At 48.1% G+C, this 60,948-nt stretch overlaps 4 protein-coding genes across 4 annotated transcripts; 2 read left to right on the plus strand and 2 right to left on the minus strand.

The window, feature by feature from the left end:
- Positions 1-15,570: 15,570 nt before the first annotated feature.
- FCF1 (FCF1 rRNA-processing protein) lies at positions 15,571-19,250 on the minus strand. The gene is made up of 8 exons (XM_083166201.1): positions 19,059-19,250; positions 18,503-18,570; positions 18,342-18,413; positions 17,761-17,909; positions 17,600-17,672; positions 16,374-16,461; positions 16,126-16,220; positions 15,571-16,007 (listed from the first exon to the last, which is right to left on the minus strand). Exons 1-8 carry the CDS (start codon positions 19,059-19,061, stop codon positions 15,959-15,961), a joined length of 597 nt encoding a protein of 198 aa, XP_083022327.1. The 5' UTR covers positions 19,062-19,250; the 3' UTR covers positions 15,571-15,958.
- On the plus strand, positions 19,133-50,429 carry AREL1 (apoptosis resistant E3 ubiquitin protein ligase 1). The gene is made up of 19 exons (XM_083166200.1): positions 19,133-19,344; positions 21,853-21,935; positions 22,963-23,189; positions 23,341-23,578; positions 23,657-23,820; positions 23,911-24,082; positions 24,728-24,948; positions 25,021-25,098; positions 26,141-26,282; positions 26,555-26,676; positions 27,568-27,643; positions 28,585-28,694; positions 29,135-29,314; positions 34,018-34,143; positions 36,249-36,378; positions 36,454-36,512; positions 38,429-38,518; positions 40,021-40,196; positions 49,916-50,429. Exons 2-19 carry the CDS (start codon positions 21,920-21,922, stop codon positions 50,016-50,018), a joined length of 2,430 nt encoding a protein of 809 aa, XP_083022326.1. The 5' UTR covers positions 19,133-19,344; positions 21,853-21,919; the 3' UTR covers positions 50,019-50,429.
- On the minus strand, positions 50,306-55,132 carry NPC2 (NPC intracellular cholesterol transporter 2). Its single transcript, XM_083166202.1, has 5 exons — positions 54,991-55,132; positions 51,813-51,905; positions 51,623-51,730; positions 51,375-51,547; positions 50,306-50,664 (listed from the first exon to the last, which is right to left on the minus strand). The coding sequence occupies exons 2-5, from the start codon at positions 51,895-51,897 to the stop codon at positions 50,575-50,577; spliced, it is 456 nt and encodes a 151-aa protein (XP_083022328.1). The 5' UTR covers positions 51,898-51,905; positions 54,991-55,132; the 3' UTR covers positions 50,306-50,574.
- ISCA2 (iron-sulfur cluster assembly 2) lies at positions 55,013-60,605 on the plus strand. The gene is made up of 4 exons (XM_083166203.1): positions 55,013-55,213; positions 57,939-58,038; positions 58,642-58,757; positions 60,306-60,605. The coding sequence occupies exons 1-4, from the start codon at positions 55,161-55,163 to the stop codon at positions 60,478-60,480; spliced, it is 444 nt and encodes a 147-aa protein (XP_083022329.1). The 5' UTR covers positions 55,013-55,160; the 3' UTR covers positions 60,481-60,605.
- Positions 60,606-60,948: the final 343 nt, after the last annotated feature.

Below are 60,948 nucleotides of genomic sequence, written 5' to 3' on the forward strand. Positions count from 1 at the left end.
AGAGGAGGGGTGAAGGCAGCTGTGAGGGCACATCCACTGCTCTTCCGCAAATAGAGAAGGCTGTAAAACATAATGTAACAACAAAAGCACTGATTTGTTTTGTAAAACCTCTTTACTTCTATATTTCAGTTCCCTACGACTACTGAGGAGTGGCAAGCTATTGCCCAAGATTTCAAGGATCTTTGGAATTTCCCCAATTGCGGTGGTGCCATCGATGGAAAGCATATCCGAATCATGCCCCCTGCTAATAGTGGGTCATTTTTCTATAATTATAAGGGCTTCTTTAGCATTGTTTTAATGGCTATTGCCAATGCCAAATATGAATTTATCTTTGTGGACATTGGCAAAAATAGCAGGGTGTCTGATGGTGGGGCTTTGGAAAAGACCATGTTCCATGACAAACTTAAAAACAATGGACTTAATTTACCAGAGTGGACACAGAATGTGCATGGTTTGAACTTTGTTTTTGTGGCTGACGAGGCCTTTGCCTTGCACGCCAATGTTGTGAAACCCTACCCCCAAAGGTCCCTTAACAGAGAACTTAGAATTTTCAACTACCGCCTGTCAAGAGCTAGGCGAGTGGTTGAAAATACATTTGGCATACGTAGCAATAAATTTAGGATTTTTCATAGTGCCATAAATCTGCGGCTAGATAAACTAGACCAGGTAGTTATGGCCTGTTGAGTGCTGCACAACCATCTACGCAGAAAAACACTGTCTGCACACCCCAATGTTTCAACCATGGATGACAGTGAAACAGTTGAGGAGCCAGTAGGATTGACATGTTTGGAGACCAATCTAAACACAAGAAATGCTACTATGCGTGCAAAATTGACCAGGGAAGAGTACTTGCAGTACTTTAATGGTGTAGGCGCAGTGGATTGGCAGGATGACATGATCTGCTAAAAATTGCTATGACATGCTACCTTTGTACTCTACTTTCTTTGTACTTTTTATCTTCATTTTCAATAAATATTTCAAATATGTGTAATCTGTGTACTTACTGTGCCAGAGAGGGTTTCTTCAGCAGGTTCAGGGTTCTGAGGTGTGGAGCATGGGGCAGCCTGGGCCGCAGCATAATTGCCGATGGAGTCCCTCGGCAGCTCCTGGTCCACTGTGAATGCCAGCAGGTTGTAGTACCAGAGCCTTGGCACATACACTTGGTCCGTACCAGCCCCTGATTTTTTGGATCCCTCGACCTTGTTCAGCTCCTTTTTGAACACGGTCCTCATGTTGGCAATCCTTGTCCGCACCCATTTGATGTTCGCAGTGGGGTAATAAGGGAGGCTGACCCTCACCAACTCCTCCAGCGCGACAGCTCTCTTCTGTCTGTTGGAATAGTCTCTGGATTTACTATTCCAGAGACAATTCTGGTCTCTGTAGGCCTCAATAAACTCCTTCATGAACTCCACGTTCTTCTCTGCCATTCTCGAAATGTCTGTTCAAAAATAAAACATAATGGACATTACTTTCATGATACACACAATACACACAATACATCAATACAGAATTTGTCATAACTGTGGTTGAGTACTCACCAAAGTAAAAGCGTGAAAGGAAGAGTGTGGACTCTGCTGTTTACATCCACGTATTCCAACAGAATGAAGATTATTTTGTGTCGCAAGCATAGAAAACCTGTCGCACGCATGCACAGAAAACTGTGTGATTGGTTAATAGTGCTCGGATGTCCTGCCCATGCACGTGTTCAGTGGCACAAACAACGTGCCTACAATGAGCCATGTACTGCTCTCTGATCACAAAACTGGCTTTTGCCGCTGTATTTGAAAACCACTATAAAGACGGGGTACGCGTCAGCCGGCAGGGTGACTAGGGACAGATACGGCACACTGAGTGTAGTCGCGTACCCCATCTTTATACCAGATTGCCGTATCTGTCCATGGTGACCCTGCCGTCTGATTGTGGACGCTTTCCCCGGTCTTTATAGCAGCCGGCAGGGTGACTAGGGACAGATACGGCAACCTGCTACAAAGATGGGGTGCAGGTATATTATGATTATTTATTTAATTATATATGGGGAGAGGTGAACGCTTCTTGTGCTGTAGGAGACATCATGCAGCCATGGAACGCCCACATGGGCAATGAACCTTCGACCGACCGAGTATGGACGGACAAGACCGGTTTTGGACGTTTATCACTCGTACGGGACAGCATACACACCTATACAATTGAGCAGCTGTCCGATTTATAATGGAAGAACAGCCCGTTAATTGTATGTATGTGTACCCAGCTTTACTCTCACTCTGTCAGTACTTTTGCACTGTCCACTGTTTTTCTCATATCTTCTGTGGAAGATTATTGGGGTTCAGCCTCAAAGGTCACATACACGCAGTGATATCACTCTAGGGTTTCCTTGGTTGAATTCACCTATTGTGCACTGTAACCCCCCCTTGTTGGGTGTGTTTGCAATATGTCCAAACGGGGGCGCAATCAGACAGAGTCTCCCCATCTCCTGTCTTGCAAGAGCTGTGCAGCAGGCCTGTCTGAGCAGGATGTTATCCAGGATGGGCTTTGTGTCAATTGCTTTATCCCCCCTGGCCAGTCCTCTGCCACAGTGGTTCCTCAACAACCCCCCTTGGCAGCCTTTCAACAATTCTTAGGCACACTAGTGGATCGCCTTCCTCCCCCATTGCACCTCCTGTAGTACAGCGCCCTCCACCCTGGGTGGGTACCCTGTCGACCACGGTGCAGACTTTGCAGCAGACTACGACTAGGCAACAGCTGCTGCCTAATGCTGCGCAACCAATTAGACCTCTGTTTACCCCATTGCTCCCTGTAGCTCAGAATGACACAGATGATGATGGGGATTATAATGATAATGCAGATGATGACATTAATCTTGATGATGACCAGGATGATGATCCTATGCCTACTGACACTCCTGCTTCACAAGCAGAGACAACTGATGTGGCAGCTCTCATTCACGCAATCCGTGAAGTACTATTGTCAGCCTGAACCTACTGCTAAAACCAGAGATGTTTTTAAAAAGCAGAAGGTGGTTAAGGCCCAATTCCCTTACTCTGATCACTTAACAGAGATCAGAAAGGATCAAAGGGAGGCTTTGGGTAAAAAGTCCAATATCCCTAGAAAGCTTTTGTCCAGTATTGTAAACCATGGGAGATTCCTCCTTTGGTTGATTCTCATGTGACCAGGTTGGTAAAACCCTCGGTCCTCCCTGTTACCTCTGGGTCAGTTTTAAAGGATCCTACGGACAGACGCTTGGAGCATTCCCTTAGGGCCATATTTTCTTTTACTGGCGCGGTCCAGAGGCCTACCTAACCTGGGCGGCAAAAGCCATCTTGCCATGGGTTTAGGTAGTGGAAGACGAGCTCACTCCAGACGCCTCTGAGGATGCCAAGTTATGGGTACACCACATCAAACAAGCGGCATTATATATCATGGAAGCCATGTCAGACGCAGGCTCTTTAGCGGCCAAGGCGTCCGCCAGCTCTGTCCAGGCCCGCTGCATCATTTGGCTCAGGCGATGGAAAGCGGATTTGGAATCCAAGAAAACCTTGGAACTGTTGCCCTTTAAGGGTGAGAATTTATTTGGGGAGGAGCTAAATAAGATTGTGGCCTCTCTGGCTGCTGCTAAGACGGCATGTCTATCTACTGCTCTACCACAAAAACCTAGGACTTCTTCCTTTCACCCCCAAGGAAAAGCCAGGGGTCAATCATACCCCAGGTCCACTCCTTCCAACAAGGCAGGTAAGACAAAGCAGAAACAGGCCTGGGCGACTAGACAAACCCTCTGCATGATGGGACCAGCCTCCCGCAGGGGGATCCCCAGGTGGGAGGCAGACTTCTACACTTTGCTCACCTGTGACTATCCACAACGAAGGATGCCTGGGTAAGGGAAGTTGTGTCTCAGGGATACTCCATCTCGTTCAAAAAGCCTCCCCCACGTGGCTTTTTCTGCACGGGTCTACCTCACAATCCACAAAAAGCAGAACATTTACTAAAGATCCTACAGTCTCGAGTTATAATTCCAGTCCCTCAACACGAGAAAGGACTCGGTTACTACTCGACACTCTTCCTGGTTCCAAAACCAAATGGAACATACAGACCCATCCTAAACCTAAAATCACTAAACAAAGTGGTAAAGGTTTTAAAGTTCTGAATGGAAACCCTGAGGACGATAATCCTAGCCTTGGAAGAAGGGGATTATATGGTCACCCTGGACATTCGGGAAGCTTAATTACACGTCCCCATTCTGCCAGCACACCAGAGGTACTTAAGGTTTGCTATCTAGAGCCGTCATTTCCAATTCCAGGCTCTCCCATTTGGAGAAGTGAAGTGTCCAGGATCCTTGCCTGGGAGGAACAGCACCTTCTGCGACTGCCAGACGTGGACCTAATGGCGTCCAGACACAACAACAAAGTGTCCAAATTCAGGTCGAGGTCCAGGGGTCCTCAAGCTTGCTTCACGGATGCCCTATCGGTGCCATGGACTTTTCGTCTTCCATATGCCTTTCCACCAATAACTATGATTCCCAGAATAATCAGGAAGTTCAAGGCGGGAACCTCATCCTGGTAGCTCCGGCCTGGCCACGCAGGCACTTGTATGTAGACCTTCAACAGATGTCACACCAGCCTCCCTTTCGCTTACCACTTCGGGTGGACTTGCTGAGTCAGGGACCTTGCTTACACACGGATCCTCAGCGTCTGTCTTTGACGGCGTGGCACTTGAAACTGCCTTACTGAATCGTAAGGGTTTGTCATCCAAAGTAACCAGGACCATGATTCAGGCATGCAAGCCAGGATCTTCCAGGATTTATTACTGGATATGGCACACCTACATTACGTGGTGTACAGCAAAGAGGTATGATCCGAAGGTTTTCAAGGTAGCAAGGATTCTGGCATTCCTACAGAAGGGCCTAGACATGGGGCTGAGACTGGCGTCGTTAAAAGTCCAGGTCTCTGCTTTATCTGTTTGGTTCCAGAAGAAAATAGCCTTCCTACCGGATGTACGTACATTCCTACAAGGAGTGATACATGTCCAGCCTCCGTATGTCCCTCCTTGGGACCTGTCACTCGTGTTACAGGCTTTAACCAAGCTCCCTTTTGAACCGCTAATTGCAGCTGATTTCAAATGGCTGACAGCCAAGACGATATTCCTCTTGGCCATTGCTTCCACCCGAAGAGTTTCAGATCTGTCAGCTCTTTCTTGTAAATCTCCTTTCCTCATTTTTCATTCAGATAGGGCGGTGTTGAGGACAAAACCATCTTACCTCCCGAAAGTTGTCTCCAAGTTTCACGTTAATCAGGAGATTATGGTTCCTGCGTTCACGGCAGAAGGTCTTTCGCCAGACGAACGCTTACTGGATGTGGTCAGGGCTCTGACTATCTATATTGACCGTACCAGGACGGTCAGAAAATCTGACTCCCTCTTTGTGCTATATGGTGCCGCAAAAAGGGTTGGCCAGCAAACAAACAGACCATTGGTCGCTGGATTCACATGGCTATCCAAAAGGCTTATCAACAGGCTAATCTACCTATTTCTGTTTCCATCAAAGCACACTCTACCAGAGTGGTTGGCCCTTCATGGGCAGCAAGCCGAGGTGCATCTGCCGAACAGCTGTGCAAGGCTGCAAAGTGGTCATCTGTCAATACCTTTATAAAATTCTATGCTTTTGACACGTTTTGTTCACTTCCTTTCCTTGAAGTCCATGGGAACCACAGGGCACCCTCCCTTCAATTTGTTCCTAAGGTATTCCTGTGTGTGATATACTACACTGTAACCTGTAACGACCATAGTCTTGTCCATGTACCGTGGTGTGTATGTGTGAGTACTTGGGCATGTGTTCTCTCTGTCCTCTTCTCTTCTTCCTGCTTATGGCTTGTTACCAAAACTGACTGCCTATGCCTGGAGGCGGGGTTGTAGGGGAGAGGGCCCTGGCATTCTGGGAGATTTTTAAATAGCTTCGCTGATTGGTGCCTCGGACCCCCTGGATCCGCCTACAACCTCAATGTCCCCTGTGGTTCCCATGGACTTAAAGGAAAGGAAGTTAACAAAGGTAGGTCTACATTAACTTTTCTATCTGGTGTACAGTACTGACCCACCAACATGTCCCTTTCTACCTGGTGTACGGTCCTGACCCTCCAACGGTTATGGTATGCATCAGAGACTGTCTCATCACAGACAGTCATATGGTCAACCACTAATGGTCACAAGGTCGGCAGGGTCTAAAGTCGACATGTTTTGGGCTCGGTGCCTCGCTGCGCTCGGCACACTATTTTATTCTCCCTCCACGCCCTAGTGGATGGTAGGGCATGAAATACCATCTGTTGGCACCTGTCGGCTGAAAATTTTGTAAAAAAATACGTCAACCTTTTTCATGTTGACCTTTAAACCCTGTCAACCTTTAGACCCTGTCGACGTATTGTGTGTTGACCTTTAAACCCTGTCGGCCTTTTGATTGTTGACCTTACCATTAGTGGTCGACCATATGACTGTCTATCATAGGTCAGTCTATGATCAGTCCGGATACCCCCTCCATTGTAAATTTCTCCATTGTGAGACGAATAAAGGAATTCTATTCAATGTCCTTTTCTACCTGGTGTACAGTATTGACCCACCAACACGTCCCCTTCTACCTGGTGTACAGTCCTGACCCTCCAACATATCCCCTTCTACCTGGTGCTCAATACTGATCCTACACCATCTCCCCTTCTACCTGGTGTACAGTCCTGACCCTCCAAAATGTCCCCTTCTAGCTGGTGTACAGTCCTGACCCTCCAACATGTCCCCTTCTGCCTGGTGTACAGTCCTAACCCTCCAACATGTCCCCTTCTACCTGGTGTACAGTCCTGACCCTCCAACATGTCCCCTTCTACCTGGGGTACAGTCCTGACCCTCCAACATGTCCCCTTCTACCTGGTGTACAGTCCTGACCCTCCAACATGTCCCCATCCACCTGGTACCTTATACGGATGCTCCAACATGTCCTCTTATACCTGGTGTAAAATACTGACCTACTAACACAGGCATGTCCAAACTATAGCCCTCCAGCTGTTGTGAAACTACAAATCCCATCATGCCTTGCCACAGTTGTACTATTAGAGAATGCTAAAACTTTGGCAAGGTATGTTGGGAGGTGTAGTTCCACTGTTTGGACTTGCCTGCACTAAAACGTCCACGCCACCTGGTGGCCAATACTGATCCTACACCAAGGCCCTTATTCTGGTTCACTCGCAAAGGCAAATTCCTTCTCAAATGGGTATAACCATGTGCACTGCAGGTGGGGCAGATGTAACTTGTGCAGAGAGAGTAAAGCCTGCCATACATCTACAGATCGATTGTCAGATTGGGCTGGTTGGAACAAAATCCCGGTAATGGATGAGAGCAAATTATAGTTGACCGTTTGCTTCGTTTTGGGAAACTGACAAATTGTCATTCAGATATTACCAGGTTTTTGTTCCAACCAGCCCAATCTGACAATCGATCTGTAGATGTATGGTGGCCACCTTTAGATTTGGGTGAGTTAATTTGTTTCTGTGCATGGAAAATATTGACTGCTTTATTTTTACACTGCAATATAGATTTCACTTTGAAGTAAAATTCCACCCACATCTAATTTTTTCTGAACAAGTTACATCTGCCCCCCCCCTTCCTGCAGTGCACATGGTTTTGTCCATTTGAGAAGGAATTTGCCTTTGCAAGTGAACCAGAATAAGGACCCGTGTGTACACTATCGGCCCACTATAAAGTCCCCATCCACCTGTTACCTTAAACTGACGCTCCAACTTGTTCTCTTATACCTGGTGTACAGTGCTGACCACTAACACGTCCCCATCCAACTGGTGCCCAATACGGACCCTTCAACATGTTCCCTTCTACCTGGTCTACAGTGCTGACCATGTCCCCTTCTATCTGATGGCAGGGATGAAGATTTATGAAGCAGCATTATGGGGAGAAGGGCGATTAGTGCACGATGTGTTCTGATAACAATTCATTCATGGGGGAGAACTGGTAATTCAATTAGAATATTCAAGTGTCATAACTGGTAGAGTGCTGAGAGCTTCTGGTTATTATGAATACAATCACATACAGTCTTGTGCGATTGTGCCAAAAACGGTCTCTTTCTAGATTCAAGTTTGAGAGAGGGTAGGGATTGTCACAGGTGTGGTGCACCAAAGGGGAAATTAATTAGACTCATAAAATATACCTTTTATTGGGTTCATTTTAAAAAACTGCGAAATATACAAACTAACATAAAACATTAAACAGTGAATACAGTGGTTTAAAAGCTGCACGTGCGGTGCTGACATGCAGTACCTCCTATTGGATTGATCACCTCCTATTAACACCTCTAATCTACCTATTTCTGTTTCCATCAAAGCACACTCTACCAGAGTGGTTGGCCCTTCATGGGCAGCAAGCCGAGGTGCATCTGCCGAACAGCTGTGCAAGGCTGCAAAGTGGTCATCTGTCAATACCTTTATAAAATTCTATGCTTTTGACACGTTTTGTTCACTTCCTTTCCTTGAAGTCCATGGGAACCACAGGGCACCCTCCCTTCAATTTGTTCCTAAGGTATTCCTGTGTGTGATATACTACACTGTAACCTGTAACGACCATAGTCTTGTCCATGTACCGTGGTGTGTATGTGTGAGTACTTGGGCATGTGTTCTCTCTGTCCTCTTCTCTTCTTCCTGCTTATGGCTTGTTACCAAAACTGACTGCCTATGCCTGGAGGCGGGGTTGTAGGGGAGAGGGCCCTGGCATTCTGGGAGATTTTTAAATAGCTTCGCTGATTGGTGCCTCGGACCCCCTGGATCCGCCTACAACCTCAATGTCCCCTGTGGTTCCCATGGACTTAAAGGAAAGGAAGTTAACAAAGGTAGGTCTACATTAACTTTTCTATCTGGTGTACAGTACTGACCCACCAACATGTCCCTTTCTACCTGGTGTACGGTCCTGACCCTCCAACGGTTATGGTATGCATCAGAGACTGTCTCATCACAGACAGTCATATGGTCAACCACTAATGGTCACAAGGTCGGCAGGGTCTAAAGTCAACATGTTTTGGGCTCGGTGCCTCGCTGCGCTCGGCACACTATTTTATTCTCCCTCCACGCCCTAGTGGATGGTAGGGCATGAAATACCATCTGTTGGCACCTGTCGGCTGAAAATTTTGTAAAAAAATACGTCAACCTTTTTCATGTTGACCTTTAAACCCTGTCAACCTTTAGACCCTGTCGACGTATTGTGTGTTGACCTTTAAACCCTGTCGGCCTTTTGATTGTTGACCTTACCATTAGTGGTCGACCATATGACTGTCTATCATAGGTCAGTCTATGATCAGTCCGGATACCCCCTCCATTGTAAATTTCTCCATTGTGAGACGAATAAAGGAATTCTATTCAATGTCCTTTTCTACCTGGTGTACAGTATTGACCCACCAACACGTCCCCTTCTACCTGGTGTACAGTCCTGACCCTCCAACATATCCCCTTCTACCTGGTGCTCAATACTGATCCTACACCATCTCCCCTTCTACCTGGTGTACAGTCCTGACCCTCCAAAATGTCCCCTTCTAGCTGGTGTACAGTCCTGACCCTCCAACATGTCCCCTTCTGCCTGGTGTACAGTCCTAACCCTCCAACATGTCCCCTTCTACCTGGTGTACAGTCCTGACCCTCCAACATGTCCCCTTCTACCTGGGGTACAGTCCTGACCCTCCAACATGTCCCCTTCTACCTGGTGTACAGTCCTGACCCTCCAACATGTCCCCATCCACCTGGTACCTTATACGGATGCTCCAACATGTCCTCTTATACCTGGTGTAAAATACTGACCTACTAACACAGGCATGTCCAAACTATAGCCCTCCAGCTGTTGTGAAACTACAAATCCCATCATGCCTTGCCACAGTTGTACTATTAGAGAATGCTAAAACTTTGGCAAGGTATGTTGGGAGGTGTAGTTCCACTGTTTGGACTTGCCTGCACTAAAACGTCCACGCCACCTGGTGGCCAATACTGATCCTACACCAAGGCCCTTATTCTGGTTCACTCGCAAAGGCAAATTCCTTCTCAAATGGGTATAACCATGTGCACTGCAGGTGGGGCAGATGTAACTTGTGCAGAGAGAGTAAAGCCTGCCATACATCTACAGATCGATTGTCAGATTGGGCTGGTTGGAACAAAATCCCGGTAATGGATGAGAGCAAATTATAGTTGACCGTTTGCTTCGTTTTGGGAAACTGACAAATTGTCATTCAGATATTACCAGGTTTTTGTTCCAACCAGCCCAATCTGACAATCGATCTGTAGATGTATGGTGGCCACCTTTAGATTTGGGTGAGTTAATTTGTTTCTGTGCATGGAAAATATTGACTGCTTTATATTTACACTGCAATATAGATTTCACTTTGAAGTAAAATTCCACCCACATCTAATTTTTTCTGAACAAGTTACATCTGCCCCCCCCCCTTCCTGCAGTGCACATGGTTTTGTCCATTTGAGAAGGAATTTGCCTTTGCAAGTGAACCAGAATAAGGACCCGTGTGTACACTATCGGCCCACTATAAAGTCCCCATCCACCTGTTACCTTAAACTGACGCTCCAACTTGTTCTCTTATACCTGGTGTACAGTGCTGACCACTAACACGTCCCCATCCAACTGGTGCCCAATACGGACCCTTCAACATGTTCCCTTCTACCTGGTCTACAGTGCTGACCATGTCCCCTTCTATCTGATGGCAGGGATGAAGATTTATGAAGCAGCATTATGGGGAGAAGGGCGATTAGTGCACGATGTGTTCTGATAACAATTCATTCATGGGGGAGAACTGGTAATTCAATTAGAATATTCAAGTGTCATAACTGGTAGAGTGCTGAGAGCTTCTGGTTATTATGAATACAATCACATACAGTCTTGTGCGATTGTGCCAAAAACGGTCTCTTTCTAGATTCAAGTTTGAGAGAGGGTAGGGATTGTCACAGGTGTGGTGCACCAAAGGGGAAATTAATTAGACTCATAAAATATACCTTTTATTGGGTTCATTTTAAAAAACTGCGAAATATACAAACTAACATAAAACATTAAACAGTGAATACAGTGGTTTAAAAGCTGCACGTGCGGTGCTGACATGCAGTACCTCCTATTGGATTGATCACCTCCTATTAACACCTCTTGTATTGTCGACCCTTCAGCGTATCTGATAGCTCAAATTGGCATATGTCACAGAAAATGGCGGGTGGGTTTATAGAGGTTGTGGTAATGGGTGATCCTTTGTCTGTGCCTATCCGTGTCTGAGGGGTTGCTGTGTGTTCAGGTATCCCTCAGTATAAGTCAGTATTCCAATATTTTATAATAGTGGACAGATATTGGATAAGGGATTGGTATTCCTCTTTCTTGTGCAGTATAGGTTGATACAATTTCTGAATCTCCTGGTGTGTATGGATTTATCCCAGGTAGAGTATAGTGCGCAGAATGGGTGCGATCTGATTTTTTATTTTTTATTTTTTATTATTGGGGGGGATAATATCCCCGTAGGGTCCCTCTTTGTATATACCTTCAGATTCGTTGGATTTTGCACTATCTCGTTTTTGCATATATGTTCCGTGCAGTTTGGGCTTATGTTAAGGGGGGGGGGGGGGAGGAATATCTCTCGTGAATCCCCTTTTCCCCCAAAAAAAACTACAAGTATATTTTAGTGGGGTGTAATGTCCCAGTCGGGTCCCCTCTTTAACGAGATTTACAGGTTTACTGTTTTTATTATTCGATGTCTGAGACTCTAAGCAAGCAACTGCAAGTATGTTTTAGTATCAGGGGGGTGTAATGTCCCAGTCGGGTCCCCTCTTTAACAAGATTTTACAGGTTTGCTTGTTATTGTTATTTAATGTCTGAGACTCTGCGCTCGTATCTGCGTGATTCCCAAATCTCCTAGTGTGTATGAGTTTATCTCATATAGAATATCAGTGCAGGAAATACGTGCGATCTGAGGTTGAGCTTGGGGGGATAATGTCCCTGTAGGGTCCCTTTTCATATACGGTTCTCAGGTTAATTTTTTAGCACTGTATTTTAGTACATGCAATCCAGTTTTATATCAGGGGGAGGAAATATCCCTAGTGGGTCCCCTTTTCCCTCTTAAGCGAGATATTGGTGGTAAATATCACATGCACCATAGACATGTTTGAACCCTCATACACACTGGTCGATATCTGGTGTGAAAGTTGTGCTGTCTTTTTGTTATATAGACACCGCTCGTGCAGCGTCTTTCAATTTACTAGAGGGGAAGATTGTCCCAATCGGGTCTCCTCTAATTTATTGCACATAAGTCTGAGCGCTTATTACACAGTGTCATGTGTAGTCTTATTGTAACTGAATGGTTTTATTTAGGGGGGAGAAATATCCCAAGAAAAGGGTCCCCTTTTGATAAGCGCTAGTTTTAGCGGTATTTGGGGAAAGTGTTCCCCTGTTAATCTGCTCGTATAAACTGTAGCGTAGAGTCTACATACACATATAAATACACATTTATCCAATTATCTGTACTATAGATTCCTAAGTGTTGCACATATGGTCATGGGTCAGATACACACTGCGCAATAAATTGATATGATTTATTCAATAAATTTCAGCAGTCTCTGGGCTCATAGAACCGGCAGTTGGTTTAACACTTAGTAGTGGGCTCCAGATAGTGCAGCAAATGTTTGACAATGAATATATACATAGTTGCTCATTTATAACCCTTGAACATTCACTGTTCGTTGGCAGTGGGGTCTGCCGTCTGCTATAGGGAGCCAGACCTTGGTAATTACTGCGGGTGCTCAACGGAGTCCCTCAGATAATTATGCTTTCCAATACGTTGGATGCATGTGGTAGGGCAACACAATAACAGCATTAAACATTAGAGTCCTAACAAGGACTAGTATTTAACAGACACGGAGTGATAATGATGGAGAGGTCCTGAAAAGGACCGTGTTTAAGGCACAGAAGGAGGTATGCATCTGCAGCGACCGCACGGCTGAGTTGGCCGGCGTACGCTTCGCAGATCTTCCTCAGGGCAATCTATAGTACAGATAATTGGATAAATGTGTATTTATATGTGTATGTAGACTCTACGCTACAGTTTATACGAGCAGATTAACAGGGGAACACTTTCCCCAAATACCGCTAAAACTAGCGCTTATCAAAAGGGGACCCTTTTCTTGGGATATTTCTCCCCCCTAAATAAAACCATTCAGTTACAATAAGACTACACATGACACTGTGTAATAAGCGCTCAGACTTATGTGCAATAAATTAGAGGAGACCCGATTGGGACAATCTTCCCCTCTAGTAAATTGAAAGACGCTGCACGAGCGGTGTCTATATAACAAAAAGACAGCACAACTTGCACACCAGATATCGACCAGTGTGTATGAGGGTTCAAACATGTCTATGGTGCATGTGATATTTACCACCAATATCTCGCTTAAGAGGGAAAAGGGGACCCACTAGGGATATTTCCTCCCCCTGATATAAAACTGGATTGCATGTACTAAAATACAGTGCTAAAAAATTAACCTGAGAACCGTATATGAAAAGGGACCCTACAGGGACATTATCCCCCCAAGCTCAACCTCAGATCGCACGTATTTCCTGCACTGATATTCTATATGAGATAAACTCATACACACTAGGAGATTTGGGAATCACGCAGATACGAGCGCAGAGTCTCAGACATTAAATAACAATAACAAGCAAACCTGTAAAATCTTGTTAAAGAGGGGACCCGACTGGGACATTACACCCCCCTGATACTAAAACATACTTGCAGTTGCTTGCTTAGAGTCTCAGACATCGAATAATAAAAACAGTAAACCTGTAAATCTCGTTAAAGAGGGGACCCGACTGGGACATTACACCCCACTAAAATATACTTGTAGTTTTTTTTTTGGGGAAAAGGGGATTCACGAGAGATATTCCTCCCCCCCCCCTTAACATAAGCCCAAACTGCACGGAACATATATGCAAAAACGAGATAGTGCAAAATCCAACGAATCTGAAGGTATATACAAAGAGGGACCCTACGGGGATATTATCCCCCCAATAATAAAAAATAAAAAATCAGATCGCACCCATTCTGCGCACTATACTCTACCTGGGATAAATCCATACACACCAGGAGATTCAGAAATTGTATCAACCCATACTGCACAAGAAAGAGGAATACCAATCCCTTATCCAATATCTGTCCACTATTATAAAATATTGGAATACTGACTTATACTGAGGGATACCTGAACACACAGCAACCCCTCAGACACGGATAGGCACAGACAAAGGATCACCCATTACCACAACCTCTATAAACCCACCCGCCGTTTTCTGTGACATATGCCAATTTGAGCTATCAGATACGCTGAAGGGTCGACAATACAAGAGGTGTTAATAGGAGGTGATCAATCCAATAGGAGGTACTGCATGTCAGCACCGCACGTGCATCTTTTAAACCACTGTATTCACTGTTTAATGTTTTATGTTAGTTTGTATATTTCGCAGTTTTTTAAAATGAACCCAATAAAAGGTATATTTTATGAGTCTAATTAATTTCCCCTTTGGTGCACCACACCTGTGACAATCCCTACCCTCTCTCAAACCATATTCTACCTAATTATTGTCCGTGGTTGCACACCCCTGCATCCCTATTGGATATCCAACAATACCAATACTCACAGGGGGCCTAATCTTATATATCATATTTCAATAATTAAGTCTTGTGCGATTCACCCCCAAAAAACCCTATCTCTTTCTAGATTCATACTCACACCAGGATACATGACATAAGACCGTCAGTGAGGGTGTCCAGTCCAGCCAGCAAAATACAGAGGCCAGCATCCCAATGGAGGGAATCCCAACAGCGGTCCCCCCCCCGCCCACAGCCTAACCCTAACCATCCCCTCCCTTAGGCCCTAACCTTTAGTCCTGCCCTAATGCACACATCTAACCCTGCCTTCACCAGTAACCGTAACTCACCCTGCATACTTATGTTTGCCATCCTCATTGCTGAACGCTGGCATCCCCGAACCTGCAATGCTGAGCGCAGCCCCTTACACTACAATGTGCGTTTCACAAAAAAAAAAAAAAAAACAATGTGCGTTTCACAAAAAAAAAAAAAAAAAAAAACACAGATGCATAAGACCAGGCAACATTTGTCCAGTCTGCATCTGCCCAGTTTTGGTGACCGGAGCTCCCTGTAACCTCAGTTTCCTGTCCTTAGATGACGGCAGTGGGACCCGATGTGGCCTTCTGCTGTATCCCCAGACATTAAAGGCGAACATTCTATAATCATAAACATGAGATCATCTCAAAACCGCCCTGTCTGAGAACAACAATAAATTCCACTATTCACTAAAATCATGTATCTTCCCCAATTGTACTATATGGTCTGGACAACAACTGAACCTCTTGACCTTTTCTGAATTGCCTTTATAGCAAGAGTTACTGGTGCATGAAGGGCTGATTACAGGCAGGTGCACCTTCTAAAGTCACCACTGACACTGAATAAAACCCAATATAAGAATACAACCTTGAGAAACAGACTGATGCGAGAATTTTACATTTACATCTATAAAACTTTTATTCAATACCATTTAAAGTTTATATACATGGGAAACTTTATTTCTGGTGGAACAGTCATCCAAACACATAAAGCTCAGCAGCCTTATGAGTTATTTGCAGGACATACAGTAACACTCCTGCACTTGATGCAGCTGTGGATAGTTACAGTGAGAAGAGCCAGATCCCAAACCTCATACAACAGAAACAAGAGGAGACATAACGCTGTATGAGGCCAACTCTGATCTCTGTAGGGTCTCGTGGAGGCACTTGATGAAACCAGTATTACTGTGTGCTGCCCAGGGTGCAGGAGCCGGGACAAGAGACCGGTCACAGATCAATGCAGAAAGTGATCCAACCCTTGATCTCCATAGTAAGAGGAACCTGAATCCTAAAAGCGGGGAGCTCCGTAGTCATCCGGCATCCTCTCAATATTATACCTACGGGAGAGACAGGACAGTTAGCTCTGGAAGAGAATTACTAATAGCAGTAGATTGGAAAAGAACAAACAAATACTTTGGAAACATTGGCTAAGAGTGGAAACATGGTCATTAATACCTGTGGTTTGAAATGTACATTATCGGAACCCCAGGAATCTTTCGGATTCTTCTTTTGAGGTCACGGTCCACCGTGGCCACAATGTAGCATTTGTGCTATTGAAAGGTCATGGAAAATGTAAGTTATAGAATGTAGTGGTGCGATGCCACCCAGCTATATATACAGCACCTACCAACCGAACCTAATACACAAACATGATGGCAGACTCTACAGACAGACACACGTTCTAACGCTACCCCGTTACTTACCTGAGTAACTCTCTGGACAAGGCAGTCATCAGCGTAGGTTCCCTTGTGAGTGCATGGCAGTCTCTCGAATGTTGGGTCCTTGGCGATCCTATGAGAGACAATGATCACAATGTACTGAGACAGCAAAATAGAAGTCATCATACATTGTGCCTCAATATGACACAGCGGAAGATGCCTGGCGTGCAACTTAGCTTCAGGACTCTCTGTCAAAAATGCACAAGCAGACTCTGCTGATTAAAATTATGTGCGGCATGCTTACATTCTGTGTGTGTGACCGCAGCTACATCTGCATATGAAATGGTATGTTAGAGTGTTTTCCCAGAACCAATGCTTGTGTGCGCTATTGACAGCATTTTGCGTAGAAGATGCATTTTACTGTAGCAAAGTCGCACAAAAAGACGCAGGCCGTTACAAAGTCACGCCATTGCATGGCGTCAGAAGAAGGGCCGTTTAATGTGTAAAGAGGCTAAATGTAAGTGACATCTGTATATGGAAGTTGTTGAAAACCAATAAAATATACTATAACGTGAGTCACAGAATTTTCTTACCCAATTTGGAATATTTTATACAATGTCACAGTTAATCAGGAAGATAAACAGGACAATACGGATTAATTCATGAGGATACTACCGATGTGAGTACCAGAGCACTCTGACTGGAGCCATGTGTGAAAATTAATTTTAAATTATAGTTTGGTTCACATTCATTTTTTTTGGTTTGTGCCAAATAGAAGTTTAAGGTCTTAAGTGTATAGTATAACAATCATATTGTAAAATACTTAAAAATAATTGAGCAGGAATGTCCCCTCATTTCCAATGTAACATGAGTCACACACACAATTTAACGAATAAAATCATTTTTTATTGTCCCAGTTTTAAAATGTTGAATTTCAGCTGAATTTTTGTATGTGGTGCATTTAAACTAACAATGAACATGACACGTGAGTCACACGGAATGACCCAATAGGTTTCGTCACTGTGGTGGAAGCGATCAGCCACAAGAACTCATAACAGCCAAGTTCAACCTGAACTCTAAGGAGCCCAAAGGTGTCTCATTGACATTCCCTGATCCACCCCTGACTTGGGCATTAAAGCATGAGACATGTTCACGGCATTGGGACATATGTCTTTTCCAATCTCATAAGATCGGACAACCAGACCCATCCTTTTATGACCCTAACATACTAGCCCCGGCATTTTCAGCAGATGCCCTGACCTCTCACTTACCTGAGAGCTACTCTGTATTTCTGTCCCAGTTTCTCCAGCTCCGCCATGACACAGTCAGTAATGCATGGAACGCCTGGCAGAAGTTACAAGAAGAACAGAATCAGACACCAGGTACAGAGATCCCAGAGCGAACAAACCAGGTACACAAAAGGAATACTTACACTTAGCGTAGAGACAATCCATCATGGACTGTACAATATCCAGCTTGGCTTTGATAGAGAAGTTAATGAAGTTTGTGTCCACCAGGATATAATAAGGGGGACCCAGATTTGTGTTATATTGGAAGAAGAGGCAGGATGGAACCTGGGGACTAACAGAGGAGAACAGCTGTCATGTTGGTCATCAAATGGACATTAAAGCAGGCATGTCCAAACTATGGCCCTCCTGCTGTTATAAAACTACAAGTCCTATTATGCCTTGCCACGGTTTTGCTATTTGGGAATGCTAAAACTATGGCAAGGCTTGCTGGGATATGTAGTTTCACAACATCTGGAGGGATACTGTTTGGACAGGTCTACAATAAAGCAAATACAATGGAAGAAAAACAGGAATGTGAACAATAAGAGAAAAAAAGGACAACAGAAGCAGCAGCTTTTCAGAAACCGCTAAATCATACAACAGGCTAATGTTCTGGTTAGATGAGGCTTACTGTAACCCTTCCCCACTATCTTTATGTATTCTCTCCAATGGCGGCTCAGGGGGGGGGGGGGGGGGTTGTCTATTTAAACACCATAAAACTTACACTTCTCTCTCTTTTATGGCGCTCAGATCTTTCTCCTTCTTCTGCTGAGTCTTTGCCCGTTCACTCTCTTTACTAAAGAAAAAGAAACATAAGCAGGAGACATATGATGTATATTCATAGTGTATATTCATAGCCCCGGTACAAGCAACCACCCCACTCACATGCGCTGATCATTGAGGCTAATCCGCTTTTTCATCACGGCATATTTCCTAGTTTTCTTTTGCTTCCCCTGAAAACAAAAAGCAGCTGAGGGTAAGATGTAAATCGGAAAAAGATTAGAGTTAAATTCCTATGTACCTTACAGGGACACACCGCAGCCTAGTGCCCCATATACACGGGTGATGGGAGCTTTGTGCTGAGCGATCTAGTTAAGCACAGATCGCTCAGCACACAGTGGTGATTACACTCTATTCTATCACATGTACACACACATTACAGAGAGCGTATCAGTCACATCAGCCCCTGTCCCAGTGGTGCTTACACTCTATATTCCCTATCACATGTACACACACGATCCATCCCCATTGTAGGTGTACCCAATATCCTGACACCTGTAATCTCTCCCCATTATAGGGGCCCCCAATACCCTGACAGCTGGGATCCCTCCCTATTATAGGGGAGCTCCAATATACAGGCCTCTCCTATCAGCCTCCCAGGCAGCACTTAGCACATACCGACTCCCCCGGAGTCAGAGCGGACACCGACCCCACTACCTACCATGCTGCCGATGGGTTCCGTCGCACGACTAATACGTCACACCTTCATCGCCAACCTCCCACAGCACAGAGCTTCTCCCTGCTGGTTACCATAGCATCGACAGATTGGCACCTAGTGCCGGAAGTACCGCCCATATCAACGGAACCGGCTCTCCCTGTCTGTCACGTGATATCGGGAACACAAACAAACAGAGGAGGATCTAGACACTACCAGGGAGCTGGTGACCTTTCACCCCTGCATGACATCCCCAAAGTGTAAGAGGCTGCGAATAGTGGATGATGAGAAGGTAAGCGGGTGAGGGGGTGCTGGGGAGTTGAAAAAGGGGAGGAGGAGAAGTGAAGCAGGTGATGAGGGGGAGAGGGTGCTGGGGAGGAGGAGAAGGGAAGCAGGTAATAAGGGGGAGTGGGTGCTAGGGAGGATGAGAAGAGAAGAAGGTGATGGGGGGAGTGGGTCCTGGGGAGGAGGAGAAGGGGAACAGGGGATGGGTGCTGGGGAGGGGAAGAAGGGAAGCAGGCAATGGGGGAGTGGGTACTGGGGAGCTGGAGAAGGAGAAGTGAAACAGGTGATGAGGTGGGAGTGGCTGCTGGGGAGGAGGAGAAGGGAAGCAGGTGCTGTGGAGGAGAAGTGGAGCTGGGGAGGGGGAGAAGGGAAGCAGGCAATGGGGGAGGGGGTGCTGCGGAGTTGGAGAAGGGAAGGGAGGATAAGTGAAGCAGGTGATGGGGGAGTGGGTATTGGGGAGGAGGAAAAGGGAAGCAGGTGATGAAGGGGAGTGGGTGCTGGGGAGGAGGAGAAGGGGATGGGGGAGTGGGTGCTGGGGAGGGGGAGAAGGGAAGAAGGGGATGGGGGAGTGGGTGCTGGGGAGGGGGAGAAGGGAAGAAGGGGATGGGGGAGTGGGTGCTGGGGAGGGGGAGAAGGGAAGCAGGTGATGGGGGAGTGGGCGATGGGGGGAATATTGTCATTGGGTCTACACCAGTTAGGTCGACAAGCATTGGGTCGACATGGGTCTAGGTAGACATGTCATTAGGTCGACATGGGCTAGGTCAAAAGGTTGACATGGGGTTTTTTACTGTTTTTTGAGCCAACATGTGCTGACAGGCGGTATTTCATGCCCTACAATCCACTAGGGCGTGGTGGGAGAATAAAATAGTGTGCCGAGCATAGCGAGGCACTGTGCTCGAAGCATGGCGAGGCACTGTGCTCGAAGCATGGCGAGTGATGCGAGGGGATGCGGTGCAGTTCAAACGGTGTACATGTCGACTGTGTTGTCATTCTGGTAAAAAAAACTGTGAAAAACCCCATGTCGACCTTTTGACTGTCGACCTTGCTTGTGTTGACCTAATTTCATGTCGACCTTGCTACCTGTCGACCTAGTGGTGTTGACCCAATGCTTATTGACCTAGTTGGTGTAAATCCAACAACCCACACCCATGGGGGGGAGTGGGTACTGGGGAGGAGGAGGAGGAGAAGGCGAGCAGGGGATGGGGAAGTGTGAGCTGGGGAGAAGGAGTTGGGGGAGGGGGAGAAGGGAAGCAGGTGATGGGGGAGTGGGTGCTGGGGAGGAGGAAAAGGAAAGCAGATGATAAGGGGAGTGGGTGCTGGGGAGGAGAAGAGAAGCAGGGTATGGGGGAATGGGAGCTGCAGGGGATGGGGAAGTGGGAGTGGGTGCTGGGGAGGAGGAGAAGGGGAGCAGGGGATGGGGAAGTGGGAGCTGGGGAGGAGGAGAAGGGGATCAGGAGATGGGGGAGTGGGTGTTGGGGAGAGGGAGAAGGGAAATAGGTGATGGGGAGTGGGTGCTGGGGAGGAGGAGAACGTGAGCAGGTGATCGGGTGGAGTGGGTGCTAAGGAGGAGGTGGGGAGCATGGAATGGGGCAGTGGGTGTTGGGGAAGAGGAGAAGGGAAGCAGGGGATGGGGGAGTGGGTGCTGGTGAGGAGGAAAAGGAGACCAGGGGATGGGGGAGTGGGTGTTAGGGAGGGGGAGAAGGGAAACAGGGGATGGGGAGTGGGTGCTGGGGAGGATGAGAAGGGGAGCAGGGTATGGGGTGGAGGAGGTGCTAAGGAGGAGGAGAAGGGAAGCAGGGGATGGGGGACTAGTTGCTGGGGAGGAGGAGAAGGAGCAGGGGATGGGGGAGTGGGTGCTGGTGAGGAGGAAAAGGAGAACGGGATGGGGGAGTGGGTGTTAGGGAGGGGGGAGAAGGGAAGCAGTGGATGGGGGAGTGGGTGCTGGGGAGGAGGAGAAGGGGAGCAGGGAATGGGGTGGAGTGGGTGCTAAGGAGAAGAGAAGCAGGGGATGGGGGAGTGGTTGCTGGGGAGGAGGAGAAGGGGAGCAAGGGATGGGGGAGTGGGTGTTAGGGAGGGGGAGAAGGGATGCAGGGGATGGGGGAGTGGGTGTTGGGAAGTGGAGGAAAAGGGGAGCGGGGGGATGGGGAAGTGGGTGTTTGGGAGGGAAGCAGGGGATGGGGGAGTGGGTGGCCGGGAGGAGGAGAATGGGAGCAGGGTATGGGATGGAGTGGGTGCTAAGAAGGAGGAGAAGGGAAGCAGGGCACGGGGGAGTGGTTGCTGGGGAGGAGGAGAAGGGGAGCAGGGGATGGGGGGGTGGGTGCCTGTGAGGAGGAAAAGGAGAACAGGGGATGGGGGAGTGGGTGTTAGGGAGGGGGAGAAGGGAGGCAGATAATGGGGTGACTAGTGGTGGTGGGGTTGTTGGGAAGGGCCGAGTGGGTGTTCTGGGGAATGGGAACATAGGCATCACAGTAGAGGTTGGGAATGCATCTTCTAATGATTGTCTATCTTTATGTAGGTCTCTTTTTCCGAGACATGTCGAGGTGGAGATGCTATGAAGAAGTCACCTTTCATTCTGCGCACTGATGTTGTACATCATTGGTGAGTAATCATGATGAGTCCCAGGCACTGAGGGCACAATACGCTGCTCTCCATTGTGCTGTTCTTCCACACATAGGTATTTCCCATCCTTGCAGAACTGTGTAACCCTGCAATATTTGTGACTCACACTCTGGGAATCGGTCCTGTTTCATGAGCTATCTATGGCCTGGTATGGTGCAACTCTCCAACAGTTGGGATTCCGATGGTCGTCACTCCGACGTCGGAATCCTGTGCCTTGGTTACGGCTCAGGTGCTGGACAGCGGGTGGTCCAGGGGGGACAGTCTCTTGCAGGTACATTGAGAACACTGAGTGCTGGACTGCGGGACTCCTTCGCAAAAATCAGTCGTCCTGTGTGACCTGCTGCGTAAGAATGATATACGGTTGTGAGGTTGACACCACTAAGGGCATGGCAAGGTCAACAGTCAAAAGGTCAACATGGGGTTTTTCACTTTTTCTTTTGAGCCGACATGTGGTATTTCATGCCCTACCATCCACTAGGGGGTGTTGGGAGAATAAAACATGGTGCCGAGCGTTAAAGCATGGTGAGCGCATCGGTGCACCGATATGGTGTTCATGTCGACTGTGTCTACATTCGAGATAAAGTGAAAACCCCATGTCGACCTTTTTACTGTCGACCTTGCCCATGTTGACCTAATGCTTGTGTCGACCTAAGCACATGTTGACCTTTTCAGGTGTGGACTCAATGTGTGTCGACGTTAGTGCTGTTGGCCCAATTACCCATACCCGTAAGAATAATAAGACCTGTCTATTACAAACTAGTTCATATGTACTGTAAAACTAACACACTGCAAGCAACCGGGACGCCATGATCTGTTCATGACAGGGACATTATTCATCAGATCATTAGCTCCATGACACACCACCCAATCACAAATGACCTACTTTCCACTTATATTCCTTTGTATACATGCAGGTGGATCCTGATGTTCTCCTTCCACCCGCATAGGACTCTTTATTGTGACCAGAGTCTCACCAGTGTCCATCTGTTGTTTGTGTCCCCCACAGGCAGCGTCACGGGCTTGATGTGCGTGCTTTTGATCACCATTAAGTTCCTGTTTGAACTAAGTTCCAGAGTCCTTACCTTCTGGCACCATGACGGACGGGAACGTGGCTCGGAGCGTACCATATATAACTATGTGCGGGGGAAATACCTGGAGCCCCGCTCTTGCCAGGTGTCATGGGACTGGAACGAGCCCTGCGAGGTGGGACAGTCCATGGGATTTCGAGTGCTTGTAAGTAAACTGAAACCTGCGTCGTGTGTTCCATCCTATTCTTCTGCATTCTTCTCTCACCTGGTCTTCTTTGGCGGTCAGTGCTCAGTTCTCTGTCCAACCATCTCTGCTGTCCCGGTCTTTCCTGCTGTCTTATGCTGCTGCTTCCCAGTTGTTTTACAGGAATGGACACCCGTTCCCAGTCATGGGGACCGGCGCCCTACGGATCCGGGTCTCCCACACCGAGCTTTCGCTTGAAGTCCCGGTGACTCTGGAGATTGTGCAGGATCCTATGAGGAATGTGGTAAAAGCTGCCTTCACAGTACGGAGGTCTGGAAGATATCAGATCAGCATCAGCGTTGGAGGTCTTAATGTTGGAAACAGCCCGTATTATAAGGCCTTTCACCCAGGTAAGAGGGGAAGTGTAACATGAGTAGAGAACACTTGTTCCTTCCTGTGGCCCTGATATCACCGCTTGTTCCTCGTAGGTGTGGTTGTCCCAGCAAAGACGCAGATTGTCGGACACTTTTCTACTCTGGTCCTGACCTGTGGAGAGCAGCATCTGCTGCAGATCGCGCCACGTGACCAGTACGGCAACCCGGCTAGTGACAGCGTGAGAGGCCTGGAGAGCTACATATTAAGCCTGAGTGAGGTGAGCAGGATGACTCTATGGAAGGGCACATAGTGTTCTATATGAATGGCTGTGTTGGTCATTTCCATTGTCCTCCCTATCTCCCGCTAGCTTGGCGTTGTGGGTATGGCTGACGGCTGCTGCCAGACAACTGTCTGTAATGGGAAACAGAACCGGGTACTGCTGCACCTCACTCTACTCCAGACGGGATGTTTCCAGGCCACCCTACGTTACCAGGGGCAGCCTGTTGGCAACGGGCACTTCAATATCATTGTTCTGAGTGGTGAGGATCTTCCCCTCATGTATCTTTCCATAGATGTCTATAATACAGAGATTCCACCCCTTACTATACTACAGATAACATCTCAAGGTGAATCTGGTTGGCTCTGTAAGCTCTGAGAATTTCAATTTACTGAGCGCCTGCCCCCCAGCCACAGGGGGATGTGAGGGGGATGTGTAACAAAAACACATCCCCCTACATGTCTCCGCAGCAGGAGAAATCATTCGATGTCACCAACCATCGAATGACTTCTCCTGCCTAATAAGTTTGTGGAAACTGACTTTTATTTGCGGCAGCTGGGACGAAGACAGGGCAGCGTCCCCCGGCACGCCCAGAAAATGTTGAACGTTCCGATGGGCAACCCCAGTCCCCACCGTGGTCCGTCCTGATCGTTGCTCCATGACTATGCAAGTCTACAAAGTTGTTTGCAAAAGGGAGCTGCAAATGCGCATAATATACCATTCCCATGTGCGGAGCCCCAAACATTGGAACGGGAATGAATTTGGCCCAGTCCGATTAAACCAGAATGAGGGCATTGGGCCTGAACTCTTCCCTGTTTTCCCCGTCATCACAGCCAGGGTTAGTCGGCAGCCTGTGAGTGTTCTTATGCGCTCTCCATCCACATGAGCCGTCACTCTCTGTCTCTAGATGCGGAGAAGGCGGCTGTGGATAATAACGTGTCGCGATCTGGAGTGGGAGTGTTCTTCGAGGGCTACCTCTACCCTCCGTCAAGTCCACCAAATGTCTCTGGACAGCAGAGTCCCTCGTCCCCCACCCAGAAAGAGGAGAGCGGCTGCTCCTCACTTAGTGGGATTGTGCCAGAGAGGATGAAGAAACCTAAAAAGGTCTATTTCTACATCTCCCCTAAGGTGAGTCACGTGTTGTATTGATGGGAGTGGCTGCTTAGTCTGGTATCCTGATCCCTTTCATTTCTATTGCAGCAACTGTCAGTAAAAGAGTTTTACTTGCGGATAATTCCTTGGCGTCTCTTTACTTTCCGAGTGTGTCCTGGGACCAAGGTGAGCTCTAGTCTGTCCTCGCGTTCCTTATCTTCCAGTCCGTTCTTCCTGTATTATGCCCACCGCAGACTACACCTCAGCTCGGGTTGGGATCATTTGGTCTACAGCATGATGGTCGACAGTCATTAGGTCGACATGGGAAAGGGTCGAAAGGACATTAGTTCGACAGTCAAAAGGTCGACATGGGCTTTTTCACTGTTTTTTTGACCCGAATGTCAACACGGTCGACATGGACACAGTTTAAAGTGCATCGCTCGCTGCGCTTACGATGCTTCGGGCACGGTGCCTCGCTATGCTCGGCACACTATTTTATTATCCCACCACGCCCTAGTGGATGGTAGGGCATGAAATACCGCCTGTCAGCACATGTCGGCTCAAAAATCAGTGAAAAAACCCATTTCGACTGTCGAACTAGACACTGTCGAACTAATGACCTGTCAAACCAAAGACCTTGTCGACTTTTTCCCATTTCGACCTAGACCCATGTCGACCTTTTCCCAGGTCGACCTAATGGTGTCGACCTAATGACTGTTGACCATCATGCTGTAGACCAAATGACCACATCCCCTCAGCCCTATCCTCTGCACTTTTATGCATCCCCATGTCTATTTATCTTTCTACACTCTATGCTTCCCCCATGCTGCCTGCATGTCTTATCCTCTGCACTCTATACTTCCCCCATGCTGCCTGCCTGTCTTATCCTGTGCACTCTATAATTCACCCGTGCTGCCTGCCTATCCTATCCTCTGCACTCTATACTTCCCTTGTGCTGCCTGCCTGTCTTACAGTATCTTCTACACTCTATACTTCCCTTGTGCTGCCTGCCTGTCTTCTCTTCTACACTCTAACCTTGCTGCCTGCCTGTCCCATCCTCTGTACTTCCACTGTGCTGACTGCCCCTGTCCTATCTTCTGCACTCTCTTACCTGTCTATATACTTTGCTGCCTGTCTGGCCTACCCACTGTCAACTGCACTTATTCTCAGTGTTTCGGGTATGCGCAGTCTCTTCTATCTGTAATTGTATCTCCAATGTTTCCTGCAGTTCCTGTACCTCCCCCCGGACCCCCTGCATGGGCTGCTCTCCTTACAGGTAGATGATGGGCTGCAGCCCCCTATAGAGATCAGCTGCAAGGACCGAAACATTATGGCTGCAACGTTTACCCGTTTCCTACACCTGAATATTGGTAAGAGTATATGTCATGTACGTATAGGCGTTACATCTGTACGGCATAACCGGTATCTCCCAATTCTAGAGGTGTCGCCATAGGAATCAGGTGGCAAGGTGATTACACCTTGAAGACGCCAGTCTCCATAGTGTGTGCCATCGTACATGAGATCAGGAATAATGACCAGATTGTAGAACAGTCTGGACTGATTGGGAGGTGCGCATGAATTTTAAGTATGGTACAGCGTGATTATCACATCTGACCAGCGTCACCATTTCTTTCTGTTCTAGGTGGTTCTGAGATGTTCCAGGACAAAGTCACGTTCTTCCAGAAGGAACTGAAACTCATTCATTGCAAGAAAAACCGTAGCAAAATAACCCTGAGAGTGAGCAGACACTCACTACTGGAGAGTGTGAGTAGGAACCAAGCCAGCGTTGTCTTACACCGTAATGGTCGCTGCTTTCTTGCTGTTTTCTTGACTGCGAGCAATCCGTACAGTGTGCAATGCACTTGTTTTCTGGAAAATTACCCACAATCCACATCCTTACATTAATAGATTTGTATCCACAGATTTATCTTAAATCAGGGATGCTCAAACTATTTTGCTCTGGGACCCCATCATACAATAAAAATTATTACAGGACCCCAGCAAGTCACTACTGAATGGCCGCCACATGTGTGGTCATTGAAGTGAAGAGTATCTTCCAGTTCCATGTATTTAATACAGAGGATGGCTGGTTCCCTGTAACCAATAACAGGGGATGGCCGGTTCCCTGTAACGGATAACAGGGGATGGCCGGTTCCCTGTAACGGATAACAGGGGATGGCCGGTTCCCTGTAACGGATAACAGGGGATGGCCGGTTCCCTGTAACGGATAACAGGGGATGGCCGGTTCCCTGTAACCAATAACGGGATGGCCGGTTCCCTGTAACGGATAACAGGGGATGGCCGGTTCCCTGTAACCAATAACGGGATGGCCGGTTCCCTGTAATGGATAACAGGGGATGGCCGGTTCCCTGTAACGGATAACAGGGGATGGCCGGTTCCCTGTAACTGATTACGGGATGGCCGGTTTCCTGTAACCGATAGCAGGGGATGGCCGGTTTCCTGTAACCGATAGCAGGGTATGGCCGGTGCCCTGTAACCGATAGCAGGGGATGGCCGGTTCCCCCTAGTTGACACAGGGGATCTACCGGTTCCCTGTGACTAATACAGGGATCTGCATCTTCCTTATCTGAGAGGCTCTTGCTTCTCTATTCTTCAGTCATTGAATTCATTCCATTATTTCCTTTTTCCTTACAGTCAGTAAGAGCAACAAGGAACTTTTCTGCCTCGGACTGGAGCAAGAACTTTGAAGTGATTTTCCAAGATGAAGAAGGTGAGTGCTGCCATAATCGGCACTCACATCCAGTCACCTTTCTCTTCTAAACAATTAAGCCTCTGGGGTTGCCGGATTATACATCGAATTTCCTTTCATTGGCTTTTTTCATACCCCCCTCCTTCCTAGTCCCTTTCACTTCTCTCTTTCTTCCTACTTCTCTTTTCTAAGTATAATATACAGAGCAGAGCTTAGGTTGTATTTTCCCGTTATAATAAGGATCCTGGGTCCCCTCCTGACTTTGCTACTGTACCGTGGTTATTTTCATGCTGGATAACAGTGCGTGCTGCCATCGGCCTCCACTCGTACGCGTCGCAATGTCTGCTGTCGTCGGCCTGCACCCATACGTGTCTCAGTGTCTGCTGCCGTCGGCCTCTACTCGTATACGTCACAATGTCTGCTGCTGTCGGCCTGGACTATTACGCGTCGCAGTGTCTGCTGCCGTCGGCCTGTGCCCATACGCGTCGCAGTGTCTGCTGCCATCAGCCTGCACCCCTACGCATTGCAGTGTCTGCTGCCGTTGGGCTGCACCCGTACGCGTTGCAGTGTCTGCTGCTATCGGCCTGCACCCGTACGCGTTGCAGTGTCTGCTGCCGTCAGCCTGCACCCGTACGCGTCACAGTGTCTGCTGCCGTTGGGCTGCACCCGTATGCGTTGCAGTGTCTGCTGCTGTTGGCCTGCACCCGTACGCGTCGCAGTGTCTGCTGCCGTTGGGCTGCACCCGTATGCGTTGCAGTGTCTGCTGCTGTTGGCCTGCACCCGTACATGTCGCAGTGTCTGCTGCCGTCGGCCTTTATGCGTACATGTCGCAGTGTCTGCTGCCGTTGGCCTGCACCCATACGCGTTGCAGTGTCTGCTGCCGCCGGCCTGCACTTGTATGCGTCGCAGTGTCTGTTACAGTCCACATGCACTTTGATCTCAGCTGTTGTTCCTGTTTGCAGCTCTGGACTGGGGTGGGCCACGCAGAGAATGGTTTGAACTGATCTGTAAAGTTTTGTTTGACACAAGCAACAAACTCTTCACTCGTTTCAGCGACTCCAACCAGGGCCTGGTGAGTGAGTATTCCCGTTCCCCATCCACTTTCCCAATTACCCCATTACACCATACAGTCCCTGTCTTTTATGTCTTTCAAAGGAAGAGTAAAGAACAGAAAAGTTTCCTTTACACGATAACTGCCTTACAAACAAAAGAAGTTTAGGACTTTAGCCTGAAATTGGCAGATTAAAACTCAGAAACACATGGATGAATGACAGCACTGTTGCTATAAACTATGAAACCATTGAAATGATGCGGATTACAGAGATCTTTTTTATGTTTGCCTCTGTGAGCTGCTGATTTCAGGCAGCAATTCTATCTAAAGTAATTATATTTATTTCAACAGCCAGAAATAAACCAGCATTTACTGAAAAATATTAATATTATGGTCTCCCAGTATGTCACATGCTCTTTCTCCAAATGATTGTCCTACTCATAATGTACCTTCTTATATAGGTGCACCCTAACCCCAGCCGCCCGGCCGGGTTACGACTGAGGCTGTATGAGTTTGCGGGCCGGGTGGTGGGCAAGTGTCTGTTTGAATCTTCCCAGGGAGGTGGTTATGAGCAGCTGGTGAGAGCCCGGTTCACCCGCTCCTTTCTGGCGCAGATCATTGGACTTCGCATGCACTATAAGGTACCCTAAGAGCCGAAAATCGTGGTAAGGGATAAGGGCCATCTATTTTGTCAATAGATGGCCCTTATCTCTTGTAGCAACATAGGCACCAAAGGTCCTGATTCAGCTTGGTTAGCAAAGCAAAACGGCACTGCGCTGCAGGTGGGGCAGATGTATATTGTGCAGAGAGAGTTAGATTTGGGTGAGGTGTTTTCAAACTGAAATCTAAAAAGTATCCAGTATTTACCCTGCACGGAAACAATCTGTCTCTCTGCACATTACATCTGCCCCGCCTGCAATGCAGCATGGTTTTTCCCATTTGCATCCTTGTTTGCTTTGCAATCAAAGCTGAATCATGCCAAAAGTCTGCCACATCATGGTGCAATAATCTAGTCTGTTTTGTTTTGCTTGTTCTAGAAGGAGGAGTGTGGCCAGTTATCACTGTGTGTCTCCTCTTCCTGCCGTTGTCAGCACTACGTGTGGTTAGGGTGCAGTGATCCACTTTCCTTATTACTGCTGGCAGCCTTCCTCTCTAGCGGGGATATAATCATTTGCAGCAGTACCAGTGTCTTCTGTAGCTCTAAGCCTTAGCTGTACAAAGCATTGTCAGACCTGTATCCATTGCCTAATATTCCCTTCTACCCTCTCCAACATTCATCTTTTTCCTCATTCTGTACCCTCTCTCTCCTGCCCTATACCCCCTTTTCTCTCCTGCCCTGCACTCTCTCCTGTAGCCCTCTTTTCTGTCCTGTATCCCTCTCTCCTGTTCTGTACCCCCCCTCTCTCTTTCTCTTGTTCTGTACCCCCGCTCTCTCTCCTGTCCTGTACCCCCCCTACTCTTTCTCCAGTTCTGAACCTACCTTTCTTGTGTGTGTGTGTCTGTCTGTCTCTCTCTCTCTCTCTCTCTCTCTCTCTCTCTGTCTCTCTCCCTGTCTCTCTCTCTCTCTCTCTCTCTCTCTCTCTCTTTCTCTCTCTCATTTTCTTTCTCCTGTTCTATACCCCCCTCTTTCATTCTGTTTCTCTCGTCTCTCCCTCCTCCAGTCCCTTTATTCTGAAGCCATGGTGGTACACTGGGAATATTGGGGTATCCTTCTTGTCTCAGACCGGGCACCGGGGAGTTAACTTCTTGTGTGCAGGGGAGAGGCCTCTCTTCCTTGGTGCATAGGAAAGGGCACGTGTTTTTATAAGGAGCAGGGCATTTGCCCCTGATTTGAACTTTTATTTAGGGCTGTGCAATCGCTGCGCTGCGGCTCCCCCGTCACTAGCTGCTACTGAAGGTCCCGGGACTGCAGAGCCGGAATGGGCTACCTCCCTTTCCATGGCCATACACAAACGGGCTTCCCAGTTAGCAGCGTCTAGAGCACCCCTGGTAGCTGTGTCACAACCTAACCCTCCACCTTCCCTACCTACATCCCTGCAGAAATCTGTAGGCCCTTCCAGACTTACAATCTGAGGATTTTTCGGAAGCAGAGCAGGACATGTCTGATTCAGACTCTGAGGATTATATGTCACTGGCCAGGGTGGAGGCGTTGGTAAGGGCGGTTAGAGATGTACTTCACATTGCTGAAGCAGGCCTTCAGCCAAAGGCACCGGCCCCTCTTTCAAACTAAAGGAAAAGGACCTGTCTGTCTTCCCTCCCTCCCCACAGCTGGAGAAGTTGTTTAGGGAGGCCTTGAAACATCCGAATAAAAAGTTTCTCTTAACTCAGTGGTGTTCTTCATTCTACCCATTTGCAGTGGAAGAGAGAAACTTGAAAAAACCCACCACCAGACGATGCGCATGTTGCACGACTGGTTAAGGCCGCTACCCTCCCTATCCCGGATGTCCAATCCCTGAAGGGACCCACAGATAGAAAGTTAGAACAATATCTTAAATCTATCTATTCAAATTCAGAAGTGGTTATACGCCCAGCATTTACTTCAGCATGGGTCTCGTTGGCCATGTCTAGTTGGATTGATGCCTTAGCTGTTGGGCTGCAGGCTGGTACAAAACATTCGGATTTTATGTCCCTACTGGATAATATCCATGAAGCTAATACTTAGCTTGGTGAGGCTGCTCTGGATGCTAAACCCTTTGCGTCAAAGACTTCAGCTTCCTCAATGGTGGCCCGGTGCACCTGATGGCTCCAATTGTGGCGTGTGGATGGCAAATCAAAGAAGGCTGTAGAGGCTCTCCATTCTCCAGGCCCTCGAAAAGGGCGGCTATATGGCCTCCTTGGATGTCCAAGATGCATACTTACATATTGCCATTCGGGAGGACCATCAAAAATTCCTCAGGTTTGCTGTTCAAAGAGATCATTTCCAGTTCCGAGCTTTTCCCTTCGACCTCACCACATGTGTTCATGAAGATGATGGCTGTGATGATGGTTCACCTGCAGCTGCAGGGAGTTTGCATCCTACCCTATCTGGACGATCTTCAATTGATAGGATACTCAGGCCAGGCTTTAGGAACATGTCAGTCTGACCATACAAATTTTGAAAGACCATGGATGACTGATCAACTGGCGCAAGTCCAGTCTGGTCCCCTTTCAGTACAGGATTCACCTGGGAGCCCTATTGGATACCACATCACAATGGGTTTACCTGCCCCAGGACAAGAAAAAGTCCATCCAGGCCTTGGTGCAGAAGTTCCTGTCACATCATCTGGTGTCTTGCTTCCAGATGGTAGAGTATGTGCAGTTTCAATCCAGGCCTCTCCAATTGGAGCTCCTTCAGACATGGAATCATAGACGATCACGCTCTCCAGGGACACGTGCCTGTCACTTCTTTATTGGCCCCAGTCATCCAACCTGGACGTAGGTCGACCCTTCCTGATCCTGTATTGGGTCATAGTTACGACCGACGCCATTCACTGAGGTTGAAGTGCTGTGGTCAAGAACATCTCATGTCATGGTCGTTGGACTCCTCAGGAGCAACGCCTTTTCATAAACGTGTTGGAACTCTGAGCAGTCTATCTGTCACACACGTCCCGTTCCAGTCGGTATAAATCCAGTCCAATAACGGCACGGCGGTGGCTTACATCAACCACCAGAGGGGCACCGCAGCAGATGGGCCATGGTCGAGGTGACGAACATTCTTCTTTGGGCAGAGAAGCACCTACCAGCTCTCAGCTGTTTACATACCAGGTCTGTTGAATTGGGAAGCCGACTTCCTCAGCCGGCAGGACTTCCACTTGGGGGAGTGGGCTCTCCATCCTGAGGTGTTTTGTCTCTTGACTCGTCGCTGGGGACGCCCCTAAATAAATCTGTTTGCGTCGCGTCACAACTGCAAACTCCCTTGCTACAGAGCACGCACCAGAGATCCCGGGGCATTTCCCATAGATGCCCTGTCAGTCTCCTGGAACATTTCGATGGTGTACCTGTTCCCTCCGATGCCTCTCCTTCACAGGGTTCTGTGCAAACTGCGCATGGAAAGAGCTTGGAAAATTCTCATTGCCCCATTTTGGCCCAAACGTCCTTGGTATGCATACCTGCTCAGACTGTCGATTGCTCCATTGTGGCAGCTTCCTTTGAGGCCGGACCTTCTTACTCAAGGTCATTGTCTTCATCCCGACCTCCCACGACTAGCTTTGACGGCCTGGGATTTTCGGACTCTGTTACACGTACTATGGTTTCTGTGAGGAAACCTTCCAGACTGTGTATATACCATTGCGTGTGGTCCATTACCGTTTGTCCAGACTGGCCTCGTTAAAAGTTAAAGTTTTGGCCCTCTGTGTTTTTCCAAAGGCGAGTGGCCCGGTTTTCAGCAGTTCATACTTTTTTGCAGGGAGCTCTGCACCTGCAGCCCCTTTGTTACACCAGTTCATCCTTGGCACTTGACGTTGTTTCCCAAGGTGTTATCTAAGGCTCCGTTTTGAGCCTTTGTCTCAGGTTGATCTCACTTGGCTAATGTGGAAAGGAGTGTTTCTATTGGTTATTGCTTCCGCACATCGCGTCTCTGATTTGGGAGCATTATCCCATCAGGTTCCTTATTTATTTTTTCATCCTAACCGCACTGTTCTGCGCACATGTCTGGACTTTCTTCTGGAGGTTGTCTCCGTGTTCCATATCAACCAGGAGATAGTAGTGCTGGCATTTTGGCCAGGAAGTTCTTCTGCTGACAGTGATGTTTTTGCCACCTTGGATGTTGTTCTTGCCTTGGGTACCTATGTGGACCGCACAACCTTTCCATAAAACAGACTCATTGTTTGTCCTTTATGATGAACGTAAGAGAGGTTGGCTGGCTTCAAAGCAATCGATTGCCCGCTGGATTGAGACCCCTATGCGCCCTGCTATCTTGGAAGCTGGTTCCCATGTCCATCAAGGCTCACTCTACTAGATCCATTGGACCTTCATCGGGGAGCCTCCGCAGAGCAGTTGTGTCTGGCAGCTACGTGGTCCAGTGCAAATACCTTCATTACATTTTGCTGTTTTCACACTTTCGCCTCTGCCGATACGGCTTATGGGCGTTGTGTTCTCAGTGCAGCTCAGGAGCGTTCCCGCCCATAACAGGACTGCTTTGGGCAGTCCCAATGTTCCCATTGTACCACTATTGGCTGATAATGGCTGCACACAAGAAGTTAACTCCTTGGTGTCCGGTCTGAGACCAGAAGGATACCCCAATGTGCCCATGTACCACCATGGCTTCAGAAAAATAGATTTTACAGGTATGACAAAAATCCTTTTTTTTTTTCCCCCCCCAAAACTGTGTGATGCTCTCTCAAGCGCTTTGTGATTTCCTCTGCAGTACTTTGAGACAGACGACCCAGACTTCTTTCAGTCCAAAGTTCTTTACCTTTTAACCCACGATGTCTCAGACACAGACCTTGTCTTTGCTGAGGAGAAATATGGCCGCGGGGGGCAGCTAGATAAGGTGAGTGCGTGCTTATGTAAATGTGGCTTTTTATTGCACATATTCTCACTCACTATGACAGAGGTATAGATTCTATGCCTATTAAGTTACATACAGAGATGATAGCGACCACCGGTCTGTACATTGCATACAGGGCAGGTGATGGTGAGACCACTGACCAGTACGTTACATGCAGGGCAGGTGACGATGAGACCAATGACCAGTATGTTACATACGGGACAAGTAACATCAGACCATTGACCAGTACCTTACATACAGGGCAAGTGACGGTGAGACCACTGACCAGTACGTTACACACAGGGCAGATGAGGGTGAGACCACTGACCAGTACGTTACATACGGGACAAGTAACATCAGACCATTGACCAGTACCTTAGATACAGGGCAAGTGACGGTGAGACCACTGACCAGTACGTTACACACAGGGCAGATGAAGATGAGACCACTGACTAGTACATTACATACAATGCAGATGACGGTGAGACCACTGACCAGTACGTTAAATACAGGCCAGATGAGGGTAAGACCACTGACAAGTACGTTACATACATGGCAGATGATGGTGAGACCGCTGACCAGTACGTTACATTCAGGGCAGATGACGGTGAGACCACTGACCAGTACGTTACATTCAGGGCAGGTGACGGTGAGACCACTGACCAGTATGTTACATAGAGGGCAGGTGATGGTGCGACCACTGACCAGTACGTTACATACAGGGCAGATTACTTCACCAATCAGTATGTTGCATACAGGGCAGGTGACTGTGAGACCACTGACCAGTACGTTACTTACAGGGCAGGTGACGATGAGACCACTGACCAGTACGTTACATTCAGGGCAGGTGACGGTGAGACCACTGACCAGTATGTTACATACAGGGCAGGTGATGGTGCGACCACTGACCAGTACGTTACATACAGGGCAGATTACTTCACCAATCAGTATGTTGCATACAGGGCAGGTGACTGTGAGACCACTGACCAGTACGTTACTTACAGGGCAGGTGACGATGAGACCACTGACCAGTACGTTACTTACAGGGCAGGTGACAATGAGACCAATGACCAGTATGTTACATACAGGACAAGTAACATCAGACCATTGACCAGTACCTTACATACAGGGCAAGTGACGGTGAGACCACTGACCAGTACGTTACATACGGGACAAGTAACATCAGACCATTGACCAGTACCTTAGATAAAGGGCAAGTGACGGTGAGACCACTGACCAGTACGTTACACACAGGGCAGATGACGGGGAGACCACTGACCAGTACGTTACACACAGGGCAGATGAAGGTGAGACCACTGACTAGTACATTACATACAGGGCAGATTACGGTGAGACCACTGACCAGTACGTTAAATACAGGCCAGATGAGGGTAAGACCACTGACCAGTACATTACATACATGGCAGATGATGGTGAGACCACTGACCAGTACGTTACATTCAGGGCAGATGACGGTGAGACCACTGACCAGTACGTTACATTCAGGGCAGATGACAGTGAGACCACTGACCAGTACGTTACATAGAGGGCAGGTGATGGTGAGACCACTGACTGACCAGTACGTTACACAAAGGGCAGATGATGGTGAGACCACTGACCAGTACGTTACATACATGGCAGATGATGGTGAGACCACTGACCAGTATGTTACATTCAGGGCAGATGACGGTGAGACCACTGACCAGTACGTTACATTCAGGGCAGATGACGGTGAGACCACCTATCAGTATGTTTCATGCAAGGCAGGTGACAGCACTGATCAGTACGTTACAAACAGGACAGGTAATGGTGAGACGACCGATCATTATGTTACATACAGGGCAGATGACAGTGAGACCCCTGACCAGTACGTTACATACAGGGCAGATGACAGCACGTTACATACAGGGCAGATGACAGCGAGACCACCGACCAATACATTACGTACAGGGCAGATGATGGCGAGACCAGTATGTTACATACAGGGCAGATGACGGTGAGACCACTGACCAGTACGTTAGAGGGAATATTTCCTCCTATACCATGAGCGGCTCTCTATTATCCACGATGTGAAATAAATGGCTCATTAACATTCCCTTCTCCTCCAGGTGGTGGAGCTCATTCCAGGGGGCTCTCAGATTTTGGTCACCAATGAAAATAAGATATATTATTTGAATCTCCTGGCTCAGTATCGTCTCTGCAGCCAGGTGCGGGAGGAGGTGGAGCACTTTCTGAAAGGTAAGATGATTGGCTGGTTTGGGTTTCGGTATCTGCCGGACGATGCAACTTACTATAACCTTTTTCTCTTCTCAGGACTAAACGAACTTGTCCCAGACAATCTGCTCGGGATTTTTGATGAGAATGAATTAGAGGTTCGTATGAGTATCATAATTAACGGTCACACACAGAGAATTAATAAATGTTATCGGACACTCGTTATCATTGACCTTGTAAAGTTATATAATTAATTGGGTTTCCAAGAGATCAGCTTAGATGGGAATACTCCTATAAAGATTAACAGCTGAAGTTCAGCACATTAGTTACGTTATACACCTTTCGGATATTGGCCTGCCAAGTAGACCTGTGTCCTGCTGATGTCTAAAAGAATCCAACCTGGGTTCTCCATCCCTGGTCTGCAACCTTGCAATTGACCAGGGTTATTCCGGGGCTTTCTAACATGGCTTTTGTCTGAATGGTGCAACCTGAGTTTTTAGTTCCTGGCCGTGCTGAGAAGAAGGTGATTGGCTGTTCATGACAGCCTGGGACTCCACCCTTCCTCAAGTCACCACCCACTTTGCATTACCTTATTTTTGTGAGCCAAAAATCAGCCCCTTCTAATGACATCACACTAAATGCCAGGGCAGACATGGCTTAAGTGTGAAAGGGGTTAACACGGGAAAAATCCGGGACTGCTGTGCACAAAGGGACCCAAGTTACACCCATATTGAAAACGGTCTTTGTTGGAGCAGTGTATTTGCGATTGCCTGTGCCTCTTCTTATGGGTCATTGGGTCGACTAATATAAGGTCAACACAAGCATTAGGTCGGTGTTGGTTTTTCACTTCTTTATTCTGTCCCGAATGTCAACATGGACAGCTTCTAATGGGGGTATTTAATCACCGGCGACCATCTCCTGAGGGGGAGATGGCCGCCGGGCCCTAGTAAATGCTGTCATCCCTGACCGCATTGAACAGGGGAGCTCGGCAGAACGAGCCAGACTTCACAAGCAGTCGGGCTCATTCTGACGAGAACGGCTGGGAAGTGACGAGCTGCCGGCTGCAGCTCGCCTCTTCCCAGCCACAACTCGCGGCCACGCCCCCCTCTCGTCCCACTGCAGGCGGGACATTGAATCCCGCCTGCGTGTTCTTGGTCGAGCAGACTGAGAACGGGACAGGGTCACGGCTGTCAAGCAAGCCGTGATCCCTAGATTGAATACCCCCCTAAGTGTAACGCGTCCACTCCCATGGCTCACTGCGCACCCCATGCTACAGGCATGGTGCCTCGTTATGCTCAACACACTATTGTATTCTGCCTCCACACAGCATGTGTGGATATTATCATTCGATGGTCGCCATTCGCATATCTAAGTCACTCTCTGGTGACAGATATGCGGCGCCTTGGTACCGGAAGAGGGTGGGCAGCTGACATCTTGTGACGTCAGCTGCCTGCCCCTGGCACCTGCGTCATGGGCGAATATCACCATGGGAACGCCAAGCATTTTCATGGGGGCGTTTCCATGGGCGCGACTTGAGTCTGTGGCCACCCATCCGCACTCATCTGTGCAAACGGGCTGGAGACTATACAAGTAGCCGCGTCCGCTCGCACAGATGGCCTGCACATTCGCATTAGAGAACATGTGCATTTGCAGTCCATCGGCATCGCTCACCATTGCAAAATCGCAATGGTGAGTATGAATCAGAATGACCTCCCCAATGTGTATAAGTGATCCAGGCCATAAGTGGATATTGCTAACTGGGTCCCAGCCAGGGAGGAGCGTGCACGATGGGTTCTAGGTTCATATTCAGGGCATCCTAGGGAGCTCAGGGGCTCTCTGATTGTGTTGGATGCAGCTGCTCCGGTGTATCTGAGTCTGGGTAACATGTAAGGTAGGAAGCAGTGATTCCTACTCCTGGTAACCAGTCGGGATTAGTTGTCCTCAGCATTTATATAACTGGGAGAGTATTCCCCCTTAGAGCCACCCAATGTAAATCTTACCACGTTGCTCATCAGTAAGAGGTGACCGACTTGGTGCTGCAGAATAATGAATAATGATGTTTCCTTGTCATCAGCTCCTGATGTGCGGCACAGGGCACATTGCCGTCCAGGACTTCCAGGCTCATGCTGTGGTCATTGGAGGGTCGTGGCTGTTCCGGGAGAAGGTAACGTCATTTCCTACCTGATCCTGGTCCCTTTCCACACCTGTGATACACCCACCAGCTAAACTGTGTCTCCAGCTCTTTATTCCTGATTGATCATATCCTATGACACAAACAATGGATACATTTATCAATAACAATAGAATTCAATTGGGTTTATCCTGCTCTACACCTATTCCAGGTCATTGTACTCTTTCCTGCCCTTCATGTAGTACTTGTGTGCGTTTCATCCTTTGGCTGCTCTTCTATACGGTGTTAAGAGGGTGGTTTAATAAGTAAGGTAACAAGACATTGTAACTTCCCAGCAGCTCTGAGCATGGAGGGGTTTATTTACTAAGATGGGAGTTCTACTGAAGATGGGATGTTGCTATGGGAAACCAATCAATCTACTACTTATTTACACCTTCTAGTAGATAAGATAGAATCTGATTGGTTGCTATGGGCAACATCACATCCTCGATAGACCTCTCCTATTATTAAATAAACTCTGTAGACTACCGTTTCCCCTTATGGCCATTAAACTTGTATCCGTCATACAGTCACAACATCAGGTGGAAGATGGAAACATGGGCAAACATTGGAGGCATCATGATGAGATTTCTGCGTGTAAACGGGCACACCAGCAGCTGAAATTCATCGCCAACTTGCTAAAGTGGACGGTGATCACGTCCGATCACGGTAACTGATTTTGTGCACTGCCTTTCCTGACAGCAAGACGTTCAAGATGAGCAGAGATACATCCAATACCGGCTCTGTACCAAACCTATTCCCGTGAAATGACTTTATCACCGTACAACTCCATAAGCTGGCAATATATTACAGCTGCTTAGATACTGGAGTCTGATCACACTGTGTACCCCAGTGTGTGACCGTGTTTACAGCAGCCTGCTATCTAGGATGAGGGGAAGCAGTGATCTACCTGCTGTAACCTGGCGGGAACATGAGCGGTCATGTTATAGAACCAACCTCCTGCCCATTCTGTCACAAGGTGCTAGAGTGGCCTCTGGTACTGGGGATACGGTCATTAGGACTACAGCAACTAGGTCGACACCACTAGGTCAGCAGGCAACAAGGCAGACATGGGTTTAGGTTGACACAAGCATAAGGTCGACATGGGGTTTTTCACTGTTTTTTTGAGCCAACATGTGCTGACAGGTGGTATTTCATGCCCTACCATCCACTAGGCGTGGTGGGAGAATAAAATAGTATGTCCGAAGCATTGCTAGCGTCCATGTCGACAGTGTTGACATTCGGGTAAAAAAACAGTGAAAAACCCCATGTCGACCTAATGCTTGTGTCAACTAGACCCATGTCGACCTTGCTGCCTGTCGAAACTAGTGGTGTCGACCCAATGCTTGTCGGCCTAGTTGCTGTAGACCTAATGATCCACACCCTGGTCCCTCCCCTCTGTTCTCTGATACCGACGTCCGCCTCCCCTCTGTTCTCTGGTGCCGATGCCCGCCTCCCCTCTGTTCTCTGGTACTGACGTCTGGCTCCTTTGGCAGGTCATGCACTGGTTCTGGGCTGTTGTTTGCAGCTTCACCCAGGAGGAGTTGGCCCGTCTGTTGCAGTTTACGACCGGATCCTCTCAGCTTCCCCCCGGTGGATTTGCTGCTCTGTGCCCGAGCTTCCAAATCATTGGGTCCCCTGCCCATGGCACGCTGCCCACTGCGCATACCTGGTAAGTGGCCATCACACAGTGTACTGACAGTCATGGGTTCTGGTGTAGGGTTAGGCAGCCTGTGGTACTACATGTCCCAGAATTCCCGGTTTGTCATGTACTTCCACAGCAGGTTGCTAGTTTCGCGGTATACGGTCACTAGGTTGACAGTACAAAGGTTGACATTGTCATTAGGTCAAATGTTTGGGAGAAAGTGTTCAAATTTTTGAATAAATAATAATTTTTAAGAAATTGGGTGAAATTGAATAGGATGAGAGATTCAGAAAGTGAGAGATTTGGTGAGAAATCTCCAGTTTTTTTAAAGCAGCAATTGTTTACACTGCAAAATCAAACGTTTTTTGCAGTGTAAATGATTTCTGCTTTAAGAAAACTGGAGATTTCTTACCAAATCTCTCATCCTACTAAAGCCGTGTACACACGGCAGCGATATGGGCTATAATCGCTGGAAATATGGTCACTGGCGACCATATTGCCGGTGATGGGAGTGTGCCCCGGCGATAAATCACCGGGTGCGCGCTCCCGTTTTCAGCCCTATTCTAATCGCTGGTCGCAGGAGCTTGCCAGCTGATTACCTCTGCGTCACCGCCCGGGAGAGGTTCCCTTTCATCAGCGACCATCTCTGGTCGCTGATGAAAAGGAGACATTGAGCATATATTGCAATCTCCCCCGTGTGTACGCACCTTAAATTTCACCTTATGTCTCGGTTACAATCGCAGATATGCTTTCATCCAATTTCTGAATTTTGTAACAGCCTTATTTTATGTAGTACATCATTTCCTGGATAATTCTATCCTATGATCCACAGATTTCACAGGGCTGTATTTTAATGGTTGATATTTTTGTATACATTGATAGACTGGTAAGATCTGTTCAAAAATGTTAGCAACATTTTGTAGGTATTTTGGAATCCTTAGTATATAGGGTAGATACTTTTCCCTGGTAAAGTGAGTGGTAGTGGAGTAGGTCTGTAGACCCTTCAAAAAGATACTTTTTAAACCAGATCTCCACTAACTTCCATGACACATGTTGGCACCATAAATATTCTCTTTTGACAGGACAAACTTCATCAAAGCTACTGCTTGACCAATCGAAACAGTGTCATTTGTGTGGCCAATTTCTTAAAAAAAAAAAAAATTCAATGTTTTTTTCTAATCTTTTGTCCTTTTATGCTATGACATGTAATATGTCCTGCACTCTCCATGCTACTAATGTAAATTGTAACAGCACGGAGTCCCAATCTTGGACAAATAAGTCCCTATATGTTTAATACCTTATACATTACATTGTTTATGAACAGGATAGTATTGTGCAATCATTTTGGGTAAATGTGAGGCATTGCACCAATCCTGGTGACTTATGCCAATATCCCCCAAAAAACTTTTTAGAAATACGTACTTTTTCTTCTTAAATTGTGCCTAGAACAACTGAGAATATATCTACTGCAGCAGAATTATATGTTAGCTGGGGATACATTATTGTTCTATTATAGAACGTACTGTAACCAACTCTCCACATCCTATATTCTCAGGTGCCTGTAAAATTCCATTACATAGTTCAGCTGGAATTGTTACAAGTATAAGCACAATATACATGTATCAACTATAATTATCACAATTACCTAGCAAGTAGTAGGAATTGATAGTACACTGACAATTATCATTCCTCCTCGCCACACATTAACCATCACTCTCCCCTAGCAGTATTGAGCGTATCCCATACAGATTGATACAACGGGTGAGCTACACATAAGCCCCGTACACACGGGGGAGATATATTGCTGAGCAATATATGGCTGAGCAATATATTGCTCAGTTTCTTCTTTTCATCAGCGACCAGAGATGGTTGCTGATGAAAAAGAAATTGCCGGAGGAGCCCGGCAGTGGCAATCAGCTGGTCGCAGGAGCATGTTCCTGCGACCAGCGATCACTACAGGGGTAAAAATGGGAGCGCGCACCCGGCGATATATCGCCGGTGCACACTCCCATCATGGGCAATATGGTCGCTTAGCGACCATATTTCCCACGATATTATACAAAATTGCCCCCGTGTGTACGCACCTATACCCACGGCCCTACCCCATGGGATGGGCCCAATCTTGTCAGATTTTGGCAGCAAAACCATTGAGGGCCTGACTAGTACCTGAGAGGTGAAAACCCCAGGGAAGATCATGTCCTGTGTGCAACCACACTGCTCATAATACCAATTTTGCTAACGTTTTTAACCCCTTCAGTGGCAATACCGAGAATTTTCCGGGCTGTGCCTCAGTGTCCAGTCTGGCAAGCCCGGAAAATTCTAGGGATTGCCACTGTTTAAAGCAGGGCAGCTTCGGCGCTACCCGGCTCCCTCCCCTCCGCCGCGCCTCCTCCCCCCTCCCCTCCAGGTTTTCTTTTGAAGTCCCCGGCACCAACTTATGACAAGCCGGCTGCCAGGGATGGGGTGCGGGTGCGCAGGTCCGGGCAGCCGCTGATTGACAGTTCAGCTGCGCTGCCCGGACCTAGGGAGGCAGTGGTGAGTTTTTTTTTTTAAGGGAGCGCTCCCCATATAAAAAAAAAAAAACTCACCCAGTGGGGAGCTTCCCCCCCCCCCCCCCCCACCCCAAAAAAAAAAACCTAAGGCCTGTCGACTTAGTAATTTTCAACCCAATGACCCATACCCGGTTTAGGTTGGTGCACTGGATCCTTACTCGCTGTGCTAGCCTCCGGCAAATGGCTTTAGTACAAGTCCATAATGGCAAACGGGTGCCTGGGCTATGGTAGGAGAAGGTGAGGTTATGGAAGCTCTTTTTCAAGCCCAATAATTTGTGTTGTAAGCAACTCTCTGACCAAGGAAACACATAGAAATATATTAAGTGGACCAAAATAATTTCATATGACCATGAAAATAGCTAAAAAAAAAAAAAAAATGTGGAAAGTTTTTTTTCTCCTTCGGGAGACATCAGGGGCCACAGCGTTACAGTGGGTAGTAAGGAGATGGGAGAGCACCAGCACCCTAGAGGTTAAACTTGAACTGCCTCCCAGGCAGCCGGGCTCCTCCCCTCCTCTACCCCGCCTCCAGGCCTGGAAGCTCAGTTTTTTTCGGGTGCTGGCAGGAGCCAGATGCACCTAATAGAGGGGCTGCTATTTAGCAGCCTAACTTGATTTTTATATTTTATTTTTCTTTTTTATTTTTACACTGACTTCTGTCAGTGACAGAGCAGCAGCACTGGGGGTCTGCACAGACACCTGCGCTGCTGCTCCATCACCCGGGTCTGGAGCTGCATCGCCACTCGAGGGTGGGGACCTGCAGCGGCCCCCGGGCACTGGGGAGCCACAGCTGCCACCGGACGCCGGGGACCTGACAAAAGGTAACGCGCTCCCCGCTTGCTGGGCATTGCGGCTGCAGCAGTTCGGCGGGGGGGGACCGCCGACTGCGCTGACAAGCGGACGGCTGGTTCGCCACCCGCTCCCGCTGGACCTCCAGGGAAACGGTTTGTGGGCAGCGGTGCCAGGTATGCGGGGCCGCCCGGTAGCGCCGGACCCCTGCCATTTTTACCGGCGCCGCATGTGGACACCTCCCTGGGGGCCATTTGTCAGCAGGGGGAGAAGGCTCCCCCCACATCAGCCTCTCCACCCGGGGACAGTAGGCAGGGAACTGTGTTTAACACACAGAGAGTTCCCACCACTGAGATCCCTTCCTGCCTGCCTGCGACATGTGAGGAGGGACACGGAGGAGCTCATAGCCACCCGGAGTTCCACTCCTTCACTGCCAGATCATTTGGGCATGTCCCCCCTGTACCCCTCCTTCGGGACACGGTACAGTACTGTGCTCTGAGAGGAGCCTTGTGCCAATCATTGCATTGCCCTTGTATGCTGCATTGTTTGTTAACAGTTTAGCTGCCTGTCAGTTTAATCTGTGTTACACTGTACTATATGGCATGTATTGCTGGTTAGGTCATGCTGACTTAACATGTGTGGAGGGACACAGAGAGCTTATCAAGCCAGTCTGGGGTTCCACTCCTTCACTGCCTGGGCTCCCCTGTAATAATCTCCTCCAGGAGTCAGGTTACAGAGCAGACAGAGTTCAATCTCTGGGCACAGCAGAGCCAAGTGCAACATTGTATCCTGTGAATTAACACCATCACTGCCTGTCGGAAGCATAAAGGACAGAGCGGATGGTCTAATGGTTAGCATTGCTGCATCACAGTGCAGAGGTCATGGGTTCGATTCCCAACATGACCCAAACTGTGCAATTATCTGCCTGTCAGATACAAGCTGGCTGTCAGATGCAGACTGCGTAAAATGTCTGTACCATATAGACTGCCAGTATATCCACTGCACCTGTATATATAACTGCACTGTATGTCTAGATCACTGCTTTGTATGTCTATTACAAGCTGGCTCAGATGCATACGGCATTGTCTGTACCGTATAGACTGCCGGTCTATATCACTGCAGCTGTCTATTGTATGTATATCACTGCACTGTCTATATCACTGCATTGTATGTATATCACAGGCTGGCTGTGCACTGTGTAACACTATCACTGCCTGTCAGAAAGGCTGCCTGAGGCGCAGCGAGCTCGCCCCACACAGGCAGAGAACCGCAATGATTGCTATATGTGCCTAGTAGCTTACTGCGTACTGTAGGGGCAGCACGGATGGTGTGATGGTTGGCATTGCTTCTTCACAGCGCTATGGTCATTTCCCAAATATGACTCTAGCTGTGCGGAGTTTATGTGTTCCCCCCGTGTTTGAGTGGGTTTACTCCGGGTACTCCGGTTTCCTCCGACAATCCAAAATATGAAACAGAAGTATAAATACGCCACCACATGGTGTACATAGTACCAGCTTACTGTGTATAGCTTGAACACTATCTCTGTTGGTCAGAGAATACTGTGTAGCGGTACCATATAGGCTACCCGCCTATTCTATAGCATTGTATGCCTTCTATACTTGTAGTACATTGTCTGACCTGTGCCTTTAGCTGCCGGTTCACAGTGCTATAATACTGCAACGTCTTCCAGTGACTGGGGCTCTGGCGCTGATGTCTTGTACATCCTGTAATGCTGGCCTATGCCCGCATTAGACTAGTACAGGACGGCTTATGCACAGGCTGCTACAATGCGTGGGCGTTGCCCACAGGTACAGCCTCCTCTCAGGAGACTACTTGGGGTTGCCGGTGCAGATAGTAGACAAGTTCTTATCTGCACCGCCCCTGCAGCCTTGGATTGGCATCATCCCTTGGGTGAGTGCTTATCTGCCTCCGGACAAGGTCCCCAACCTTGGCGGGTGTAGCTCTCCGCACAGTGGAAGCGCTCCGTACCCGCAGCTAGACGCGGATACCCCTGTCATCCACACTCCTCCGTCAGCAACAAAGGAGGACACCTGGGATTAGTATTCTCTAGAGGGGACCGCCGACGACGGTATGAAAGATGGGGGGCCTGTAATAAGGTGAATCCCCCACTTCGTCTTGAAGTGCCGACCTTGGTCTTGGCTCTCAACTAGGTCCTTACCTTAAATGACCCTGCTGAGCCGCCTATAACTTTGGGAGTCTCCCTAGGTGTATTCTGGGTTTATTCCGTAAATCAGTGAACTTGACTAAGGTCATTAGTTTAGAGATTTCTAACTGGAAGTTTAGCTTGCCATCGGCAGTTTCCCTTCCTTTTACCCCGTTCCACAGGAGGACATAGTCCCCTGGGAGACTGTCCCTAAAGTGGACGCACTCCTGCCCCAGGCATCTGTTTGGGTGGCTAAGGCCTTAGTTGCGTGAGCAACTTCTCTCACAGCGGACGCTGCATAAGGGGTGCCAGAGAAAACCCTGCTGCCTCTATTGAGCATCACGTGACACTTTACCTGGGGGTGGCGGCTCTGGAAATTACACCACTCACCTCCAGCCATGGCTGCACACACAGACCGGTGTCTGCGCTTTTGGAAGGCCCAAACTCAAAGTCCCTTTAAGGGTTCCTTCTTATTTGGGCCAGAGCCAGATATGAGGGCCGGTTTAGATTCTTTTCGGCAGAGGATATACCTTCTGGGGGATTGCCATCTGGCTCTACAGTCCAGGATCAGACATCTCTTCTCCCCCTGTGGGTGTCTGTGCATGCCTGCAGGGGGGCCCTGGGGTTGGTGGTATCGGCCTTCGCATTGGCCGAATAGGCCCAGTTCCATTCCCGCCCTGTACAGGGGAAGATACTCTCCAGGGGGTTGGGACCCTATCACAATATCTGGGCCCAGAAGTTCGCCTGGTCTCCAGCAGGCGCCCCCCCTTTTTCCTGGTGGCGCCGGGACGGGACCTCACTACTGGATCCACTAGTAGACACTCATGCTAGCCCTCCGTGTTTGGAGGGTGGTCACTTCCCAGAGGTCGTTCCATGGTATCTGGACCACTCTGGTGGCCCAGCTCTTCATCATCGTCCTCAAACTGAAGACAATCTTCCGGGCAGTCTGCCTGGCGGAACCCTAACTTAGGGGTTGCCCGGTGCAGGTCCAGTCGGACATTGCTACAAGGGTGGCTTAGGTTAACCACCATGGTGGCACTCGTTGTCAGCCCACTATGGCGGAAGCATCCTGCATCTTTCAGAGATGATCCCTGCTCTTTCAGCAATCCTTATCTCGGTAGTCCTGAATTGGGTGGCGGTCTTCCTTGGCCGTCAGACCCTGGATGCCGACGATTTGACCCTCCATCGGGAGGTGTTTCAGATGATGGAACAATGGTGGGGCCCAACCGAGGTGGCCTTGATGGCCTCTCGCCATACCCTCAAACCACCACTGTGCGGGTTTAGAGGGGGGCTTGCCTGGTAGATGCCCTGGCGCTCCGTGGCCGTACACACTGATGGCGCCTTTCAGCCGCTTTTCCTCCTTTTGCGAATGTATCGCAAACTGAAGCTGGAGGGCGGCACGATGAGTCTGGTTGCTCCACCTTGGCCCAGACGAATCGGGTGTTCGGATCAGCAGTCCTTGTCAGTAGCCCCTCCTATTCGCTTACCCCTGGGCACAGGCCGGCTCTCTCAGGGTCCGCCTCTCTCTCTCGACTTTGAGGCACCTGGCTTTGACGGGATGGCTGTTGAGACCTCCCGGGTAAAAGGCTCAGTGGGTTTCACTCAAGAGTGACCTCCACTATGCACAGGGCGAGGTAACCTTTCTAGACGGGGTGTACCATTGCATATGGAGGGCTTACTTTTCCTGGTGCAAATGCTACGATTCAGACTCCGGGACTTACTGCCTGGCTAGGGTTCTGCCCTTCTTGCAGAAGGGTCTGGAGGCTGGGTTGCATTTCTCATCTTTTAAAGGTTCAGATTTCGGCCTTGTACAGAGTGGCACTGTCGACGGATGTCTGCACATTCCTGCAGGGTGTCTTCCATATCCAGCCTCCCTTTGTTACCCCGGTTGCCCCAGGGGATCTCTCTAATCCTGTCGGCTTCAGGGCCCACCTGTTGTGCCCTTGCGGTCGGTGGACCTGTGTTGACTCGCCTGGAAGATCATTTTCTTGGAGCGATAGATTTGGCCAGGGGAGTCTCTGACACGTCAGCTCTGTCCCGTAAGTCCATTATTCTTGGTCTTTTGTTCTAACCTGGCGGTTCTTCCTACCGTTACTTCTCACCTACATTAGGTGGTGTCCAGCTTTCAGGTGAACCAGGACATTATGGTTCTGGCCTTTGGACAGTCTGTTGTTACTACGGCTTGGTCCTCCTTGGACGTTGTCCGGCCGGGGCGCATCTATGTGCACCGTTCTAGGCTGTTGCACTAGTCAGACTCTCTCTCTCTCTTTGTACTATATGGTGTTCGGATGAGAGGGTGGCCCGCCTCTACGCAAACTACTGCCCGCTGGAGTCGCTCTGGCAGGCATATTTGGACACCTCTCTCCCGGTTCCGGTGGGGATTCAGGCACATTCCGTTAGGTCTGTGGAGGTGTCCTGGGCTGTAAGAGGCAGTGCTAAAGTTGAGCAAATTTGCAGGGCGGCGACTTGGTCGTCCGCCATTACTGTCTTGCGTTTTTGCGCTTTTGACACGTTTGCCTCCCAGGACTCGGCCATCGGCCAGAGTGTGTTGGCTGTGGCACAGGCGCGTCCCCACCCATAGGTGGCTGCTTTAGGACGTCCCACTGTAACGCTGTGGCCCCTGATGTCTCCCGAAGGAGATGAGATTTATGTCTTACCTGGTAAATCTCTTTCTTCGTGGACTGAGGGGCCACAGGGATCCCTCCCTGCCGCGCCTGCTTTACTTCCGTTACGGTTAAGTTATGATTATGTTATATTATCCCTCGGTTGAGGGTACTAACATGTTCAGAATGTGTTTCTGTGCGGTGCTTCTCTTCCTTCTATCTTGTCTCCTGCCTTGGCTTGTTAAAAAAACTGAGCTTCCAGGCCTGGAGGCGGGGTAGAGGAGCCCGGCTGCCTGGGAGGCAGTTCAAGTTTAACCTCTAGGGTGCTGATGCTCTCCCATCTCCTTACTACCCACTGTAACGCTGTGGCCCCTGATGTCCTCGAAGAAAGAGATTTACCAGGTAAGACATAAATCTCATTTTTTACTCCGCTTCTTTTAAACTTAATTTTTTTTTCTATTTCATGATTTGTTTTCCTCTATGGGGGTTTACGTAAAAGAGTGCGGGGAAGATTTAATCTTATGACGAGCATACACTGGCCAATATACTGATGGTCTGTCGGATAGTGTGTACCAGCGATAGGCCAGTGGACAACATTGTTCAAACATATCACGTCGGCAGTGTCACACAACAGATAGCTGATATATTGGAGCATATATTGGGGGAATCCACCAACCGTCCATACACTCGCTACAAGTGAATAACGGCATAACTGTGCGGGTGCATGGAAATGCCCATCCAGTTGTGACGTGTGTCATTGGGTAGTGTGTATGCAGAGCACACTGCAGATATATATTTAGGCTTAGGGATAAAGGGAGTGCTTCTGATTGGCTTGCAAATGCAAACTCCTTTAAATGGACAAAATTGTGCTGAACTGCAGGTGGGGCAGATGTATCATGTGCAGAGTGTTAGATTTGTGTGGGGTGTGTTCAAGCTGAAATCTAAATTGCAGCGTAAGAATAAAGCAGCCAGTATTTACCCTGCACAGAAACAATATAACTCACCTAAATCTAACTCTCTGCACATGTTACACCTGCCCCACCTGAAGTGTAGCATGGTTTTGTCCATTAATAGGAGTTTGGTGGCGATTTTGATTGGTTTGTAAAAGCATAGTACCAACCAACCAGCTTCTGTCATGTCTTAGACTGTGCTTCACAGCTATATTGATCACTATGAGCAACTACCCCAGTTGTATGCAAACATACAAGTTTTGTTATGGAGATTGTCCATTTACAAGTCTGGAAGTTTAGCAAATAAAACTGTTGGACTCTGGCCCTTATTTAGATCTGATTGCAGTACATATTTGTTCTCAAAATGGGCAAAACCATGTGCACTGCAGGTGGGGCAGATGTAACGTGCAGAGAGTTAAATTTGGGGTGGGGTGGTGTTCAAACTGAAATCTAAATAGCAGTATAAAAATAATGCAGCCAGTATTTACCCTGCACAGAAAGTTACTCATGCAAATCTAACTCTATACATGTTACATCTGCCCCACCTGCAGTGCAGCATGGTTTTGCCCATTTTGAGAACAAATTTGTACTGTGATCAGATCTGAATAAGGGCCTCTTTCCGCAGATGATGGATTGCAGGTAATTACCAAACACACCCCTTTATTACAATGGAGCTTTCTTTCTTCCTTAGTTTCAACCAGCTGTGTCTCCCCACCTACGATTCCTACGACGAGATGCACAGGATGCTGAAGCTCGCCATCAGTGAGGGATGTGAAGGATTCGGGATGGTGTAATGAGTCCTGGCTCCAATTCACCCACAGTGGGTGTTATTTATACGGACGTTCACAAACGCAGAATTCCCATGGCTTCTCCTCCAGAGAAACCAACTACAGATAAGAAAAGCACAAACTCCTTTCTGGATGTGATACTAAAGCTTACACTGGACGGAACAATGCTCTGAGACATTCCTAAGCTGATGTCACACTGAAATAGTCAGGGTGAGAGAACGTCACCCCCTCAAGATCACATTGACAGACGCCAACGTACATTTTCTTACAGTTCATGGAGGAATAAGATCACCTTTCCCAAGTATCAGATAATACTTTATTGGCTTCGAGGATCAATGACAAAGCATTTAACAGGTGTTAATTGGTAATTCATATCAGCTGATTTTTTTTTTTTTCTATTAAAAACATTAGCAAAGAGCCATTGCGGTCCCCTTATTTTTTTTTATGAAAGTAAAGGCTGAAGTGTTATAACTGCACAGCAGTCGAGCGGGAGAAAGAATTTACTGGCTGTTAGGATAGGGACATACATCACTGGGGGGGAGGCACTAGCGGCGATGTCTCTTTAGCCATTAACAATTTGTACGGGGATGTCCCAGCAGAAGTAGTTCTGGTTCTCGTCGTCCCGCAGCTCCCAGCGCACAACTAGTTTCATCTGGAGGATAAAGACAAGGTCATTAGCATGGTGTACATCGCAGCACAAACCCACCACATTCTGCAGGATAGACCTAGGCAAGGATGCATTAAGCTAGGAGGGCTCCAATCAACCCCCACCCCACCAGTAGAAGGACTTAGAATTCCTATCACAAAGGACAGTTCTTAACCAAAGAAATGTCCTTTGTGATATTCTGCAAGCACACAAGGCAGGATGTAATGCAGGCAGATCGCAACTTTTTTTTTTTTTTTTTTAAAGGGGCAATCATTTACAAAGCAAAAACCATGCCTTGTAAAAGGATTGCCCCTTTAAAAACAGTCTGAGATTGGCCGGCATCCTGCACGTCCCATGATCCCGTCTATAGTGTGCATAGAAAGCCACACTTGGAGGAATGCGGATGTTCATACCGAATGACATGCCTCCCACCCCCACTGATTCACAGAGCTGACAGGCCATTTGTAAGACACAAATTGGTAGATTTACTAAGATGAGAGTTCTATTGAAGAAGGAACATTACTATGGGCAACCAGATTCTATTATCTTCTGGAAGGTGCTAAAAGTACAATCTAGTTACTCTGGGCAGTATCTCATCCTCAATAGAACGCCCATCTCCCAAAATATTGTCTATTGTGAACCAATGAGATGAACATAGTATTATACTGCTGAGGCGGACACTTAGTTTATTGCTAGCAAAGCCTAGGTTGACTCACCTGAGGGTACTCTGACATGATAGGCATCTTGGTCAGGTAAGTGTATGTCTGGCCAGCCTTCACAGGGCAGGAAATGCCACTTTTACACCCATCTCCTTCTGGTAGCGGGAACGGCACCGGGATTCCTGCAATAACGCCATGCACGACCGCCGCACAACTGGGGGAGTCTGCATCTATAAAAAGCACAAAGCTGCTGCGTTACAGGGACCAGGTACATCGTATACAGCAACAGGAGAGCTATATCTTACTGCTGGTGAAGGTCACATTGATGGTGTAGGTGCTGCCTTTCACTAGGGGGCAGGGCTGCTTGGGACAAGGAGACACATCCACGCTGATCAGCTTTCCCCGGGCACAGCCTGGAAGATCAAACAGATGATCAGAAGCTCTGTATCAGACCCAGATTACCGACTGTCACACCTTTCTCTCCACAATACTCACCACAGTCCTTGTACACCAGAGGCTCGCTGACCGCCACTGACACAAAGACAACGGACCACAGGATGACCACTTGCCACAGAGACATGTTCACAGCTGGAGAAGAGAACGGCATCATGGTTAGGTCACAGGCTACTCAGATCTAAGTAGCCAACTCTAATCTGAACCCAATCAATGTCCTCTAACCCCTTCATCTCCCCGTATGTACTGGGCATAAGTCCTAGAGAAGCTCTAGTGGTCCAGGTTTTATGTATATCCATGTTTAGTCACAGCGGACTCCTCTCGCCGACACTTCCTCCCCGCCGGCACTTCCTCCCCGCCGGCATCGGCAAGCATGTATGCACTTGCATAAAAATATTGCTGGGTACACACAATGTATAGTGTGTACCTGGTTTAAAGTCAGGAAAGCTGCACACTGGCAAGCCACCCGTGCAGCATTAATTGCAGGCACAATCGGGCGAGACACCCATGCAGCATTAATTGCCGGCACGATCGGTCAAGCCACCTGTGCAGCATTAATTGCAGGCACCATCGGGCGAGACGACCGTGCAGCATTAATTGCAGGCACAAGCATGCAGCCAGTAGCTAGACATGTCGCAGTTTGCTCATCCCAAGGTTAAGCTACAGAATCATAGATCACATTCCACCCTTAATACAGGGAGGTGATTGTGCTCTGAGACTACTACAATGTGCATCATGCTAGATTCACAGATTACAGCATTTACACCCTAAAATAGGGATGGGGAACCTTTGGCCCTCCAGCTGTTATTGAACTACAAATCCTAGCATGCCCTGCTATTAGGCAATGCTAGTACTGTTGCAGGGCATGCTGGGATGCATAGTTTAACAACAGCTGGATGGCCAAAAGTTTCCCCATCCTTGCAAGAAAGGCTTAAATTTAAAATGTTAGCATATCCCATTTTCACTAGTTTCCTACCCCTAAAGATGCCGGTCCTTACATTACAAGTGGTTATACTGCAAAACTATGCTGCTGACCAATGTTAGGAATGTGTCATTGCTGCACTATTAGCTTATGCAAAGCTAGTTCTGTGTATCGGTCTCTACGTTGATGATGACATCTATTTGCTGCACCCTCGGATGGGCGGACTCTTTTCCCTCCCAGATGAGACATGCACACCCACTGTGTTATTACTCTATAAAAAAAGGTATGCATCGTACCTCTGTATGTATTGTAATTCTGAAGACAGTGATCCACTTGTCTGTGTATATTTTAATGAGGTAAGCGTGACACAATTGCCTGTGTCACACACACACACACACATATATAATCACACACCTTTTTTTTGGGGGGGGGGGTTATGCATGAAATTATATATTGGAGGTGGCCGCGCTGATAAAGTTAACCCAGTATCCTACCCACCTATATGGGTTTTCTATGCTTCCTACGAAAATAAACTTGTACCCGCAGTTTGTCACAGTAACTGTAGAATCCCACTGCCCCCACTGTAGAATCCTTTAAAAATAGACTAAGGATGTCCTTATTTACTCAGGCATTTTATTGATATCTACTTAAGCTTGTTTTGTATTTTGAGCTGTAAAGCACTGAAGTCCTATTGCTAGAAAAGTGCTATATTATTACTACCACTAATTGTCAGCTTTGCCCCAAATGGATTTTAAAATGGCAAACAGGATACATGCTACACAAGGTTGCTATTGCATTTATTTCAGTTATTGCTTTAAATACACTGGTTATTGCCACTGTTATTTGACAAGTGTGGTCAATTTCTATGAGATGTTGCATTAATCTCTTTGGTGACATGATGCATACACATATCTGACTTTATATAGCTCCTGTGCCATGTTCTGGATTATACTGCACAAGTATCTGCTACTTCTGCATCCTATGTAACCACGTCCGCACTGCATGTACTCAGACAGTGGTCACCAGACTGACACCCAAACAGGTTATTAAAGGACATTCAGAAGTCACTAGAACACAGCTAAAACTTGAAACCACAATTGGCCCCAACACTTGGCACAGAATACTGGCCCCAGAATGTTCGCCACTTCTGATCCTGGCCCCATTACCACACCCATCATGGTACCCTTACACCTCAGCAAAGAATACTACCCCACTTCCTCCAACATTAACCCCATCATTTGCACAGAAAACAGTCCCTTCCCTACATGATGCCCACACCCCAGAATACTGTTGACACCCCCCCCCCCCCCCCCCCTGTAAACACACACACACCCATCCTCACTACTGAAAATCTACATGGCTTAGGTTGACGCATAAAATAAGTCAACAGTCAAAAGGTCGACATGACTCACATTTTATTTTAGCTGACATGTGCCAACGGGGTATTTCCTGCCCTACTATCTACAAGGGCATGAAGGGAGAATAGAATACAACACCCCATACTACTACCCCCCCCCCCCCCCACCCCAGACTACTGTCCTCTCCATCCTCACCCCCATTATACAGTCCCCTCTCTCGCCCCCCAGAATACAGTCCCCCCTCTCACCCCACATCCATCCTCGCCCCCCAGAATACAGTCCCCCCTCTCGCCCCACATCCATCCTCGCCCCCCAGAATACAGTCCCCCTCTCGCCCCACATCCATCCTCGCCCCCCAGAATACAGTCCCCCTCTCGCCCCACAACCATCCTCGTCCCCCAGAATACAGTCCCCCTCTCGCCCCACATCCATCCTTGCCCCAGAGAATACAGTCCCCCTCTCGCCCCACATCCATCCTTGCCCCACATCCATCCTCACCCCCCCAGAATACAGTCCCCCTCTCACCCCACATCCATCCCCACGCTCCACATCCATCCTCACCCCCCAGAATACAGTCCCCCTCTCACCCCACATCCATCCCCACGCTCCAGAATATTATCCCCCTTACACCACATCATTCCCACGCACCAGAATACTGTCCCCCTCTCAACTAACATCATTCCCACACCCCAGAATACTACCCCCCTTTCACCACATCATCCCCAGAATACTAAAAGCGCAACGGATTACGCTGCGCCATATAAGAAACCGTAACTATATAAATACATCACATCATCCTGCCCGGGTGTGCGGTGCTCCCTCCCCCACCCGGGCACTGATTATTTCCCGTCCTCCCCCGGTAACCCCTCTCTCATTATATAGCCCCGGTAGAGGTTGGTATAGTATGGCGGGCGTACGCCCGGGCCCGCACTGTACTCACATCGTCGCCCGCTCCGGGTGTGACTTCTCTTTTCCTCTGTTGTTGGGTCTTATGACTTCCTGGTTCTCACTCAGCACGCACAAATACATCACCATCACGTGAATGATATCGTCCAATCAGGGATTGCAGAAGATCGGGGAGAACCAATCATAAAGGAGAGGGTGGGTCCGATGTCCAACATGGCGGCCGCACGGCTCCTGTCCCTGCTGGGGCCCGGACGAAGGTGAGAGGGGAGGGGTCATTGCCCCCAATATCATCGGATGCGGTAGCATCGCCCCCAATCTCATTCCCCAATATCCGATTCAGCGCCACGATATAATCACACTTGACACCGGGGATGGGGGTCCGCGGCCCCCCCACCCCCCCTGTACCAGCACCATGAGTCAGACCAGCACCCAGCGGCCACATAACTTTTTGAAATGGTCCTAGAGCCTGCAACCGCATTGTGCCTGCCACACAGGACCTGTATATCTCTGTTGTGGGGTGATTGCAGGAGCCTTTACTGCTGGAAAGGATACTGACCCCAGTATGCTGCTCACTCCCTTCATCCCTGGCTCCCAGAGTTGTGCCTATTCCTATCATCACTGGCACCCAGCATTGCTCTAATGTAGGGTACACACCACGACGACCCGCTCACGATGATGCGGGGGGGGGGGGGGGGCACGACCCGCTCATGATGTGCACCTTGAGCGGGTCCGATCCAATGGCGACCCGCACCCGGCAGTATGGTCGTTATTCAGATCCTACCTGCAGCAGGTAGGATCTGAATAACGACCGACCCGCGGGAACGCGCATCGGATCGGTATCGGTCCACACCAGGACAGAAAAGGGCCCAATCACCACACAATCTACATCCAATTGGTCGGAATTGGATCTAGATTGAGGGGATCGGGCCCTAGTTGTCCGTGTGTGTCCCAGGCACCTTCATCCCTGACCCCCAGCATGGCGCCTACTACCATCATCCCTGACACGCAGTTATTTGCCTACTCCCTTCATCCCTGACCCCCAGCATGGCACCTACTCCCATCATCCCTTTCCCCCAGCATGGCGCCTACTCCCTTCATCGCTGACCCCCAACACAGAAAATTACTGACCCACAACATGGTCCTCAACACAGATCATCACCGACCCCCAACAAGGCCACCAACAGAGATCATCACTGACCCTCAACATGGCATCCACGCAGATCATTACTGACCCTCAACATGGCATCCACGCAGATCATTACTGACCCCCAACAATGCACACACGCAGATCATTACTAACCCCCAGCATTGCCTCCCAACGCAGATCATCACTGACCATCAACATAGTCCTCAACACAGATCATCACTGACCATCAACATGGTCCTCAACAGATCATCACTGACCCACAACATGGTCCTCAACACAGATCATCACTGACCATCAACATGGTCCTCAACACAGATCATCACTGACCCACAACATGGTCCTCAACACAGATCATCACTGACCCACAACATGGTCCTCAACACAGATCATCACTGACCCACAACATGGTCCTCAACACAGATCATCACTGACCCCCAATCGGGCCACCAACAGATCATCACTGACCCCAACATGGCATCCACACAGATCATCACTGACCCTCAACATGGCATCCACACAGATCATCACTGACCCCCAACATGGCTTTCCACACAGATCATCATTGACCCCCAACATGGCTCCACACAGATCATCATTGACCTTCAACATGGCTCCACACAGATCATCACTGACCCCAACATGGCATCCACACAGATCATCATTGACCTCCAACATGGCATCCACACAGATCATCATTGACCTCCAACATGGCATCCACACAGATCATCATTGACCTCCAACATGGCATCCACACAGATCATCACTGACCCACAACATGGTCCTCAACACAGATCATCACTGACCCCCAATCGGGCCACCAACAGATCATCACTGACCCCAACATGGCATCCACACAGATCATCACTGACCCTCAACATGGCATCCACACAGATCATCATTGACCTCCAACATGGCATCCACACAGATCATCACTGACCCCCAACATGGCTTTCCACACAGATCATCACTGACCCCCAACATGGCTTTCCACACAGATCATCACTGACCCCCAACATGGCTTTCCACACAGATCATCACTGACCCCCAAACATGGCTTTCCACACAGATCATCACTGACCCCAACATGGCATCCACACAGATCATTACTGCCCTCCCAACACAGATCATCACTGACCCCAAACATGACCCCCACAATACAGATCATTAATGACCTGCAAATATATTTGCCCTCCACCATTGCTCTTCACAGACTACTGACCCCCAACATGACCCTATACATCCGACACACATCGCTGACCCCAGCTTCACCCCATGCACTGAAAATAGACCCCCAACATGAGTCTACATCTGACACAGGCCAATGACCCCCAACATATAATAAATTATAATCCCACCATTCTTTTATTTTAATTCATGACTAATAGAAATAGAAATATAGATTACAGCCCTGGTGGATGTCTATTGTATTAACCAGTATTTAGGCAGATAAAGTTAAAAGCATTGAGCCTACTAAGATGTTCAAGTACAGCCCTCGGGAGTAAGTGGCCCGCAGTGAAACTTGATTCCGCAACGTCCGCTGTATCAGCAGCTTCTAAATGTCAAAGGGTTATATGTACTAAGCCGTGGGGATAGATGCCAAACAACCAGATCCTGTCATTTGTCAAACTCCATCGGTGACATGGTAGGTAGGCACTGACTGGCCGGTACTTTATCACTCTACACTTCATCTCTGATGGAGTCACATATATACAGTGATTTCATTCATGGTTGTTATTCCTAAATGGCTGAAAACAGTTTCCTGTGTTTGTGTCTTCATAAAAGAGTCTTTAAGCATTTCCTGAGTATATTATAAAGCATTTGTATGTCTCCAGCAGGGGCCTGATCTCGTCACTGATCACTCGTGACCAACCTGTACGATGCGTGTCCCAGGCTCAGGCAGACGGAGAAATCCACCTTGCAGAGAGCTGTCTGAATGTAAGAAACATTACCACCACCCGCTGTGTACAGTCCAGATATTGGGCCTTATTTAGATCTGAGCTCAGTACAATTTTTTTCGGAAAATGGGCAAAACCATGTGCACTGCAGGTGGGGCAGATGTAACATTTATAGAGAGAGTTAGATTTGTATGAGTTATTTTGTTTCTGTGCAGGGTAAATACTGGCTGCATTATTTTTACACTGCAATTTAGATTTCAGTTTCAGCACACCCCACCCAAATTTAACTCTCTGCATATGTTACATCTGCCCCACCTGCAGTGCACATGATTTTGCCCATTTTCCGAACAAATTTGTACTGAGCTCAGATCTGAATAAGTCCCAAAGTCTGTCATCCTAACCATTATATAGGCTACGTATAGGAGATGACACCATTGTACTAGTAGGATAGTAAGTGATGAAGATGTATTAGGAACTCATGGGGAACCTAGAATGGTATGATATGCTCTGTATTAGTTATTTCTGGTACTGGTTTTATAGGGGAATAGTGGGTACCCTATTCCATGCTCACAGATTCCATAGGAGTACCATAACGGGGCATGTTTGCCATGGAGTGACGCATAGGTGATATTTCTTACTGCAGAGGCTGCGTGAGGTGACCAGTGGCTCCGAGTTCCTGAGGCTCCAGGTGGAGAGTGGAGGGTGTTCCGGATTTCAGTACAAATTCTCTGTAGACAAAGACATGACTGAGGAAGACAGGTGAGATGGGAAAGATGGAGATAGAGGGACAGAATGGGCAATAGGAAGCCATGGCCTGGAATCAGAGATATCTGTGCATGGATCAGGGGTCGAGGGAATTTTTTGTGTGAGATCAAATGGTTAGGGAGCATGCATACTTTAGTAAGGGAGATGTTCGGTTATGAGGGTTAGGGAACGTGGTAATATAGATATAAGGTACTTTAGTAGGGTAGGTGAGGAAGGTAGAATGGTTAGGGAACGTGGCAATGTAGATGTGGTACTTTAGAAACAGAAATGAAGGTGAGGTTGGCATAAGTGTTAGGAAATGTGGTATTGTGGATATTTTATTTATTTATTAATAGTTAATTATATAGAGCACACATATTCTGCAGCGCTTTACAGTGATGATTTGCCATCAGTCCCTGCTCCAGTGGAGCTTGCAATCTATATTCCCTACCACATGTACACTCACACACAGACATTCTAGGGTTAATTTTGTTGGGAGCCAATTAATCTATCAGTATATTTTTGTGGGAGGAAACCGGAGTACCCGGAGGAAATCCACGCAAGCACAGGGAGAATATACAAACTCTGCAGAGTTAGGGCCATTGCGGGAATCACACCCATGACCTCAGTGCTGTGAGGCAGTAATGCTAACCATTACACCATCCGCGCTGCCTACAGATATGAGATACTTTATAAGGTAGATGATGGGTGAGGTGGGTATGAGGGTTAGGGAACGTGGTAATGTAGATATGAGGTACACTCAGGGCTATTTTTCAGCAGGCTCCAGCAGGAACTGAGGCCCTTATTCTAGTTCACTCTTTCTGACAAAATATTTCATAGATGGACAAAACCACGTGCACTGCAGGTGAGACAGGTTTTACTTGTGCAGAGATAATTAGATGTGGGTGGGGTTTTACACCTGCCTCACCTGCAGTGCACATGGTTTTGTCCAAATATTTTGTCAGAGTGAACTAGAATAAGGGCCTCAGTTCCTGCTGGAGCCTGCTGAAAAATAGCCCTGGGTAAACTATTATGTAGATATTAAGGATAATTAAGATGGCTGTAAGTACTAGGGAATGTGGTGAAGTGCAGATGAGGGTTGAGGTAAGGTATGTCAGAGGACACATTTTGGGGGGTATTTTTAGTTTTTGGGAAAGCCAGAGGAACTGTGAATAAAGCTGATTATATCACAGGAAAGAGTTAGGTGCTGGAGATATGGAATTGGGCCATGCAGAAAGAAACTAGGTGGCGCTTTGCGCTAAAGGGAGCTGTAGGAAATGTTGGGATACAGGCAGCATGTGGGTCTGTATCATGTAATGGTATCATGGTTATGGGACACAGTAAGGTGCACTCTGGGGTTAGGAGAGCTGTAGGAAATGTTGGGATGCAGCATGTGGGTCTGTATCATGTAATGGTATCATGGTTATGGGACACAGTAAGGTGCACTCTGGGGTTAGGAGAGCTGTAGGAAATGTTGAGCTGCAGTGAAGGTGCACTATGGGTTTGCGGGGCAATGTAAGGACCAGCCAAGTCTATCATTGAAATTTTGTGCTTGGTCTACAGAGTGTTTGGCATGGATGGAGCCCTTGTGGTGGTGGATGTCCAGAGTCTCCAGCTGGTAAGAGGAAGCACCATTGAATATTGTGAAGAGCTGATCCGAAGCACCTTCCAGCTGACACGCAACCCTCAGGCCGCACAAGGCTGTTCTTGTGGCTCCTCCTTCTCCATTAAGCTGTGACCCTGGTATTATGGACTGACAGCTATGTGGAATATGGGGGGGCGTGATCTTACAATGCTCCGTCACAGAAGATTCCCCTATCCTCCATGCATCTCTGTGTAAATAAAAGTGTATTATATATCTTCCTCCATCTCTTATTGTCTCTGGGTGTTAGAATGAAGCCTGCACACGGTCCCTGAAGGGGCAATGAGGACAGATGTGAGGCTGGGGAATTATGCTGCGTATAAGTGTTTGTGGTGACTGTAAGCATTCAGCTATTGTGCAACAATGTCCTCCGATGCGGGAAACGTTCCGTCTGGAATGTGCTGACTAATCGCTACTGTGAGGATCAGTGTTATCGTCCTAGGGTGGGGGCACTCAGTCCAAGGCAGCGTGACCTAGTACCCTCTACAACAATAGAAAAACAGAAGTCAGCACGTCATCAGTAAACATTACTTCTCAGTCACTCTGCAATAGTTCAGTGAAAAT

This window comes from Crinia signifera, chromosome 12, assembly GCF_055691185.1.
Source record: "Crinia signifera chromosome 12, ASM5569118v1, whole genome shotgun sequence".
NCBI classification, from domain to species: Eukaryota; Metazoa; Chordata; class Amphibia; order Anura; family Myobatrachidae; genus Crinia; species Crinia signifera.

Excerpts from the sequence above, each read along its gene's own strand:
- FCF1 (XM_083166201.1), bottom strand. Across the intron at positions 18,414-18,502 it reads AGCCTCAATGATCAGCGCAT|TAAAGAGAGTGAACGGGCAA; the intron begins GTGAGTGGGGTG and ends CTTTTTCTTTAG. Across the intron at positions 17,673-17,760 it reads GGATTGTCTCTACGCTAAGT|GCGTTCCATGCATTACTGAC; the intron begins GTAAGTATTCCT and ends AACTTCTGCCAG.
- AREL1 (XM_083166200.1), top strand. Across the intron at positions 23,190-23,340 it reads CCATGGGATTTCGAGTGCTT|TTGTTTTACAGGAATGGACA; the intron begins GTAAGTAAACTG and ends GCTGCTTCCCAG. Across the intron at positions 23,821-23,910 it reads ACATATTAAGCCTGAGTGAG|CTTGGCGTTGTGGGTATGGC; the intron begins GTGAGCAGGATG and ends ATCTCCCGCTAG.
- NPC2 (XM_083166202.1), bottom strand. The coding sequence starts at position 51,897 with ATGTCTCTGTGGCAAGTGGTCATCCTGTGGTCCGTTGTCTTTGTGTCA. Across the intron at positions 51,731-51,812 it reads TCTGGTGTACAAGGACTGTG|GCTGTGCCCGGGGAAAGCTG; the intron begins GTGAGTATTGTG and ends TTGATCTTCCAG. Across the intron at positions 50,665-51,374 it reads TCATGTCAGAGTACCCTCAG|ATGAAACTAGTTGTGCGCTG; the intron begins GTGAGTCAACCT and ends TTTATCCTCCAG.
- ISCA2 (XM_083166203.1), top strand. The coding sequence starts at position 55,161 with ATGTCCAACATGGCGGCCGCACGGCTCCTGTCCCTGCTGGGGCCCGGA. Across the intron at positions 55,214-57,938 it reads CTGCTGGGGCCCGGACGAAG|GGGCCTGATCTCGTCACTGA; the intron begins GTGAGAGGGGAG and ends TGTCTCCAGCAG. Across the intron at positions 58,758-60,305 it reads GACATGACTGAGGAAGACAG|AGTGTTTGGCATGGATGGAG; the intron begins GTGAGATGGGAA and ends CTTGGTCTACAG.